At 44.5% G+C, this 70949-nt stretch overlaps 4 protein-coding genes across 10 annotated transcripts; 3 read left to right on the top strand and 1 right to left on the bottom strand.

Moving 5' to 3' along the window:
• Positions 1–14321: 14321 nt before the first annotated feature.
• Positions 14322–15817, top strand: LOC133226725 (olfactory receptor 52W1). Its single transcript, XM_061380594.1, has one exon. The coding sequence runs from the start codon at positions 14427–14429 to the stop codon at positions 15387–15389; it is 963 nt and encodes a 320-aa protein (XP_061236578.1). The 5' UTR covers positions 14322–14426; the 3' UTR covers positions 15390–15817.
• A 4649-nt stretch (positions 15818–20466) lies between these two features.
• Positions 20467–24850, top strand: C15H11orf42 (chromosome 15 C11orf42 homolog). 2 transcript variants are annotated; one of them, XM_061380592.1, is made up of 3 exons: positions 20467–20608; positions 23438–24236; positions 24600–24850. In XM_061380592.1, the coding sequence occupies exons 1-3, from the start codon at positions 20537–20539 to the stop codon at positions 24788–24790; spliced, it is 1062 nt and encodes a 353-aa protein (XP_061236576.1). In that variant the 5' UTR covers positions 20467–20536; the 3' UTR covers positions 24791–24850. The 2 variants fall into 2 exon arrangements, with proteins under 2 accessions (XP_061236576.1, XP_061236577.1); XM_061380593.1 differs by having other exon boundaries at positions 24502–24722.
• A 104-nt stretch (positions 24851–24954) lies between these two features.
• FHIP1B (FHF complex subunit HOOK interacting protein 1B) lies at positions 24955–51048 on the bottom strand. Of its 6 annotated transcripts, none has more exons than XM_061380586.1 (12): positions 50920–51047; positions 38479–38807; positions 37711–38349; positions 37200–37358; positions 36917–37003; positions 36543–36710; positions 32646–32725; positions 32233–32438; positions 31062–31841; positions 28413–28591; positions 28091–28253; positions 24955–25480 (listed from the first exon to the last, which is right to left on the bottom strand). In XM_061380586.1, the coding sequence occupies exons 2-12, from the start codon at positions 38614–38616 to the stop codon at positions 25116–25118; spliced, it is 2964 nt and encodes a 987-aa protein (XP_061236570.1). In that variant the 5' UTR covers positions 38617–38807; positions 50920–51047; the 3' UTR covers positions 24955–25115. The 6 variants fall into 6 exon arrangements, with proteins under 6 accessions (XP_061236570.1, XP_061236573.1, XP_061236571.1 ...); XM_061380589.1 differs by having other exon boundaries at positions 32275–32438; XM_061380587.1 differs by having other exon boundaries at positions 50935–51043.
• Positions 51049–55186: 4138 nt separating this feature from the next.
• Positions 55187–61619, top strand: CNGA4 (cyclic nucleotide gated channel subunit alpha 4). Its single transcript, XM_061380595.1, has 6 exons — positions 55187–55745; positions 55877–55978; positions 56181–56287; positions 56592–57237; positions 58004–58353; positions 60073–61619. Exons 1-6 carry the CDS (start codon positions 55684–55686, stop codon positions 60531–60533), a joined length of 1728 nt encoding a protein of 575 aa, XP_061236579.1. The 5' UTR covers positions 55187–55683; the 3' UTR covers positions 60534–61619.
• The last annotated feature ends 9330 nt before the right edge of the window (positions 61620–70949 follow it).

Below are 70949 nucleotides of genomic sequence, written 5' to 3'. Positions count from 1 at the left end.
GTAGGAGGAAGCAGAAGGCACTTCCTCTGGTAAAAACATTCTATATATTGAGGGAAGTGTGGGTTACATGGGTGTCTACATATGTCAGAATAAAGATTTTTTTGGAGCATCAGGAAGGAATAAAGAATAATGAAAAAACAGGAATGTGTGCAAATGCTTCTTCCCATGAGTTTTTTTATATCATATGCAATGATTAAAACAAAAGTGATTACACCATCTGACACTCAAGACAATAATATTTTAAAATAGGAAGAGTAAAGGGACCTAAATGGAATGAAGGTTTCACCACTAAAAGTGCCAAAATGTTGTTGCCAGTGGACTATGAATAATTGTCCACAATAATTTTTAATAGAGCAACCACAAAGAAAACTATACAAAGCCATATACTCAAAAAGTAAATCATGAAAAAAATCCTAAAAATGTTCAAGCAATCCACAGAAAGGCAAGAAAACAGAAACAGAGGGCTGAGACAGAGAAACAAACAGAAAACAAATAATAAAATATCAGACTTAAGTCCCAACTCATTAATAACTACCTGAACTGTAAATGGTCTAAACACACAAGCTAAAAAACAGAGATTGGCAAAGTGGACTAACCAAAAAAAAATGAATTCTGTTCTGTTTACAAGAAATTCACTTCATATTCAGTGACATAGTTGGTTGAAAATAAAAGGAAAAAATATATATATATATATTATGCAAACATTCATTTAAAAAAAAAGCAGGAGTGGCTTATATTAATAACAGATAAAGTACACTACAATGAGTTTCCCAGGTGGCTCAGTGGTAAAAACTATGCCTGCCATTACAGGAGATGCAGGAGACGACGGTTCAATCCCTAGGTCAGGAATATACCCTGGAGCAGGAAATAGCAACACACTCCAATATTGTCGCCTGGAAAATTCCATGGACAGAGGAGCCTGGCAGGCTGGAGTCCAAGGGGTTGCAAAGAGTCAGATGCAACTGAGCAATTGAGCACACATGCATGCACAAAGCAAAAATATTTCTAGTGACAAAATGACATACTCAGTTCAGTTTAGTCACTCAGTCGTGTCCGACCTTTTGCGACCCCATGAATCGCAGCACACCAGGCCTCCCTGTCCATCATCAACTCCCAGAGTTCACTCAGACTCACGTCCATCGAGTCAGTGATGCCATCCAGCCATCTCATCCTCTGTCGTCCCCTTCTCCTCCTGCTCCCAATCCTTCCCAGCATCAGAGTCTTTTCCAATGAGTCAGCTCTTCACATGAGGTGGCCAAAGTACTGGAGTTTCAGCTTTAGCATTATTCCTTCCAAAGAAATCCCAGGGCTGATCTCCTTCAGAATGGACTGGTTGGATAAGTGACGTATTACATAACAATAAAAGTATCAATTAGCCAGGAAAATATAATGATCCTAAGTATGTACACACCAAACAACAGAGCCTCAAAACACATTAAGCATAAACTGAGAAATGGAAAGAAAAATGAACAAATCACAATTATAGTTTAGGACTCTAACAGCCCCCTCAGTATTGAAGTTCTTCTATCTCTACAACTGATAAAACTACTAGACAGATTATGAACAAGGATGTAGGAGAACTGACCAACACAATCAAATAAGATCTGACTGACATATGTAGAAGACCACCCAGCAAGAGATCAAACTTTTTTTTAATCAAGTATCCATGAAAAATTACCAAGATAGCCATTATTATGAACCATAAAACAAAACTTAGGAAATTTTTCCAGTTTTATGGAGAAATAATCGACATACGCAACACTAAAGCACACTGTATAAGGCAAACAGCCTGATGATTTGATTTACATACATTGTGAAATGATTATCAAATAGGTTTGAGTAACATACATCTTCTCGTACAGATACAATAAAAAGAAAAAAAAAGGGAAAAAATTTCTCCTTGTGATTAGAACTCATAGAATTTTTTCTCAACTTTCCTACATATCACACAGTTGTATTAGCTGTGGTCATCATGTTTTACATTTCATCCCCAGGACTAACTTATACCTAAAAATTTGTAACTTTTGACCACCTTCCTCCAATTTCTCCTCCCCCACCCTCCACCTCAGGTAACCAAAACTCTGATCTCTTTTCCTATGAGTTTGGGGGATATTTTCTTTCTCCTTTTGGTTGCTATTTTTTCTTTAGATTCCACATATAAGTGAGATCATATAGTCTTTGTCTTTCTCTGAGTTATTTCACTTAGCGTAATCCCTTCAAAGCCATCCATGTTACCACAAATGGTAGGATTTCCTCATTTTTATGGCTGAATAATATTCCAGTGTGTATCTTACAACTTCATCCATTCATTCATCAACATGCACTTAAGTTATTTCCTTGTGTTGACTATTGTAAATAATGCTGCAGTGAACATGGGGGTATATATATATATATATATACACACACACCAGTCTGTTGTTCCATGTCCAGTTCTAACTGTTGCTTCTTGACCTGCATACAGATTTCTCAGGAGGCAGGTAAGGTGGTCTGGTATGCCCATCTCTTGAAGAATTTTCCACAGTTTGTTGTGATCCACACAGTCAAAAGCTTTGGTGTATTCAATAAAGCAGAAGTAGATCTTTTTCTGGAAGTTTCTTGCTTTTTCAATCATCCAACATGTCAGGAAGCATTTAACAGGAGGCTTCCTGTGTGCTCCTTTGGATCTGTCAGGAATTCTCTATTCCTTGGAATTAACAGGAGAGGCAAGCCTCTCCCGGGGGCTGAGGAATCTAGGCATTTCCTTCATTAGTGCTTCTATATGGTGATAAGTACCCTCTTCCTTCTTGTGAACCATACGGTAAAAGTGATTGTTTACAAATCTCTCTCTTTAATATGGATTGCCTATGTTTTGTAAGTCTGGAATTTTAATCTTTATCTTTGCTGAGAATAACTACTTTGTAAGACAGTATATATGCCCACACCATGTTGATTAAAACACCTTTGCTCCATCAGAGCTCTGGTCCCCGTGTCTTTCTTTCTTTCTCTTTCTCTCTCTCTCTCTCTCTCTCTCTCTCTCTCTCTCTCTCTTTCTCTCTCTCTCTCTTTCAGGCTGATCCCCTGGAGCACAGAGGCCCTCTGAGTTCACTTTCCTGCTCGGGCTTCTAAGACCCTCTCAAGAAGGTGCTCCACGCCTTCACCCCATCAAGAGGGCGCCTGAGGCCTCCGTGAACAGAGCAAGTCCCGTATCAGGGGCTTTATTGGCTTTCTGTGTAAACCAAGGAATATCAGCCTCTTTCTCTCCTTTACTTTCTTATCGTTGACTCTGGACCACCAAGTTCCAGTCCACTGAAGGACCTCAACAAGTGGCACCCAGAACAGGAACGTGGTACACATAGGCAGATTCTTGGACGGAGTGACCCCAGGGCCTATTGAGGCCAGTAAGTACTGAGACATGGGTAATACAGCTGGAAAGCCCCATCACTTTTCTACTTTACTTCATCACTTATTTAAAGTTCAGGGATCTAATGAAACGTATGCTGATTTTTTAGCTAGATTAGAAACTGCTATTTCCCCTACTGTAATGGGAGAAGAAGCCAAAAGGCAACCAGAGAAATTACTTGCTTATGAAAATGCAAATCAGGAATGTCAAAAAGCTATAGCTCCAATTCGTGAGACAGGGACTATTATTGATTATTTGAAGGCTTGTTGCAATCTAGGATTAGAAACTCAAAAGATGCAAATGGTAACTGAAACAATAGCTGCTGCCTTAAGAAAGGGAAATAGAGGATGCTTTACATAACCATTTAAAAAGGGACGGCCCTAAGAAAGCTTAAAAAAAAAAAGAAAAAATATATTAAAAAAAAAAAAAAATCTGCCCTCGCTACCGTAGAGGAATGCATTGGGCCAAAGATTGTAAGTCTAAATCTGACATTGAAAGAAAACCTATTCCGGAAAACTCCAAGCAGGGACTCCCCAGGTCCCCTTCAACAAAAACCTGGGGCAAATTCCATCTTTTACCTGAAACCCTCAACATCTGGCAGTGCTGCCATCGATATACCAGCTTTGTTTTTAGAATGAGCTCTATTTAAATTCAAATTCACATGAACTGAAAAATATTAAATATATATAATGTTTATTTAAATATAAATATAATTTAAATATAATAGTTTGCTAATCTAATTAAGACATGTCTTAAGTCATCAACATTATATAATACTTTTATTATGCCTAGGTTTAAGGTAAACTAAATTTGTCAACAAAAAGTTAACTCTTTATATATATATATATATATATATATATGAGATAAAAACTTTTAGATAAACTCTATTAAAAATAATTATATTTTTAATAGAAAAATCTATTATTATAATCTGTTATTATAATCTAAAATAATCTCTTAAGATTAGGATAACTTAAATTTCTAGAGTTGTACTAAACTAAATAACAAAAGTTTATTAAATAGCTAGGTCATTTCCAAATAAAATAAGATTTTAAACCATTAATTACTAAACATTAACTTCCTCTTACAAAAAGTTTTTCTTACAGAAAAACTAAAGAGATTTTAAACTATTAATAAATACATTATATAATGTATAATATATTGATATATAAATATAAATGTATATTTATATATAATATACATTATAATGTGATATAATAAATATATTCACCAATCTATAAAATGCTAATATACAAGACACTTCATAGTTGCTAAGGAAAAGTAAGATATATGCTTTTAATAAAAAGATATAAGATATGACAAACTCAGATATACATTCCACATTTTTCCTGGGGGCCACTGCTCATTTAACAAACAATACAATTATTAAAATAACCTGGAAATATGACAAGCCTATTTGGACAGAGCAGTGGCCCCTCACGAAAGAGAAATTACAGGCAGCTAAAGAACTTATAGATACACAACTAGAATTAAAGCATATTGAGTAATCTTGTTCTCCTTGGAACGCTCCTATTTTTGTCACAAAAAAGAAATCTAACAAATGGCATCTCCTAACAGACCTTAGAAAAGTTAATACATCTATGAAACCTATGGATGCATTACAACCAGGAATCCAATCACCTACCACTATTCCTCAAAATTGGCATATTATTATTATTGATTTACAAGATTGCTTTTTTAATATACCTTTACACCCTTTAAACCTAGAGAGATTCGCTTTCTTTCTCCCTTATCCTAATCATACTGGACCTCATAAACAGTACCAATGGACTGTACTACCACAGTTCAGTTCAGTCGCTCAGTCGTGTCCGACTCTTTGCGACCCCATGAATCACAGCACGCTAGGCCTCCCTGTCCATCACCAACTCCCAGAGTTCACACAGACTCATGTCCATCGAGTCAGTGATGCCATCCAGCCATCTCATCCTCTGTCGTCCCCTTCTCCTCCTCCCCTCAATCCCTCCCAGCATCAGACTCTTTTCCAATGAGTCAGCTCTTCACATGAGGTGGCCAAAGTACTGGAGTTTCAGCTTCAGCATCATTCCTTCCAAAGAAATCCCAGGGCTGATCTCCTTCAGAATGGACTGGTTGGATCTCCTTGCAGTCCAAGGGACTCTCAAGAGTCTTCTCCAACACCACAGTTCAAAAGCATCAATTCTTCAGTGCTCAGCCTTCTTCACAGTCCAACTCTCACATCCATACATGACCACAGGAAAAACCATAGCCTTGACTAGCCAGACCTTTGTTGGCAAAATAATGTCTCTGCTTTTGAATATGCTATCTAGGTTGATCATAACTTTCCTTCCAAGGAGTAAGCATCTTTTAATTTCATGGCCGCAGTCACCATCTGCAGTGATTTTGGAGCCCCAAAAAATAAAGTCTGACAATGTTTCCACTGTTTCCCCATCTATTTCCCATGAAGTGATGGGACTGGATGCCATGATCTTCGTTTTCTGAATGTTGAGCTTTAAGCCAACTTTTTCACTCTCCACTTTCACTTTCATCAAGAGGCTTTTGAGTTCCTCTTCACTTTCTGCCATAAGGGTGGTGTCATCTGCATATCTGAGGTTATTGATATTTCTCCCGGCAATCTTGATTCTTAGGTGATATTAATTGGATTAGACCTTCTTTAGGCATTGCTAATTATCAACTGAATAACCTATTTAATACTTTAAAATGAGATCCTGACTTAAATAGCCCTCATTCACTTTCTCAAGAGGCACGAGAGGAACTCTGATGCAAAATAAATTACAAAAACAATTTCTTATTCACATCAAAATAGATTTACCTCTAGAATTGTTTATACTCCCCTCTCCTCATTCTCCCACAGGACTTCTTGCCCAATAAGAACACCCAGTAGAATGGATCTATACCCGTTTTAGGGGAATAAAGTCACTTACACCCTACCTTGATTTAATTGCTGTAATCATTATCAATGGAAAAAATAGGACTAAAACTCTAATTGGCTCCAATCCTCATAAAATTGTAATACCTATCAATAAATCTCAACTTGAGAACGCTTTACAAACTTCTACCGATTTCCAAATAGCTTTTCTGGAATATTTTGGAGAAATTTCATTTCATTATCCTTCTGGTGAGCTGTGGAATTTCTTCAAAAATACTGAATTTATTATTTCTCACATTATCAGCTCACAGCCTATACCACAGGCCAAGATTTTTTATATAGATGGGACTAAAAATGCCAAAGCTTCATTCTGGCCTCTTAAAGAATATAAAGTCTTTTATACTAAATTTCATTCTGCTCAACAAAATAAATTATATGCTCTTATTTAAGTTATTTGCCTACATCTTCGATCCATCACACAAGGTATCAATCCTCATGGTTTACAACCTAATGAACTATGACAAATGGATATAACTCATTGCCCTGAACTTTCTCCATTTTCTTTCCTACACATTTGTATAGACAAAAATTCCTCTTTTATCTGGGCCACACCTCTTCGTGGTAAAGCTACACAACATGTTATACCCTGCCTATATTTCTAGACACTTTAAACAGTTTTTACAATCTTTTTCTATTATACATATTACAGGTATTCCTTATAATTCAGACACAAGACATAGTCAAACAAACACATCACACACTAAAAAAATTTAAAAAGGGGGAATACACAGGTACACTACTGTCTTCCTTATCTAAAGCAGACTTTACTAGATTCCAACATATTTTCTAAACCTATAACTATTGTTAATACAGCTTTATTTGTTTTAAATTTTTTAACCTCTTCTTAAGATTCGACCCAAGGGGGCCCCCAGCATTCAAAATGGAGATGAAACAAGAACCCCAGGAAGAAGAAATTCCAATACGGGCTATGTCTGTGCTAAGGATCTCCAGAAAGCACTGCCCTTGGGGCCATCACCCCGATGATCTCCCCACTTGGGGACAAATAAAAACCCCTACTAATCAAGCTGAAAATTTGGTCTCTCAACAGGGATTGCCTCCAAGTCCTGAATACACTCTTCTGGCAATGCTTAGTCTTTTGGCCTGTACCTCCCCCTGCTCAAGCTTGGACTAATACCCAACCCCCCTCTATTACAGGTGGTCAAAGGGACAAAGAGAGGACCAATTGTTTCAACTAATGACTCTATACATATGCCTTCTCCCTAGTACATGAAAGGGCCCTCACACCCTGGGCAGGAAAGAAAACTAATTAACATTTCTTTAGGCTATGAAGTCCTTCCCTTGTGCATGGGCGCAGCAGAATTGTGCACAAACGTCAGCCCACAAACTTGGGCTTTCGTCCTGCCTCCAAAAGACTTTCAGACATTGCTTGGATTATTTACTGCCCTTTCTATGTCTGTAAACCATGTTTATACTACTGAGACTTTAAGGAAAGAGTTAGGGAAAGAACAAAGAACATTAAACAAAGGGTTTACTTATAAAAACTTTACTTATACTCCTGTTCGTTGGGACAAATGTCAAACCAAATCAAGAAAATCAATGTTTGTGGCTAATCATACAATTGTTGATTGGGGACCCCATGGCATGTGGTTATCTGACTGTTTAGAGGATATTAACAACACTGTGTGTGATATGGAAGGTCACTGACACTATGATGGAACATTACTATGACAAAGGACTTCTTGAGTGGCCTGACGGTGGATTAGCCCCACCTCGTCCTAGGATCGTCCTTGATAAACAGAGTGGGCCTGAACAATGGGATATTTGGAAACTTGCTGCAAGCTCCAAGTGCGGAAGAACTTGGGACTTGGACTGGTCATTTCATAGGGATCAGTCGTGGTCATAGTAACTATTTCTTTCACTGTAATCAGTCATATTTTATACAGGCCTATGTCCCACTTCCTTTTGTTATAGCCATAGAAAATTTACAATTTAATAAGACTTTTACATTCTGTACCTTGTATTAATTGCAAACTATATACTTGTCTTAACTCTATTTTTTTAAGCTACACAATTTTGTGTTACTCCTGTTCAATTCAACCATAGTGCCTACAACTGGGAACAAGTCAAATTTCATTTACAAAATTTACATGATAATGCCTCTCTGAATGTACAATTACTGCAAAAGAAAATCTTTAAAACTTTTTCTAAAAATCTGCCCTCTTCCCCTAATTTGGAAACTTTAGCTGAACAAATTATCCGGGCTAGACCCACAAGGATGGTTTCAAAGCATTACCCACAGTATCAGGTCTGGAACTGTAACTTTGGTGATTATCTTGATAATTATATTTACTGTTTACAGTCACCTTTCTATAATGTTGGTTAATACTAACCAAACTCATTGGTCAAGACCTTTTTTACAAATATAATAAAATAGGGGGAATTGTCAGGAAGCATTTAACAGGAGGCTTCCTGTGTGCTGCTTTGGATCTGTCAGGAATTCTCTATTCCTTGGAATTAACAGGAGAGGCAAGCCTCTCCCGGGGGCTGAGGAATCTAGGCATTTCCTTCATTAGTGCTTCTATATGGTGATAAGTACCCTCTTCCTTCTTGTGAACCATATGGTAAAAGTGATTGTTTACAAATCTCTCTCTTTAATATGGATTGCCTATGTTTTGTAAGTCTGGAATTTTAATCTTTATCTTTGCTGAGAATAACTACTTTGTAAGACGGTATATATGCCCACACCATGTTGATTAAAACACACTTGCTCCATCAGAGCTCTGGTCCCCGTGTCTTTCTTTCTCTTTCCCTCTCTCTCTCTCTCTCTCTCTCTCTCTCTCAGGCTGATCCCCTGGAGTGCAAAGGCCCTCTGAGTTCACTTTCCTGCTCGGGCTTCTAAGACCCTCTCAAGAAGGTGCTCCGCGCCTTCACCCCATCAAGAGGGCGCCTGAGGCCTCCGTGAACAGAGCAAGTCCCGTATCAGGGGCTTTATTGGCTTTCTGTGTAAACCAAGAATATCAGCCTCTTTCTCTCCTTTACTTTCTTATCATCGACACCAGACCACCAAGTTCCGTCCATTAAAGGACCTCAACACCAACAGATGTTGGCAATTTGATCTCTGGTGCCTCTGCCTTTTCTAAATCCAGCTTGAACATCTAGAAGTTCACAGTTTACATACTGCTGAAGCCTAGCTTGGAGAATTTTGAACATTACTTTGCTAACTTTTGAGATGAGTGCAGTTGTGTGGTAGTTTGAATATTCTTTGGCATTCCCTTTGTGATTGGAATGAAAACTGATCTTTTCCAGTCCTGTGGCCACTGCTGAGTATTCCAAATTTGCTGGCATATTGAATAAAGCATTTTCACAGCATCATCTTTTAGGATTTGAAATAGCTCAGCTGGAATTCCATCACCTCCACTAGCTTTGTTCATAGTGATGCTTCCTAAGGCACACTTGACTTCTCATTCTAGGATGTCTGGCTCTAGGTGAGTGATCACACCATTGTGATTACCTGGGTCATGAAGATCTTTTCTGTATATTCTTGCCACCTTTTCTTCTTATCTTCTGCTTGTTAGGTCCATGCCATTTCTGTCTTTTATTGTGTCCATCTTTGCATGAAATGTTTCCCTTGGTATCTCTAATTTTCTTGAAGAGATTTCTAGTCTTTCCCATTTTACTGTTTTCCTCTATTTCTTTGCACTGATAACCAAGGAAGGCTTTCTTATCTCTCCTTGCTATTCTTTGGAACTCTGCATTCAAATGGGTCTATCTTTTCTTTTCTCCTTTGCCTTTAGCTTCTCTTCTTTTCTCAGCTATTTGTAAGGCCTCCTCAGACAACCACTTTGCCTTTTTTCATTTCTTTTTCTTGGGGATGGCCTCCTGTACAATGTCCTGAATCTCCATCCATAGTTCTTCAGGCACTCTGTCTATCAGATCTAATCCCTTGAATCTATTTGTCACTTCCACTGTATATCATGAGGGATATGATTTAGGTCATACCTGTATGTATGTATGTATATATACAGCTGATTCACATTGTTGGACAGCAAAAAACTAACACAACATTGTAAACAAATTATACTACAATTAAAAAAATAAAGAAAATGTCAATGTATGGCCAAACCAATACAATATTATAAAGTAATTAGCCTCCAAATTAAATAAATTTATATTTAAAAAATAAAATAAAAAATTTTAATGAAAAAAAAATAACAGTATGATAGTGGCAGAAAAGTAGACAAATAGATCAATGAAACAGAATTGAGAGCCTAGGAATAAACCCAAGTATATACAGTCAACTAATATTTGACAAGGAAGCTAAGAATACTCAGTGGAGAAAAGATAGCTTCCCACTACCTAGCTTTTTTACACATGGTAGTGTATATATGTCTATACTACTCTCTCAATTCTTCCCACCCTCTCTTTCCCCAGTGTCCACTGTTTTGATAACTATAGAGTATAGCTTTATGATCTTCTTTCTTGGGATGTCTTTGGTTATTCAAGGTCTTTGTGGTTCCTTATAAATTTTAAGAGATTTTTTCTACTACTGTAAAAAAAATGCTATAGGAATCTTTATAGAGATTGCATTGAATCTATAGATGACTTTTGGTAGTAATGACATTTTAATAAAATTAATTCTTCCAATCCATGAACACATTTCCCATTTATCTGTCTTGTTCAATTTCTTTCATCAATATCTTATATCAATAGCTTTTAGAATATTCTATTTCTCTTTTCATCTTCTTAGTCAAATTTTTTCCCTATTTTATTGTTTTTGATGCTATTGTAAATGAGATCAATTTCTTTTATTTCTTTTTCATAAAATTTGTCATTAGTATATAAAATGCTATTGATTTTTGGAAGTTAATTTTGTATCCTACAAGTGTATTGAATTCATTGATCAGTTTTAACAGCTTTTTGATTGTTTTCAGGATTTTCTATATGTAAAAATCATGTCATCTAAAACTAGAGACCATTTTGCTTCTTCCTTTCCACTTCAGATACCTTTTATTTCTTTTTCTTGCCTTCTTGTTCTAGCCAGGACTTCTAGCGCTATGTTGAAAATGGGTGCTGAGAGTGGCTGACAGTGGTGAAACTGTCTTGTTTTGATTTTAGAATACAAGTTTTCAACCTTTCACCATTGAGTACAGTGAAAAGTTGATATGAGCTTGTCATATATTGCCTTTTTATGATATATTCCTTCTATGCCTAATTTGTTAAGAGTTTTTATCATAAGAGGATGCTGAATTTTGTCATGTTTTTTCTGCATCTATTTAGATGATCATGTGATTCGTTTTTCATTTTATTAACATGATGTATCACATTGCTTCATTTGTGTTTATGCTGAATCACCCTTGAATCCCAGGAAAAACCCTATACTTGATCCTGGTTTATGATCCTTTTAATGTATTGTTGAATTTGTTGCTAATATTTTATTGAGGATTTTTGCATTTATGTTCAACTGACCTGTAATTCTCTTTTTTGTGCATATGATATCTTTGTCTTCCTTGTCCTGCAAGATTTTGGAATAGTTTGATTTGCTGTACTTTATTGAGAATCTTTGCATTCATATTTATCAGGGATACTGGCCTATAATTTTCTTTTCTAGTAGTGTCCTTTTCTGATTTTGTTATCAGAATGCTGGTCTTATGAAATGAGTTTGGGAGTTGTCCCTCCTCTTCAACTTTTTTGAAAGAGTTTAAGAAGGCCTGGGTTAATTCTTATTTAAAATATTTGGCAAAAATTTACTAGTGAAACCATCCGGTCCCGGACTTTTCTTCATTGGTAGAATTTTGATTACTGATTCAATCTCCTTACTAGTAATTGATCTATTCAGATTTTCTACTTTTTCCTGATCCAGTCTTGAATTATAGGTTATGCTTCTAAGAATTTTTCCATTTCTTCTAGGTTGTACAGTTTGTTGGTATAGTTCATTCACAGTAGCCTCTCATAATTCTTAGAATTTCTGTGGTATCCATTCTAATGTCTCCTTTTTATTTATACTTTTATTGATTTGATCTCTTTTTTGTTTCCCTTGGTGAGTCTAGCTAAGGATTTATTAATTTATCTTTTCAAAGAACTAACTTTGTTAATATTTTCTATTTTCCTGTTCATGTCTTTCTGTTCTAATCTTTTCCTTCTTCTGGTAACTTTGGGCTCAGTTTGTTCTTTTTCCAGTTCCTGCAGGGGGAGAGTGAGGTTGTTTAAATGGAATCTCTCTTGCTTTTTAATGCAGGCATTTATTGCTGACATTCCCCCTTAGAACTGCTTTGGCTCATCCCACAAGTTCTGTTACATCCTAACGGTTTAACATGTGTAAAACAGCACTACCACTTGTACTAGGTTCACATTCTTTCTCAAATGTTTCACTGATGAACATTTTAATGTTATGTCCCTACTCCTATTTTTTCCATAGTCCCTGTGATTTTGTTATTTTATCTTACATACTGTGCTGATTTTTAGAATATGTGTCATCATAGCAGAAAGAATTTTACTCGGTGGACTTGTGGTAAATGGTGAGTCTTTTTCATTTCCATGGATACTGGAGGCTTCTGAAACTGTAGGCACCACTGTTAGTCAGCAAATGCTGTCTGGGTAGCCGTTTGGGCCAGCAGTTTTGTCCCACAATTAAGAGCAATAAACATTTATTTATTGACAATTAACTACCAGATATTATGATAAGTGCTGGTTATATTGAGGCTAATAAGAAACACTGCCTGTAACTCTTTCAGTCTAGTGGAGGAAAGAGAGACAATTACAATAGAGGGGAACTGATGCTATTAAAGAAGAAAGCAAGGTCTTTTCTCTCCAGACATCAGTGAGTCAGCAAAGACCTCCCAGAGAAAGTTTCCTCTAACCCAGATCTTTCAATGCCAAAAGTCAGTCTCTTTGATCATTGTCCCCATCTCTGCCTCTTTACACTACTTCCTGAGTTACCCAGGCTACCAGACGCAGTACAAGGAAGAGTTAATATGGCCCAGGTGGGAGGGGTAAGGGCCCTGAGGGAAGCAGGTAGAACAGCCACATAAAGGGCCCCACAGGCAGCAGTCAAGGTGAAGAGAAGCTGCAAACCCATGGTGCTTAGGAGCTTTCCTCAGTCAAGTCTTCTGGGGCTTTTTTCCTCCTTCATTTATCCATCCAACCTTCACTAAGTTTCTGCTGTGGGCTAGGTTCTGGGAGAAACTGGTTCTACTCACCCTGCCTCCTCCAACACCAGAGATATTTCTTCCTCCTCTGGCTGCCAGTCTGTGTTGAGTGCCATTTCCTGCCCCTCTGTCAACTGCTCTGCCCTTGGCACCCCAGGAATGAGACTCAATTCTGGAATGTGATCCCCCTTCTGGAATGTGAAGAAGGAAAGGAGACAGAGAAGTTCCTTTCTTTACTGCCATCTCTCTTTCTCTGTTGCTTCCCACGTCAAACCTCCGTTGCTTGCGCAGCGTCAATTCTCCAGCCCGTGTTCATTACTTCAGCATGGAGTGAAGAATAACAGAAGAACCCCAAACCCCAAAAGCCCACCAGGTTTTCTCCCATCGTATCAGCCTCCCTACTTTGCTCCAAGCCCCTTCTGCCTCCTCCTCCTGTTTCTCCCTTTCTCTCTCTTTTCCCTTCTTCTTAGAGGGCTGGTGCCCAGAATGTTAAAGCTGGGCAACACATAAGATCATTGTGCCTACCCCTGCTGTAGAGCTGAGGAAGCTGGGCCCAGGAGTTCTGCCTAAGATAGTCAGGAACAGGACCAGCCTGAGGCCTGATCGCCACCCAGCACTGGCTTTCTCTCCATCTACAGAGACTGAGACTGACTCTACTTGGACTCTGAGGAAGAAAAAGTCATCTCAGCTGATGAGCCCCAACTGGAAGGCTCCAGCTATTCTAGCACTGCAGCAGTGACACCCCCACTTCATTTCCACTGTCCCCCTTTGCTCCCCCAACACTCATGGACTTTCAGGCAAAAGGATTTCACCCTAGCTAGGGTTGTGACCCTGATTATCCAAGGTTATATCTATATAACCCCAATCAAAGGTTATACCACTGCCTCCCAGCCCTGCATGACTCCTACACATATGGATGGATCTGTGCCACACTGACACCCCCAAAATCTCTCCCTTTGTCCTTCACCCATCATGAGTCATGCTTCCATGAGCCCAAAAGCTCTGACCCCACAGGATGACAGAAGCTCCACAGCCCAACTCTACTTTCTCATGCCCAACCTTCTTCATACTGACTGGCATCCCAGGGCTAGGGGGTGTGCAGGCCTGGCTGACACTGGTCTTTGGGCCCATGTATCTGCTTTCCCTGCTGGGCAATGGAGCACTGCTGGCAGTGGTGCAGACAGACTCCACACTGCATCAGCCCATGTTTCTGCTCCTGGCCACCCTGGCAGCCACAGATCTGAGCTTAGCCACATCTATAGCTCCAGGGCTGCTGGCTGTGCTGTGGCTCGGGCCTCGGCCTGTGCCATACGCTGCCTGCCTGGTCCAGATGTTCTTTGTTCACACACTGACGGCTGTGGAATCCGGTGTACTGTTGGCCATGGCCTGTGACCGTGCTGTGGCAGTAGGGCGTCCATTGCACTACCCCATCCTAGTCACCAAAGCCCGTGTGGGGTATGCAGCCCTAGCACTGGCACTAAAAGCTGTGGCTATTGTTGTGCCTTTCCCTCTGCTGGTTGCACGATTTGAGCACTTCCAAGCCCAGACCATAGACCATGCCTACTGTGCACACATGGCAGTGGTGGAGCTGGTGGTGGGTAACACACAAGCCAACAATTTGTATGGGCTGGTGCTTTCGTTGGCTGTGTCAGGTATAGATATTCTAGGCATCACAGGCTCCTATGGGCTCATCGCCCACGCTGTGCTGCAGCTGCCTACCCGGGAAGCCCGTGCCAAGGCCTTTGGTACATGTAGTTCCCACATCTGTGTCATTCTAGCCTTCTATGTGCCTGGTCTCTTCTCCTACCTCACACACCGCTTTGGTCGTCACACCGTCCCCAAGCCTGTGCACATTCTTCTCTCTAACATCTACTTGCTGCTGCCACCTGCCCTTAACCCTCTCATCTATGGGGCCCGCACAAAGCAGATTAGGGACCGGCTCCTAGAAATCTTGACATTCAAGAAAAGCCAGTTCTAATGAACAATGAAAACAAGGGAGCCTGAGGGTGGGAGAGGGGGGACATTCAGAGGAGTCTGTGGTCTGGAGGTGTGGTGTCATCTTTGTCCCATGATCTGTGTATGACTGTGACAACCACTCAACAGATATTTGCTGTGAAGTCTCGGTGTACCAGTGGCATCTGTAGACTGGTCTAGCCATGCATCCTGCTTGGGAGGAGACAGGAGATGGGCAACCATGTTGCCATGCAGAGGAGATAAGAAAAGGTGCCAGGGAATAATCCTGGGATCACAATACACGATTTAACTTAAAACCACCCTCCTCCTTCTCCCCCAACTCTGCTCCATCATTTTAACCTAAGTCTGCCCACGTTCCTACACCAAAGCTTCTCTACAGATCCTGGACCCAGGGGTCTGGAAAGAGGGACACGGCCTCTGGAAGTCCTTGGGCACCTATCTGGGATTATAGCCTTCCCTCTATGCCTGGAGCCTGATTCTGTTTTCAGCCTATCCTTCGGGAAGGAGTTAAGCAGGCTTATTCCCCACTTTCTAATAATTGGGATAAGGTGCCCTGGATTCCCAAATTTTTCCAAGACTCTGATCCTGAAGACATTCTCAGTTCAGAGAACCTTCTGGGTCTCTATATGTAAACCATTATTCTCCCTACCCTCACTGCTCTGCCAAAGTCTCAGATATTGATGACTAGAACTTCTGTCCCTGGGCCTATAGCTTCAGGGGTCAGGGGTTCAACTGAAAGAAACTTTGATAGCCCAGAAAATCATTGTAACCACTTCACCTGTTTGCCAGAGATCATTATCTTCTCTTACCAACATGCCCTTTTGTGCATCCTCAAACAAGAATATAGAATTCTCAAATAAAATTCTCATCAGCACCTCCATTTGTCCTGGCCAGCATCATGAGAAGCACACGATGTTGGTGCAATATGATGAAATAGGAATATTTCACACTGCTGTGGCTGCCAGAGAACAGAGATATTAAATAGGAAGTGTCGTGGTGTTGCCTAACATGGGATTCACTTTCTGTTAAAAAAAACTCCAAACTGCAAGGACCTTACACAGAAAGAAAGATCTTTCAAGCCGGCATTAAGTCTGGGTGCGTGGTCAGTCATGTGTTCAATCATGTCCAACTCTGCGACCCCAGAAACTCTAGCCCATCAGGCTCTTCTGTCCATGGGCTTTCCCAAGCAAGAATACTGGAGTGGGTTACCATTTCCTCCTCCAGGGGATCTTCCCTACCCATCTCCTGCACTGCAGGAGGATTCTTCACTGCTGAGCCACCAGGGAAGCCTGGCGTTAAGTCTAGAATGAGTATATTCTCACATAAAAGGTAGGGAGACACTGTCACGCAGTCAGAGAAAGCTGCAGGCTGCACAGCCAGACCTAAGCTCTCCGGGAAAATGATCATAACAGTGGGTACTGGAGTTAATCACAAAAACCTGAACTGGGAGCAGTCAGACCACTCGGCACAGGCAGCTGGACCGAGCACCATGGGATGCCACACGGGAGGCTGCGGATCTGAAGAAAAGCAAGTGATGCCATCTCCAGGTCCTCATCAACAAATAACTACAGAGACAGCCCAGAAGCTGTGTGATTTTCAGAGTGCTGTCACACTGAAGCCAAGTGGACAAGGAGCAAATCCAGTTTTTCTCAGCCCAAGTGTGGACTCAGTCTTTCCCAAGGCTAAACTTTTTCATGAAGTTCTGAGGTAAAGAACCATCCAGGCAGTGATTTTGCAGATAACTTTGATAAAATTCTAACCCTAATAATGGGTCATCAGTCTTTTACATCTTTCTCTTAGTGAAACCTCCTCAAAAAATCTATATTGACAAAATAATTAGAGATGTGAACAAACATGTATGCAGTAAGATATTTATTACAACATTATTATAAAGAAATATAAAGATATGTGTGACAGTCCTGTGTCACTCACACACACACACACACACACACACACACACGCACGCACACACACACACCTTCCCCCTCTGGTACATGAAAAGGGAAATCATATGCAGTCAATGTTCAAAAGCAATGAATCCTGTTCCCCACCCACCACAGGAAGCCTCTCTTCTAAGGCACCTTCACTCTGTGGTTGTGCACAACTCCCAAGGCAGCTGAGTCCCAAGCTGTACATTGTCCACTGTAAGTCAAAAAGTCCACCCCCTTGGACATTTGTATTTTGTTTTGGATTGAGATTGCATACATACCTACCATGTGGTGTGTTTAGAAGGCTTTTCTGGCACACTTACTCCTCCACAACAACCTGAGAACAATTATAAGCCCATAATCCCTTATCTATAATTCCAAAATAAAAAAATCTCTGAAGAAACAATAGTTTGTTCATAACTTTGACCCAAAATCTGACCTGACCCGTCACGATCCTATTTATAATATCTATTTATCTCACTTAGTGTGAATATTCATATATTTAGCTACAGAAACATTGATAGATTTGAATACAGTAGGGCACTGCCCTGAATCTCACTGGGGTATTACTTTATGTATCATAAAGGCACTATATTCCCTTTCTAAAATCTGAATCATCCTGAATCCCAAAACACACCCATCCCAAAAGATTTCAAATAAGGGATTAGGGACCTGTAGGATTATCCCTGTAGCCCAAGAGAAGTGAAGAGACCTGTTAGGACTCTTTGTCACTCTAAAGTCTTTGCTCCCAACACCATTCTATACTACCCTAGAAGTTCTTGCAGAAAGCAGCACTGTTCTCTGGATAACAGCCCCCACCTGTTTGTTCCCCTCATGCTCTCCACTCTGGTCACTCCTTAAATACGCTGACGAGCTGTGCCCCTTTCGCAAGGGAGACCACAGAAGGTTCTATAGTGGTGGCAAAACCCATGAACAGGATATGGCCCAAACAGCCCAGTCCTTGGGCTCATCAACTCCACCCAGAACTCAGCTGTCATCTCTTTTCCTTCAACAATTTTCAGTCTCAGATTCTATGTGCCAAAAGGAAAGACAGATTTACTTAGGGTAGGGCAATAAGGGATTAGGGAGTCTGGAGAATCATGGTAATAAGACAGCAAGAGAGAGAAGACAGAGGCGTAGGATTCTGGCCAAGGAGTTGAACTGTACCCAATTTCACCTCTGAGCCCCCGCTATGAACAAAAATCTGAAAAGAGAGCCTCATCTGATTTCACCAACAGTACATCATCCCTGCACCTGCTTCATCCACCTGCTTCTCAATCTGGATCACCCCTCAGGAGACAGATGTGTATTACTCCCTGCCCCTGTCTCCCAGCAGCTCTCACTGTCTCTGTCCCTCTGCCTCTGTCTCCTTGCACTTATGGCCAGCCTTCCCCCAAGCATCTTGTCCTTGTCTGCTCTCTACCTCTGTCCTCCTCACTCAGAATTCCTTTCTAAGAGAAAACAGGTGCCAGCTATACTTTATGAGGTGACCTCTCCTCATCAACCATAATTAAAAATGTGCCAAAGGGGCATCAGAAGGAAGAGACTTGGTTTCTCATAACAAGAACCTTGGGATTTCTGGTTTGGTCTACTGTACCTCTTCTCTCATCCTACCCATTTCCTTTTCTCTACACCACACTGTACTTCCACCTGCACAAAGCTCTCCCAACACACTCAGGTGAGCAGAAGGAATATGTTGATCTCTCCCTTCACCAAAAAAAAACTACTGGTTAATGGTTAAAGCTGGAGTCAGGCAGGCATGAATTTGAATCTCAGATCCTCCAATAACTCACTGTATGCCTTGCACTAAATTTATTTAACCTCTCTGAGCCTGTTAATTCACCCATAAAATGGAAATGACACTATCTACTTCAAGGATTACTAAAAGGATTCACTAAGATAATTCATTTGAAGTGTTTGGAATAGTCTCTAACACAATTTTAACAAATATTTGACTATTAATTCTTCTCCTGGACCATGGCGCATGCTCAAACCTTTGCTCAAAGACCTGATATCCTAGCTCTGTCTAGGAAGCTAGACCGACCCTCTCCTGTGGCCAGTCACTGCTCCTCTAGGAAACTTTTCCTGGCAACACTCCCACCATGGTAGGACCCTTCCTAGTGCTTCATACTTATATCACCTCAGCCAGCTCAGACAATGGCCAACTTCATGGGGTAACCCTACATGCTGGGGAAGGACAGGGGAGGATGCACCCCACATGCCAGGGGTCTTCGCAGGCACACAGGAGTGGAGTGGGAAAGTAGCTACTAGAAAGACTCTCTAGAGTGGTTCTTCTCCAGGGAAAAAACCACTCTTCTTCAGCAAAACAACAGGTTGAGATTTTGTGGCAGAGACACAAGTGAAAACCAAAGATTAGGGCCATAAAGAGCATCCACCAGATACAAAGCAGCCTAGGAAAGGGAACAGAGGATGAAGAAAATTCTTCTTAAATTCACCTGGGAAATTCTGGCTTCCTGAAAATTCTCTCCAGTTACTAAGGCAACACTATCCTAATTCAATTCTTATCCTCCACACTGTCACTGCTCAGCTTGGTACCCTCCTACACATATCTGGTTTTTATTGCAATTGTAACCCACTCATTAATAAAGGGTTTCAACCTAGGCTGCACATTAGAATTGCCTGAGAGCTTTAAGAATTCCTGATGCCCAGGCATATTCCTGACCAATTAAGTCAAAATCCTTGGGCATAGGATCCAGGTACTAATAATTTTTAAAGCTTTCAGTTAGTTCCAAAGTACAGCCAAGGTTCAGAGCCACTGCTTTGTTCTCAGTTTAAGTCCTGATCTGTGCTTCTCCCATGTCTTTCAAGACCCCAATCCAACCTCACAAAGAAGTCACTTGCAACTGACAACAGAGCATTGCAAATTGCTTCACGGAGGAAAGGCTTGATCCTGTTTCCTTAAAGAATTCAGACCAAGAACTACACACACATATAAACACATCCTAATGGATACCTGAATCTTCCTCCCCCACTAAAGCAGGAGAATGAACGGGTTGACTAAAAAGTATGCACTCAGGCTGTGGGTACAGTGGGGTTATGAAAGTGATTGCCCTCTCCCCACCCAAGGCCCCAACACCCAGCAGGACCTCTATGACCTCATGCTGCAGTAGGTCAGAGTCTGGCACCTGGGGCCTCACCTCCCTGGGCAGCTTGGGGTTCCTGCAGCAGCCACTGCCCAGCCTAACCCTTCCCACACCCCATCATGTTGGTTGGTACCCCCCACCTGCTGACACTGGATGAAGCTGATGCCACCTGGACTCTCATCAAAGATAAGGTAGGAAAAGAGGGCAAAAGAGGAAATAACACAGTGTAACCTACATAGGTCTCAGCAGCTTGTAAGTAAGAAGAAGTTGGAAGGGTGAAGACAATAATAACTAATATTTACTCAGTGCTGTCTCCTGTGAGAGGCGCTGCACTAAGTGCACTAAGTGTCCAATTTGATTACAATTGCAAATATAGGTACAAAAGCTTCCTTGAAAGACAATGGATGGAGAGCTATGAGAGTAGGAAGTGCTATGTTGGGGATAGACTTAGAAGGTCAGGAAGGCTTCCTGGAGTGAGTAACATTCTAGCTCTACAAGTAGTTATTCACATGGAGGGAAGAGGAATACCTGGCACATAAAGAGTGAGTACGCTACGCTACGCTAAGTCACTTCAGTCGTGTCCGACTCTGTGTGACCCCATAGACGGTAGCCTACCAGGCTCCCCCGTCCCTGGGATTCTCCAGGCAAGAACACTGGAGTGGGTTGCCATTTCCTTCTCCAATGCATGAAAGTGAAAAGTGAAAGTGAAGTCGCTCAGTCGTGTCCGACTCTTAGCGACCCCATGGACTGTAGCCTACCAGGCTCCTCCGTCCATGGGATTTTCCAGGCAAGAGTACTGGAGTGGAGGGCCACTGCCTTCTCCAAGAGTGAGTAAGAAACACCTAAATGGAGGGGAAGGGGGCAGGAGTGAGTGAACAGTGTACTAACTAAAGGTAGACTATGTGCAAAAGCCAAGAAAGGGAAAATAAAAATGTGTATTAGTGAACTGCAAATAGTCCTCTGGAATAGAGTTCAAAGAAGTAGTGATGAAAATGAGGAAGAAGAGGTACAGGGGCTAATGGTGAAAGGCCTTTTACATTTTCTAAAGAACCTGAACTTTACCTTCGACCTCTTCACAGATATTCCCTCCAGTTTAACTTCCACAGAATGATAAACTTGGGTTTTGAACCAAAAAATACAGATTTTCAGGAGCAGGCAGATTTCAGCTCTATCTGAGTTGCCGGTGTCCAAAAAACCACACCAAATTTAGATGGCCACTAATTTCTGAGATTAGAGAGTTTGGGGATCAATTCTGGTCATGTTATCTGAATTAAAGTGAATTTGAAGCATTTGCAGAAGGCAACTCACCAAGTTTAAAACAATCATCTTGAAGTGTCCAGTAAACTCAAAGCAGCCTTAATGGCACGTAACTCCCATTTGAAATGGAGTACTTGCTCACCACAGAGGTCAGCTTCCCAGGCAGAAAGAGAAGAGCCAAGGTCCTCCCAAGAATGAGAGCAACTAGTCTCAGCAATGGGAAAGAATGGTCCTGATCAATTGGGGTGAAGTAAATGAGCTCTTTAACTATCAGAAAGCTACACCTCCTCTGAAAATCAGAAAAACTCCCTGTCCTATTTAAATGGAAAATTGTCAGGAAAGTCAGGGTAGAGACACACAGGATAAATCACTGGTGATATGTGACAAGTTCATGGAGTAGGACACATTTGAGTGACCTGGTCTCCTCTCCAGAACTGCTGAGTTAGTGGGCACTCATAGGACATCTCACTAAACAGGATGTGGCTCAAGGGCTCCCTATTCAGAACTCAAACCACCAAGGTACCTCCAGGAAGATAATCTTCCACCATCACTTTCATGGGCTGCCCCTGGAGAGGCTAACTTTGCAGGCCTCTAAGTCCTCAGAACTTCCACCCAGAAGTGCAGTGGAAGCAGGCAGTGGTCTCAAATGATGACTCTGCCAAGAACACACTCACCCTAGCACAGAGCTGAGCACTTTAGGATAACACTGGGGCCCTCAGGGTAAGAATAAGGGCCTAATAAATTTTCATGGCAAAAACCAAGCACAAAAAGGCCAAGACAAGAAGGACCAAACCAAGAGGAACTGTGATCCATAAAAGCCTACAGGAACTAGTATTACCAACATGAGGCCTCAAATCCACACAAGAACTATCCTTCAGCTCAGGCAGAAGGTGTATACTAAGGGATTACAGACATAGTATAAGCATGGACTTCCAAACCTATTTGTGTATCCACTCTTGGTTAATAACAGCACACATTTAACCAATCACCTAAGAATAACCGTTGAAGATGCCTTTCCCTCACCCCTTAAGTGACCAAGTCCTACTAATTCTATAACCTAAGTATCTTCCCCCAGGGTTTTACTTCAGGGCCTTACCATGTCTTGCCTGGAATTTTACAATGCTCTTAACTGACTTTTCTCTATTTTATGCCTTCTTAGACAAAATTAACTTTCTAAAATGCCTACTTGAATCATGCCCCTCCTAACCAGAGCCCTTCAAGTGGCTTCCCACTGTCCTCCGGATAAAATTCCCATCAGTTAGCACATAAGGCCTTGAATAATTAAGCTCCTGTATCCTTGTCCCTCTCCATACACTTAATATGAAATTATATGTTCCTGATTATGCCCCTCTTAGTTTGTAAGTTCAAGTTTTTTCACTGGCCGTTCCCTCTGCGTGGACTGACCATTCTGTTAGCTTACTAATTCCCTCAAAGCTAAAGTATTATCACCTAGAAACTATCTTTGGTCCTCTTCAATCAAAGACAAAGGCTGTTAAATCATCTGCTCTGCAGTTTGCTCTCTGAGCTGTTTTAGGACAAGGACAAAGTCTCTTGCATCTAGCAGAGTCTGGCACACAGCAGACATTCAGGTTTTGCTATAGGGAAGAACTGGGAGACAAACAAGAAGCACCACACTTTGAGCATGTTGTGGAGTGTAAAGAACACTGGCAGAGGGAGGGTCCATCTAGAGCAGGCTACCAGATTAACTAACTCCTAACCTGGCCCCTAACTCAGTCTCTGACCTATATACTGACTGCCCGCAGGTTATCGAGGAGCGCTTTGGGCCCAATGTAGTGGCAGTACCTTTTCTGTCTGATGCAGCGTGCTATGACCTTCTGGGTGTTTTAGTGAAACAGTCCCGCCCAGCCCACAGCCGCCTGGCTCTGCCAGGTCGGCAGGGCCGGCGGGCACTACAACCAGTGGGGCTGCTACCAAACCTCCTGGAACAGGCAGGCTCTGAGGGTGCCTTCGCGCACTGCACTCGAGAATACTCACCAAACAGCCGAGCAGAGATAACCTATGAAGAAATGCGACTGCTGGATGGGCAGCCCTGCCGGATCCACTTACACATGGGGGGTCTACGCAAGAAGATGGCCTTCCTGCTGCTGCCACCAGGGCAGGTGAGCTTACAGCCGTCTCTTCCCTGGCTCCGAAGCACCCACAGCATCTACATCATCTACCAGGTCTTCTCCTGTTCCTGGCTACAGCTGGGGCTGCTACCGACAGCCCATGAGCCCCAACTGCTCCGGTTACAACGGTCACTGCCTATTGCCTTCTCCTGCCTCAAGTTTTCATTGCAACCCAAGGGAGTGCTGGGACCACAGAAGCCCCTGATCAAAGACCCACTGCCCCAAGGGGCCAGCTGGGCCAGACCCAACCTCAGCATCATGCCACCTCCGGCCCCTACATCAGCCTCTGATGATATCCCCGAAGCTGCTGATGTGCCCCAACCTGTCCCAGCCCCACCTACACCACCTCCCCAAGAAGGGCCAGAGTGCAGACCAACCAGATTCTCCTACAAGGGCCGAAACCCCTTCCGAAGGGGGCCCCAGATGCTGTCAGGTACTGATAGAGGAAATGAAGATGAGAGGGCAGGGATACGGTGGAGGGAAAGTGCATGGGGAGTATAGCCCAGGAATGTGTGGGCCACACATAACTCCACACTGGACCCTGGTCAAGGGGATGGAGTAAGGGAGCCAGGGGAGGGTGAGACGGAAGCATGGTCCTGGTGAGGGGGTGGGTACAGCACAGAAGACCAGAGGGAGGGATCAGGGAGGCAGAAAGACCAGGGCATGAGTCAAGCTGTGACTATCCCCAACCCTGGCAGAGAACTGGCTCTTCAGCCCCCGCAACCCCCCACCAGGAGCCCAGGGTGGGGGCCCCGGGGACCCCGACCGGCACTCCATGTCCCTGCCCCTGCTGCAGGGTCTATCCTCGGAGTTCGACAGCGACGAATGAAGCTGAGGCGAAAGATGCAGGGGGCGAGGCCCCCAAGATCTGACATAGGGGTACTGGTCCCCAATAAACATCAACTGCTGCTCCCCCAAACATCCTGGGCCCATGCTGCTTCTTCCTGTGGGGGTCTGGAGGAGGAAAGCCCCAGCTTTTTTCCCTAGGCTTCCTGTCCCCTCACCCTCTAAAGGTATAAGAAGTACCTTGAAACCTTGGCATCATGTCCTCACCAGAGAGAACACACCCTGACCACTTCCCCATCTATTTACAACTTTCTTGGGGCCCCAGCCCCACAGATAAAGGGTGGGAAAGAAAAATGAGCACAGAATAGAGATTTCCCTTTTATACATATTGCAACAAGTTCTCCAGAAAACATTCATCAGAAATAAATTAAAAAGTCCTCTTGCCACTGCCTCCAAACATAAAAAGGAGCCTACACCCTGGCCCCAGCCCAGGCCACTCAAGGCCCTGATTGTCCATGGAAGAAAGTTAAGGATTGAGCGGCCCGAAGCCTGAGACAGGAGGGCCAGACCCCTCCTCGGAAGTATCCAGCAAGAAAGGCGAGGTGACAGCGTGTGCCTGGGAGATGGCAGCCAACTCCTTGAGAAACTCAGGGAAAATGACTGCACAGTAGACAGCATTCTTGACTCGCAGAGCCTCACCTTGGCGCTCAGGGGCCCCACCCCGGGCGGGTAGGACCGGCGTCGAAGCCCCAGGGGAGCCCCCACCTAGGCCAAGTCCTGCGCCACCATCTCTCCCAGGCTGGAGAACCATCTGTGCCGCCTGCCGAGCCCTGGTTGGACTGTGTGCATGCCGCAGGAGTAGCTCCCCCAAGGACGGCCTCCGGCTCTTCACTGGGAACAAACAGGAGTGTCGGAAAGGTGCTGAGGTCAGGCAGAATCCCTTGGCCTGGGAGAGGAGAGTTCCCCACCTCACCCTACCCCCACCTCCCAGGTTCATGAACTTTTCAACTAGGACTCTTAACACTTAAGTGCTGCCTGCTCAGCCTCCTTCCCTCTATCCAGCCATCCCACCAGTCAACCATCAGGCTCAGTCAACCCTTCAGACACTTCATAACCCTTCAGACACTTCAGACAGGACCACTCCCTTCTCCAGGTCCCTTTACCTTAAGGGATTCTCTTACTGCTCCTCCCTTTCCAATCACTATTCTAGATCACTAAGCTCTTTCTCCCCCATCTGTAACATGCCCTTACTTCCTGCTGCCCAGCACGCTCCTGTACTGGAGTCAAACACTTCCCCTTTCCCCCTGCCCATCTATGGCTACCAGTTGGCCTTCTACCAATTCCTTTCCTGTAACCACCAAAGCTACCCTCCCACTGGTTGTGGCCAGACAACTACATGTCAGTTCAAATGAACCACTGAAAATACTGCCTTTTCTCCTCTAATTTCCTGCCGACACTGCTGGCCCTGGATGTATTCTTGTCCCTGTCCAAGACCTAGGGCCTAGACTCTGGGGATCTAGTCTCCAGATCATGATATCATTCCCATTCTCTCCCTCTAATACTGGTGACAGATATACACTAAACAGATACATTAAATGTGGCTTTTAGAGCCCATTATAACCAGGTTCACACACTTCCTCCCACCTCTTCTTGAGACTCTACAGAGCCCCTGGCTTTGGCATCCACATCTATCTGCTCCCCCTGGAACCCTCCAGGCTCTTCTCATGCTTCTGTAGCCCCTTCTGCCTTAATTTTGTTCTCCTTGATGTTTTCATCCCTCGCCTAATCCCCCTAACCCCAACTCTCCTCTAATTTGGCCTCCACCAACTTCCCATTTTACTGCCCTATCACATTGCATTTCAATAACTTGTTCTCATGTCTTCTCCTCAAACATTAATCTGTGAGTTTAAGGGCTTACACTCTGTCTTATTTACCTCTATATCCCAGTGAACATAGTACCAGGACTATGGAAGCAAGATTACTTCCTGGCACTAGACCATGAGGAAATCATGCTAAGAAACTTCAACTGGGCCTTCACAGCTATATAATAACCCTCCTGGTACTCTTCCCAACCTACACACTTTCCTCCGAAAGCCCTCATCTCACCTCTGCTTTCTTGCTCAGTGTATTATTCTGCCTCCTACTTTGATTAGCAAATAAAGGATGACTTCAATTCCCTAAAATTTCCTCTACATCTCAAAACTCCACTGGTAGATATAATTTCCTCCCTTGATTTCTCAATTGCCTCAAAGGAGGAAAAAATCTCCCTGGTGCTCTGGATCCTACTTACTTCCACCACCTTTGGGACCTTGCTCCCTCAGTTATGACAATCCTCTAGTCCCCATCTAGCTTATCAGCTTTTTGAAAGTAAAGATCTCATCTTGCACTTCCATGAGTCTCCTGTACCAAAGACAACACCACATGGCAAGCACGCAGATGCACTGTGTGCTAAATCACTTCAATCATGTCCAACTCTTTGCAACTCTATGGACTGTAGCCCACCAGGCTCCTCTGTCCAAGGGATTCTCCAGGCAGGAACACTGGAGTAGATTGCCATACCTCCTTCAGGGGATCTTCCCGACCCACGGATCAAACTCGCATGTCTTATGCCCAATGCATTGGCAGGCAGGTTCTTTACTACTAGCACCACCTGGGAAGCTCAAGCACTCAGATACTTGCTGATAAAAGATCTAAATTTAAAACATCATATATAACTCTTCATATATAACTCTTCCTTCTTCCTCATATCTCACAACTACTCGCCAAACTCTGCCAATACTTCTTTCCCACTTCCACCTTATCAAATTCTTCCTATTTCTACTGTTCTAATTCAAGCCTCACAGGTCACATCTGCATTATGGCAGACGCTTCCTGATTGCTCTTCTGACTCCATCTTCTCCTAACTCCAATGCACCTAACACATGACCTTACATACTTATCTCTCCACTCCCACATATAGGACCTCCAATTGGTATCTCACTGCCTAAAAGTTTACAACTTCCACCCATCCCAACTTCTACTCTGAGAACCTTCTGCTGTGATGATATCTTCCCAGCCTTACTACCAACTGTTCCACCACCTTCCAAATTCCCTGCTCCAGCTAAACAGTTCATGCTATCTCCTGAACAAATAATAGTCATCCCACTCCTTTGCCACCCAAGTCCTACCCATCTCTCAAGACCCATGTCAAATGTCATATCCTTTACCAAACTTTAACAATATTGCAACCTAAAAAAAAAAAAAAAATCTCAATCTAGAAACTATTCTGTCCCCTTGCCTGTCCCCAGCTTCTAGAGTAGTTTTTGCTGGTACTGTTGATTTGGCTCTCAGTGGACACAACTATTTTTCCTCTGACCAGAAACTTGAAGATAAAATCAAGAGTCCACTCTCTGCAACTCTCCAGTTCTCACCACAAGGCTTCAACCTTAATAAGAATTCAATTAACCTGAGCTAGTTAGTTGCCTAGGGAAGATGGGGAGGCGGTGGCAGGGTAGACCTCACCTAGGGAATCAGATCGGCGGGGGGCAGGTCCTGCTGCAGGGCCCTCGGTCCAGTCCAACTTGCCACGGGCAATGAGGTACTTCTTGGCTTTGGATAGCAATGCTGGGAAGTCCTCCTGGGAGGCTGCAAAGCTCTCAATCTTATTCTTCACAGAGCCCAGCACCTATGAAGCACAACTTCATGACATTTCTGGGTGGCTTCAGACTGACACAGTCCTTTCTAGCCCCACCGGGCCTGTTCCCAGCACCCCCAGGGCTACTCCAGCTGTGGGCCTGGCCCACTGTGGAGCCTGGACGCACCCATGCACGCATGCATCGCACACCTGCAGCAGGGACTTGACACTGGGCTGGAAGACCATGTTGGTGTTGAGCAGGAAAGAGCGGAGCAGGGGCTGGGGGTGACAGGCCAGCTGGGCCACCAGCCCCGTCAGCAGGAAGTTGACATAGACGGAGTTCTGCAGCATATTCTCGAGTTTGGCAAAGAGCACAGCCATGAAGGGGCCTGGGGAGGTGGGCACAAGGATACAAGGCCTGAACACAGTGCACGTCACACACATTCCTCCCCAAAACGAGATCCCCCACTAGGTGAAAATTATTTGTATTTCAGTCTCTGGGAATGTTTAAATATCCTGTGAACACCTATTCTGGACAAGATAAAATGGCAGACACCACATGGACCCACAAGAAGGCCAGATGCCAGCTTTATACACATTCTAGATGAAGAGCCAGACCACAGGCTCTGGAATTAGACAGACTTGATTAAATTTGAGCTCTACCATTTACTAGTAAAATTACTAGATGAATCAAAACTCTCCAAGCACAGTTTCCTACTTGTTAAAATAAGAAAAACACCCACATCACAAGGTTATTAAGAGGATCAAAGAGAGACTGATACACAGCATTTAGGTCAAAATCTAGCAAATTTTAAGTATTCAATAATAACTATAAGCTATATGATATTTCTCAATTTTTTAAAAAGCTTAACCCAAGAGAACAACTGAAGAAAGAACAAGTGACTAAGTGATTAGAACCAAAAGAAGAAACAAAGTTACACACAAGACAGAGAATAACACTAGACCTGAGTCAAAAATAAAGCCACAAGAAAGCATAATGAAGGCAAAGAAGGTGACTATATTGATCAACTTAAAAGGGGAGAAATCTTTGGAGAACCAAAGGAATAATCAGGTCTGTTCAAGAACTGGGAACAAAAATGGTAAGATAGAATCTGTAGGGAAAAAAAGAGCTTAGTTCAGGGCCAGAGAAAACTGATCCAGGACAGACTCTTTGGTGGAAAAGAGACTAGCAGAAGGGATTAGAATGACCTTCTAGAAGAATTGGCCTCAACTGAGCCAGGTCACCAACACTAGTACAGTAGAACCATCACAGTCTATCTGGTCAGGAATTTGTGGGAGAAAGGGACTGTGCCTATGAACTGCCCTAGGAATTAAGCCAGGAGAACAATGAAGGGCAAGAGACACTGAATCCTGAAAAAGATCATAGAACAGTCTTCACTCCACACACACATGACTAGCCTTAGCTCTAAATCAACTCTTGGTTTAGAAAGGTCCTAAGATATCCCTTATCATCTCCAGGGGACTTTTTTGCAAGACAAAAAGCTCAGATGAGTTTATGAAGAAGAAAAAAGACAGAGAGCTTCAGTTAACACTTCAATAAAGTGGTAAAACCTGCACACCACCTTCTAGTGGCATAGAAAAGGAAAGAGCAAAGCAGAGGCTAAGTAAATGAATACACCTATTCTCTATAGTCTGCAAGAGTTGTTATTACTCCAGAGCAAAAGCCCTGATGATGTGCAAGCAGTGTGGCAGTATATCCCAGGCCCAGTTAGAACGTGTACTGATTGTACTGATCAATGCACAATAACCTCACTACAAACATGTGAGGAAGACATGTGGCGCCTTGGTCAACTACTATCTGCCATCCGCCCAAGATAATAATCCTGAACCACCACATGCTGAGTTCTCACAATATACCAGCATCACAGTAAGTGATTTACACGCAACAAAGACATAGATGGGACACTAACTCAAGGAATGTCTAGTCCAAATCACTACACAGCTTCCCAGAAGTGTCTCCCCAACAACCCCCAGGATGGTATGTAGAGGAGGGACAAGAGCCAGGTGCGAGCTGGGCTGGGTAAAGCAGGGTCAAACAAAAACAAAATGCAGTTAGCCCAGCTACTCAGGCCAGGTCTAACCCCAAGGTCTTTGGAAGAAACCAAAAGAACTTAACTGGAGGAGTCAAGGCCAGCGCTGTCATTTTCCCTGATTGTGGTATGTCACTGATCTAATTTACCCAGAGGTATTTCACTCTATCTGCTGCAATTCTTACCACTACCCATAAACCCTTAGAAAGGCTTACTGAGCAGTCAAGGCAAGGTACAAGGATAGGAAACAGGAGAAGCTTGAAACTGAGCCCTTCTCTAAAGAGGCTGGGAGAAAGGAGGCCAGGGCTGAAGAAGGAAACTACATCGGAGAGCTGACTGTGGGCCACAGAAGAGCTGACAGGAGACCCAACATCCAGACAGATACACTGGTGGGAACAGCATGGAACGGCATGATTTACAGGTGCCTCACAAACAGGACAGGCCATGTCTTCCACATGGTTCAGATGTATTACTGTGATTTACCAGGAAACACCAAACACAAAATATCCTGATCACACATTCCAGGAAACGGCCAGACTGAGGAAGAGTTGGAACATGCACGTAGGACAGACATACAAGGCTCAGACAAAAGTCAATACTCAAACCAGCACAAGCATGGAAGACGTACAGACAGACACAGAGACACAGTATGACATGATATGTATCTGGAGGGGACCCAAGCAAAATGGATGAGGAGCTAGGCAAGTACACAGGAATGACATGGCCAAGAAGTCTCAGAAACTAGCACAAACAGGTCGAGAACATGCAAAGAGTACACAAAGGAGAAGACCTAGGCTAAGTAGCTTACCAGTGAAGGGCTGGCTTGGCAGCTGGTTGAGAGTCCGCAAAGGGCTGCTGAGGAAGGGGCCAGGGGGCTCAGGGGAACAGGTGAAGCTCTCGTAGGCCTCCTCCTCCTCAAGAGGTAGTGAAGGCTCTAGAGGGGGCTCAGAGCCAGCACCCCCATTGCTCAATGCCACCTCCAGCTCCCGAAGCTCCTGCCCAAAGCCCTCTAGTCCTTCCATGCCCTCAGAAGTGTCCTCTAGTGGTTCCCCAGCTCCCTCCTTTGGCACCCGACGAACCTTCTTGGCCCCCTCAGGCCATGGTCCTGGCAGCCCATTGAGCTGGGGAGGGGGCAGGTGGCCAAGGCTTTCCCGCGCACCCCCAGCCAGCCCCCCACTCCCCAGCTCTTCCTCCTCCCCTCCCCCCGCATTGTCCCTGCCCTCCTCAGGCAGTAGGCTGCGTTTCTTAGTCCGGGAGCCAACTGGACTAGGCTCAGGAGGGGGCCGCTCGCCATCATAGGGGGCAGACCAGGTACGGCAGGCTTGGACACAGCGGTCCACACCACGGCGCGCCTCACGCAGATACTCCAGGTAATTGTCTTCCAGCTCACCAGGCTCCTCCACAGGGCTGGGCCGGCGGCCAGGGCTGGAGGCTGGGGACGTAGCAAGCCCTGGTGAGCGAGGGGCTGGGGCTGGGGACTCGGAGCCACCCAGGCTCTGCTGTCGCAGGAAGAGGGCTAGACGAGATGGTGTGGAGGGCCGGTGTACAGTCACCACAGAAGAGGAGTCAACACTTGGGCTTCCAGGGCCTGCCGAGGGGAAAAAACATAAGAGGAATCAAAGAGACAGAGGTACAGGAGGAGGGATGACACAACATGGGTAACTACAAGAGAAGCCAACAGAGCAGCAGAAATGTGACTGATTCAGACAGCTGACTCTCCACCACTCAAATTAAGCTTTTCCTCATTCAACACCACCCTCACCACCATCACCATGAAAACAACAGAAACAGAAGAGCATGACCAGAGTGAAGAAAAGGAACGGCTCTGCTCAGAAGCTAAATTTCTCTGGTAGAGTTAATGATCCACCCTCCAACACCTCTCACCAACTTCCCTAAAGATGGAATGCCACTCACGGCCACCTCCCTCCTTCCACCCTGGCCCCGCCTTCTTGCTAGGCTACCCAGGACCCAGGCCATACCCGTTGTGTCCTCCCTTCTCCCTGCCTCTCTGCTAGGCCCACCTCGTGCCCACGAGGCATGCTCTGGACGAGGTGGGCTGGAGGCATGGTGCCGACAACAGCGTGGGATTAGGGAGAGAAACTTGTCTGCAGCTCGTCCATACAGGTCCACGTCACGCACAGCCGGCTTCTGGCTCAGCATCACATGGTTACACGGGACAAGATACCTGGGAAAGAGAGCACAAAAGAAAGGATAGATCAGGAAGGAAGGACAGGGTTTGGGAGAACATCAGTGGAACTACATGGCTAAGCCAGGTTTCAAGAGGACATGCACAAGCAACCCCCATGCAACCCATCACCCCAGCAGTGCACAAGTCACCGACAGCCCTGAAGGTTCAGGATCAGCCATCCCTCAGCCCTGCCCCAACAGCTACCTGAGAACCAGCTGCAGCAGGACATCCTCACAGCTGAGGTTCAGAAGGGTCCTGAAGAGACTCAAAGACACCATGCAGAGCTGGGGGGGTGGGGGGGGATGGGGCGGAGATGAGTCACTGTAAGAGCTCTCAGCCCTTCAGGATATTTAACAAATGGGAACCGCCCCCCACAACCTGAGGCCCAAGCAACCACTCCTAAAACAACAATGGCACAGGGCTTGGCATGTAACAATCATTCAAATATTAAACAAATAATTACACTATCTTTGTGGTCAAGACATCATTATTTACAGATAGGAACAACTGTGTGCCAGATTTAATGCATTTCTATAGACCACATACTTGTCATCAAACTCTGGCTATATATACCTGGCAATAGAGATTCTAGCAACACTTAAATGGAAGGAATACCCATGAAGAGACCCCAGGAAATACTGGAACTGAGTGAATGTCTAACAGGAGACAACACAACATGATAACTAAGTGAATGCCAGTCAGCAGACTATAGCAGCATAGTAACTGAATGCCTACCAGCAAGAAACCAGAGGGAACCTGGAAGAATCCCAACTGGGAAGTGGGTGGGGGCTGTGAACATGGAGTGTGAGTCACCTCTCCAACACCAGTGTCTCTCGGAGAAGGTAGGATAAAGAAAAGTTCAAGGGCAGCTGACAGGAAAAGGAAAAAATAGGTGGGTCCAGAACAAGGGAAATCTTTTGTTTTAGGAAAGCAATAAGGGTGGTTCACCTCCAGCCAGGCAAAGACAGCAGACACATGTAAGTTCTCCCTTCCTCCGCTGAATCCCCAAGCGCTGTCTCCGTACTTCCCTTATGACAAGTATACTTGAGCTCCTCGAAGACAAACACTGGGTCTTAGTCTAGGGCACTACCTCCACAGTCTAGGTGTTCATCATTTACCAAATGACTGAGGGGAAGTTAAAAGCCAGTCATGGTGGGAAAGAGATAAGATAGCAATTCACATTTTAGTCAGCATGGATATTTACCCTAAATGACCATTTTAACTAGCACTCAGTCTCATTAAAACATGAGTTTTAATGAAAACACTCAGACTCATTAAAGATTGTATGGTAGGTAGAAAAACGGCCCTCAAAGATGTACAGATCCTAATCTCCAGATCTTGTACCTTTTTACCTTACATGTCAGAAGGGACTTTGCAGGCATGATTAAGGTTATTAAGGAATTTAAGTTGAGGAGAGTAGCCTGGATTATCCAGAGGGGCCCAATTAAATCACATGAGTCTTTAAAAGCAAAGAATATTTTCTAGTTGGGTCAAAAAGGAAGAGATTTGAACCGTGAGAGGGACTCCATCCACCACTGATGGTTTTGAGGGTGGAAGGAGTCATAAGTCAAGGATTTAGCTGGTCTCTAGAAGCTGGGAATGGTTCCCAGCTGACAGCCAGCAAGAAAATAGTAATCTCAGTCCTTTAACTACAAATAAGTAAATATGACCAAGGACTAAAATGATCAAGGAAATGGATTTTCTCCTGGGGCCTCCAGAAAAGACACTGCCCAGTTGACATTTTGATTTTAGTAGGGTAAGGTCAGTACCAGATACATGACCTACAGAATGGTAAGGTAATAAATTTGTGTTGTTTTAAACTATGTTTGTGATAATTTGTTATGATAGCAATAGGAAACTAATACAGATACTCAGGTACTCAGACTAGCTAGCAGCATTATTCACCTTAAGCCATGAAAGTCAGGCTATAGTGGTTACAAAATCAGGCCAATAAGAATCAAGCTTAAAAGGGCCAAACACAGGAAAGGGAAAGCACCTGCATGTTTAACATGGGAATCCTGAAATCAGAACAGATTTGGTTCCTCCAAGAACAGAGAGCCAAGAATAAATACCCAAAGACCACGAAAGGCTCCTGAAACCAGAGGACCAAATGCAATACTAACAGAAATATGTGCTAAAGACTAAAGACACTGAGGGAGAATCAAAGAAATTAGGGTAAGATTAAGACAAAAACAAGATGGACAGAGCCCAGCACAGGGGGAAAAAAAAAAAAAATCAACCCTAGGAAGGAAATCAACATTCTCAAAACATGAACAGGACATTCTATGAAGCCAAATAGATTTAAGACAATGGTCGAACTTCAGCATAATTAGAAATAAAACTTTTTCAATATCTTTGTAAAATTAAAGCTTTGTCAACTATTTCCTATTGGTTTATACCAATAATTCTTAAGCTAAGGCATGTATCATACTTACATTTTGGAGTATTATAAAAGTTCACATGCCTTGGGCCTACTTCCAAAGAATATAACTCAAGAGACCTAAGGCAGAGCTTAGAATCTGTTGTTGTCGTTATTGTCATTTTCCAATTTTAGGGTGTACACTTGGTTCAGAAACTCTGGTCAAATCAGAGTCAGTCTAAAAATCTCACACATACCTTAAACTTAGCTATTCAGGAGAATGTCAAGTATACAAAACATAGCTATCCAGAAATCCTACCTACCTCAAACCCTGCTACCAGGTATCTCAGGTAACTGGAACAACTTTCCAGAACCCTTAGTGATCCAAGAACTTCTACTTCAAACACAAAGACCCAGAGAACTTCAATTATTTGTAATAAAAGAAGGAAATAAAAGTGGTGATAGAGCCAAAATAAATGCCATAAAGTGCATGGCTAAACAAATGCTTTATTTCCCCCAGAAGGACAGTAGGTCTTTATTACTTAGACAACTTACTCCTATTTTATATATATTTCTATTGGTTAAAATCTAACCTTCTTACCATGGTCTACAAAGCCATGCATGATCTGAATCTTACCCACCTCTCCCTCCTTTCTTCCCCATGCTCACTACACCTCCAATCACACTGGTCTTTTATCTTCTCAAATACATTTCATTTCCTCTCCCCAACTGTGTCCTTTGCAAGCACTGCTCCCTCTGCCTAGACTGTTCTTCTGCTTGCTCTTTAGTAGGCTAGCTCCCTCATGACCTTTAGGTCTCAGTTCAATGTCATCTCCTCTGAGAGGTTTTTTGATTACCCTACTGGCTTAGATGGTAAAGAATCCACCTGCCAACACATTTTCAAATTTTAATCCTGGGTTGGATCCCTGGTTCAGGAAGATCCCCTGGAAAAGGGAATGGCAACTCACTCCAGTATTCTTGCCTAGAGAATTCCAGGAAGAGAGGGCCTGGCAGGCTACAGTCCATGAGGTCACAAAGACTTGGATACAACTGAATGACTATCACTTTCACTCTCTGTTTTCTAAGCAGCCTGTTTTTTATAAAAATGACCTCAACTTTCAATTATTTCAGTTATGTGTTTGCTTCTCTACCTACTCTGTGAAGGAAGCTCCATGAAGTCAGCAAAAACTGCTTACCATTATATCCTCAGTACCAGAGACCAATATAGTGAACACACTGAACATTCGATCAAAACCTTCAGGAGGAAGGAATGTTACTAGGTAGGTAGGCAGATGGGTGCCCCAAGTTACAGCAGTTCAAATACAGAAAACTCAAAAGGAAGTACAGGTAAACACACTAGTTATAAAGCAGGCTCAGAGCCTGAAGAGGTGATCTCGAGTCACCCACAACAAACCACAGAGCACTACACAGCTGAAGAGACTCTCAGGTCAATGCCATATTACAAGTGCTGCACAATGGCAAAACCTATAGCCATGAGTGGCCAAAGTCATTCATAAAATATAACTGTCCTGTGTATATCCAGATATTACAAAAGCAGGGAAGCACATTGAAAATGTTCCCAAAATAGTTAAAAGTTTAATACTAGAAAGAAAATGCCACCTAACTTTGAAGTGATTACTGGAGACAAAGGCCAAAGAAGGGCAGAAACACCCTCCCAGAACAAAGGCTGGAGAGAGGAGATGGCTCACCCAGGTAAGCCAGGACAGAGGTAGGGGCCATACCCGGGAGTTGCTGCCAATACGGGCAACAAGGGTGTCAAGGATGGTGTGGGTGTCATGCCGGTGTAACAGCAGGAATCTCAGGAAGGTACGGAGCAAGGCGGGCTCTGAAATACTCCGTAGGAAAAGTTCCAGATAGGCGGTACTGGCGATCATCTCCTCCACAGAGGTCTGAACGAAGGGAAGGTAAAGTTCGGAAATTTAGGGCTTCCCCACATATACACAAAGCCATTTTCCTTAAGTTCTAAGGAGGTACCAGGAACAGACAGGGAAAAAGGGAGGAGTACCCTGCCCACTGCCACCCACACTGGTCCTGGCACTGGGGTAACCACTCCTCAGCCTAATCCCCTAATCTGCCTTGCCACCATGACTCTCACCTTGTGCAGGGCAGGGCCCATGACTGGCACCAGGAACCCATTATGGATATAATCAACCAGCTGCTTTTGCACCAGAGGATGAGCCACCTGTATGGGTACAAAAAAGAGGATGGAGGATTTTGAAGGGTGCTACTGTCAGAAAGGGAGCAAAATGTTAGAATATATATATATATGCACCCTCCCCTCAAGCTGAAAGAAAATCAGAACTCCAGAGATTGCACCTTCTCCCACCCCATTTCCCCAGATGAGCAAGGGCCAGAGCTCCTGGGAACCCCAGTCCCACCTGAATGACTGCATTGCAGAACTCTAGAGAACTCATGAAAAGCGCAAGGGCTGGCACTCCAAGCCAATCTTCCCGTCGCAGGCAGTGCCAATCATCCCCTGGAACTTCAATCTTTCGGGGCAGTGACGAGTACAGGGCACTCAGCCCTGTGGCCAGCACCTGGGGGCCATCCCCAAGGACAGGTTACCAAAGGCACAGACAATATAAAAAATGAAAACAGGGAACTATTAACCCAGAGTTTTATGGAACAGGGATAAAAGCTATTACCAGAGCAGATATTTAGTTACCCAAGGTGCCAAGACATCACCTGGGAACACTGGCCCATGAAAAGCCTTCATACCTGCCTTATCCACATAAGCCCAAGTTTCATCCCCACCCCAATTCCAGGTGTTACATTCAAACCCAGGGGGCTACTTGCTAAAGGAGAGGGCCCCGGTGCATAGCCCCTCCACACCTCCTAAATAGGAAGGTGCCTACACCATACCCTACACCCATCCCAGGAGGTGCTGACCGGGCAGAAGTAAGAGTGATCTGCGATGTAGCGGCCCACAGTGGGACTTCCAGCTGATAGAGCCATGAGCAGGAGTAGGGCGTCGCGGGCCTGCTGGCCCAGGGTGCCCTCTCGATGGACAAAAGGGACAAGGCGAGAAAAGAGGAGAAGACGGGGAGCAGCTCCAGGTTCAGGAGGTGGCTGCAGGAAGAACTCGAGCAATGAAGGCTCCCGGGCCAGACACACGCACAGCTGGCTGAGAAGTAGCACCAGGCCTTCATCCAGTGCTGGGCTACTGGGCACAGGGCGGCCACAGGCATCCAGCAAGATCAGTAGAGCCTCACGAACTGGACCATGCCGCAACAGGGGCTGGCGAGCTTCGCTCACTAGCATCTCAAAGAGTTTCAGTTGCTCAGCCCGCCGTTCCTCAACCCCATCCCCAAGCTCATCCCATTGAAGCTGCCATGTCAACACACGGGTTAGCAGATCCTCACGCAGAGCAAACTCAAGCAGGGGCCCAGGAGCTGTGGGGACCAAGGGCACTGCGCGATCCTCTGCCAGGAGTGTCAGCATCTGGTAAGTGTGGTTGCGCACGGCACTGAGATCATCAGCACCCCCAGGAGCTGCCCGAGGCCCTTGCCGTTCCAGGATTCGCACCACCTGGGGAATCAGGACAGATAAGAGAAGGAATCTAAAATAAGGTGACTAGATGATAATGTGAGAGAACACAGAAATCTAGAGGGACTCAGGCAGGTAGTAGACTGGGCCCTTTGGTATACAGTCTCCTACCTGGGACCAGTGATTCTTGAAAACCATGAGGCAAGTCTCAGGGTCAGCCATGACAGGGGTCTGCAGACTGGCCCCTTGTGGTACACGGTGCCCAGGGCCCCGGGAGGCCAGTCTGCTCAGCCAGTTCATCCTCTCCATAAGGCAGGCTGGGCACGGCCAGCGGCCAGAGAGTCACACTCTGAGAACTTGCCAGCTGGAGGTTTTCTCCACCTGTGTCTCTAGTCTGCTTCATCCGGTCTGTAGGAGCCAACAACTGTCCATGGAGCCAGAAGATACACCAGGCTGGAACAGTGAGCCCAGAGGTCACTGCCCAATCCAGGCCTACAAATCTAATTCAAAGAGAAAGAATAGAGAGGTTAACAGAAGTTTGCTTCTTTCTACCACCCAACACAAAGAACTCAGAACCACCACTCCACTGAAAACGACACACACAATCAGCACTTTAAAGTCAACACGTGTACAACAGAACTCATTCCAACACCAAACCTGTGTTACTTCCCCAGCCTTCTCCACCTTAATAAATGATAGCAATATTCACCTACTTGATCAGGTCAAATACCTGGGCATCATCCTTCTTTCTTCTTGTTATTACCTCCAATATCCAGTTCATCAGCCTATAATCTATACCCTCCAAACATGCCTCACTATTGCAATAGCTTCCAATCTGGTCTTCATGCCTCCAGTCTTAGCCCTCTGAGAATCTATTCCCCACACAGCAACTAGAGTTTTAAAATATAAATTATACTACATCTCTCCTCTGCTGAAAACCCTCCAATGATTCCCTATCACACTGGTAATAATCCAAGTCCTTTACCTTGGCCTCTAGGGCACTATTTAATCTAATCTGTATAACTTCCTACATGCCCCTTTTCACTCATACTTCACTCATAGGAGCCTTTCTTGAACACTAGCTCTTTCCTCTGTCTGGAATGCACTTTTCCTGATCTTCACATTGTTCACATCACTCTTTCTGAATGCCATTTCCTCTACTTAACAATTCTATCGAAACTGCATTTGCCCACCTTCACTCTCTAGCTTTCTAATCCTTTCTTCTGCACACTTTTTTATTTTCTGAAAATATTTGTCTATTCATTTATCTATCTTCCCTACTACAATGTAAGCTCACTGAGGACAAGGTTTCTCTGTTGCATCACCAGTACCTAGAGATCAATAAATTATCTGCTGAATGTATAGATGCTCAAGTGAATGAATGAATGAATGAATGAACAAACAATGAACTATCAGGAAATCCAGTCTAGATCTGACTCTAGTCCTCTGGGACTTCTGAGGAAGAAACCTTTTTCTATTACAGGTCCCTCCCTAGAAGCCCACCCAACAGGAAATACACAAACAGATCTTTAACTTGCTGAATAATCTTAAGAGGTAAAAATTCAGAACCAATCAAAAAAGCAAAAGAATTTTAATTCTAGAAAAAAATACAAGGATACACTCCCATAAATACACATATACCCACTCCTGTCAGATGCATTCAACATTCACTCCTGCGGACGTGACAGAACACCCACATTAGAGAAAGAGCTGTTGTTCAGTCACTAAGTCGTGTCCGATTTTTTGTGACCCCATGGACTGCAGCATGCCACGCTTCCCTGTTTTTCACTATTTCCCAAAGTTTGCTCAAACTCAAGTCCACTGAGTTGGTGACGCCATCCAACTATCTCATCCTCTGCCACCACATCCATACAAGACTACTGGAAAAACCATAGCTTTGACAAGAAAGACCTTTGTTGGCAAAGTAATGTCTCTGTTTCTTAATATGCTGTCTAGGTTGGTCACAGTTTTTCTTCCAAGGAGCAAGCATCTTTTAATTTTATGACTGCAGTCACTGCCTGCAGTGATTTTGGAGTCCAAGAATATAAAATCTGCTACTGCCTCCACTTTCTCACCATCTATTTTGCCATGAAGTGATGGGACTGGATGCCTTAATCTTAGTTTCTTCAATGTTGAGTTTTAAGCCAGCTTTTTCACTCTCCTCTTTCACCCTTATCAAAAAGCTCTTTAGTTCCTCCTCACTTTCTGCCATTAGAGTAGAATCATCTGCATATCTAAGGTTGTTGATATTCCTCCCAGCAGTCTTGATTCCAGCTTGTGATTCATCCAGCCCAGCATTTTGTATGATATACTCTGCATATATAAGTTAAATAAGCAGGCTAACAATATACAGTCTTGACAGACTCCTTTCCCATTTTTGAACAAGGCCATTGTTCCATGTCCGGTTCTAACTGTTGCCTCTTGACCTGCATACAAGTGTCTCGGGAGGCAGGTAAGGTGGTCTGGTATTCTCATCTCTTGAAGAATTTTTCAGTTTGTTGTGATCCATACTGTAAAAGGCTTCAGCATAGTCAATGAAGCAGAAGTAGACATTTTTCTGGAATTCCCTTGCTTTTTCTAAGATCCAACGGATGTTCACAATTTGATCTTTGGTTTCTCTGCCTTATCTAAATCCAGCTTAAACATCTGAAATTTGCAGTTCATGTACTGTTGAAGTCTAGCTTGAAGGATTTTGAGCATTACTTTGCTAGCATGTGAAATGTGTACAGTATATGGTAGTTTGAATTTGACATTGCCTCTCTTTGGGATTGGAATGAAAACTGACCTTTTCCAGTCCTGTGGCCACTGCCAAGTTTTTCAAATCTGCTGGCATACTGACTGCAACACTTTAACAGCATCATCTTTTAGGATTTTAAATAGCTCAGCTGGAATTCCATCACTTCCACTAGCTTTATTTGCAGTAATGCTTCCTAAGGTCTACTTGACTTCACACTCCAGGATGTCTGGCTCTAGGTGAGTGACCATACCATCGTGGTAAACATCTGTTGGCCTCAGCCATGGCTCACAGTTCCTTCTTCATCACATCTACCACCCTCTCAGCAGTAATGGCTCTCAACAATACCTCCTGAGTATAAAAACTTCAGAGGCAAAAAAACAACAACTTCAGAGGAAAGGCATGGTTCAATCATCCTTCCTTTTTATACTCAACAAGGCCTAAAGGAACCCAGAGACCTGCCAACAGACCCACACTTTGCCCTCCAGTTACATTAACCACCACCTCCTTCTACCCAGATACACAGTCTCTCACCACTATCTGCTCACAACTAAAAGGCAGTAACTCTGCTTGCTTAAGGAAACTTTCTTGAGAACAAAAGATAAGTCTTTTTTTTTTTTTCCCCCAAAAAGACATAATGGGAAGAGCCAGTCCTAAAGAGCAGGTAGGGCCCACTCATTGATTAATTCAGTGTACATCATACCAGTACTGGGGCACTGTGCTAAGGAAGCACTGGAAATACAAAGATGGATAAAAACAGTTGGGGGAGCATAAACAAAAACTTCAATAAATATTATAAAGAGGTATTTACAAAAATGTCATGAGTGCACTAAGGAAAGAAACTAAATCTGCCTGGAAACTGTAAGAGGATTCCAGAAAAGAGGTGATACCTGATGTAAAACGTTAACAATGAGATACTGGTCACAAGGAGAGCAGAGCAAAAAGTCTTCTTCATATTAAAAACATTATATACAAAAATACAGCACTGTGAAAGAACATAGTAAATTTAAAGAACAGTTGCAAGTTTGGTGTGGCTTAAACACAGACCATTTAGAGAAGAGAGGACAATGTTAAGTTAAAAGGTAAACATGGGTGAAGGTTATAAATATCACTGAATATCATGCTGAGGAGTTTTATTTATGAACACCCTGGAATAAAGGAGCTTTTTAAACAAGAAAATGGTAAGATCAAATTTGCCTTTAAAAATATGTCAGCTAGCAGTACAAGGTAGAGAGAGACTAATGGCAGTAGACAATTTATAAGAATCTGTTTCAATAGTCCATTTTAAAAAAGGAATGTATGAACTAAAGTCGTAAGAGCAGAATTAGAAAAGGTAAATCTGAGATTCACCTCTATGTCCCACAGCATGTCCCCTGTGATAATGAAAGTGTTTACACCTATAATATCTGTCACTAATAGCAAGCTCCTTGACGAAAGAGACCATATCATTCATTCTTCTTTGAAATTCCAATGCCAACATAGTAACTGCCATTCAAAAACATTTGTGGAACAAGATGCTGAATTTAAAAATTATAATAGCTAGCACATATTGAGCACTTATATGTGCCAGTCTCCATTCTAAGCACTGCATGTTATTGCTCATTTAAGCCTAATAAAAACCATAGATGTATTATTATCTCCATTTCACACACAAGAAATCAAAGCCTAGAAAGGTTAAATAGGCAAAGGTACCCAGTTGGTAAGTGGCAAGAATGAGATGCAAATGCAGATAATCAGCCTCCAGATTTAACTTAACCATGAAGTAGAATAAGATCTACCAAATGAATGGAGGATGACAGAAGACCCTAATATGAAGTATAAGAGTCTCAATAAAAGGTAATTCCACTAACAGACTAGGAACACGCAACAAAGGAACTGTGTTTTAGAAGAGAATGAGTACAGTTTTGGACATGTTAAGTTTTTAGACACCGATAAGATATCCACGATGTCCAGAAAGCAAGTAGAAATTATACTCAAGCTCAAGAGTAAAATCACGACTAGAGCTATAAATCCAGGAGTCACCAGCTTATACGTAGTAGATGAAGCTAAGTAAGGGGATGGAATCATCCGAAGAGATCAGTAATCACAAAAGGACCCAAAGGTGACATCTTGGGGAAAACCAGGATTTAAAAAAGCAAAGGAGGAGTCTTTAAAAAAGACTAGTGAAGGTAGCCAGAAATGGAAGGAGAAATCCAAGAAATAACCATAATCAAGAAATCAAGGAAAGGAAGTTTCAGGAAACTGGAGGTTGTCCATAGTGCACAGTCTACAGAGAGATAAAATAATGAAAACTAAAAATAGTCAGTTGATTTTAGCCGGTCAGATGGGGAGCCTCAAGGGCAGTTGTCAAGTGAGGAAAAGAAGTCTGAACAAAGTAACAGGTTGTGGATAAATCAGAAGGGGATACCTGACAAAAAAAAAAAAAAACAAGTATAGTACTAGTCTGAGAAAAAGAAGTACACCACTTTCTCTGAGAAAGGAAGAAAACAGTAAAATATAAAAGATGAGTGCCACTTCCAGTAAATCTGAAAACAAAAAGAGGAAAGCTAATATCTAATACTACCCCCTACCCAACTACTCTTCCCTCCCTCACTCACCCAAGACAGTCGGGGTGAGGGAGAGAGCAGAGGGGAGAAAATGGAAGTGCCACAGAATGGATACTCAGTCTGTGTATAACCCCACATGGTTTCCTATAAACCATCAAACACAACCACACTGATTTGGATCACCAGCACGGATGCACTAGAAAAAGTACTTATGCGTCTGTCCTAGTATTTAAGATCCCAAGTAGTCATGGGCTGGAGAAGGCAAAGCCAGCAAGTGCGATTACTGGGAAGAAATCTCCCCTGTTCCTAGACCTGTCATTTGTCACATTCTTAGCCCCGGGATACTGCATCATCCTTTGTCAGTTTCCTTAAACTCTGCCCATGCCTTTGTATATATTTACAAGTTGTTTGTTAGTCTTTGGAATTAGGTTCTGGAAGCTGGAGGCGGTTTAGTTTTGGACACGTTAAAACCTTATTTTGCTGAGAATGGTTGCTTGGCCCTTCTTCAGCTCCCCTGGGGATTCACTGTGAGGTGGTGAGGATGGAAGTGTCAGAGTAGGTTAGATCTCTCCTTTCTGTAAGAGATGACAGCCCATTTATCATTAAATTCTTTCCAAACCTAATTTGTGCCATCTGCTACCTTCAAGGACCCTGACTGATACAACAGCATTACTGGTTACAGAATGTTTCCTCAGACATACCTCATCTGAGGACTGAAAACGAATAGAGGTCCTTAAGGTCCAGCAAGAATAACCCATAGTAGTAAATAAAGCATGAACTCTGGAGTCCCTCAAACAAAGGTTTGAATCTCAACCATTTTCCCACTGCATGACCTTAAATAAATCACACATCAGAGCCTGTTTCCTCATCCACAAATTCCTGATGAAATATATATTGTTACTGTTTTAAGATTTAAATAAGATAACCTATGTAGAAGTCTAGGTGCTCTATAAATGACATTTTCCTTCCCACTTTCGTCTTCCGTCTCTCAGAGATCCTCATCTCTGACAGAAAGGAGAGATCTAACCTACTCTGACACTTCCATCCTCACCACCTCAAACTGAATCCCCAGGGGAGCTGAAGAAGGGCCAAGCAACCAGTCTCAGCAAAGTAAGGTTTTAATGTGTCCAAAACTAAACTGCCTCCAGCTTCCAGAACCTAATTCCATAGACTAACAAACAGCTTCTACCTTGTGATGTACCTGGGGAACCACTTCTGCTCCACTGCTTGACTAACATAAGGCACTAATCACAGACCCAAGGGGAACTGGTCTCCAGGACTTTCCCTCCCTACCCCACCCCCATTTATTTTCAAAGACCTCAAAGAGAAGAACCACACTTAAATCAGTGTCTCAGAACTCAAAAGCTAACACTTAACCTGGACCCTCTTCACCTACTTCAAAAGCCTAAAAGAAAGCCAAGTTCAGTGTTCCTGTCACCTATATAAGACTCCCTCACTCCCTGTTAACCCTGAAAAGTTCAGAACAAGACAAAGAAGAGAATGGAATCACCACCCTATGACTGTGCCTGTTCCTCCCATAGCAAAGTCTACAGAAAAGGAGACCTCTCTTCCCAAATTCACCTACAAGCTCAGTCACAGGGAAAAAAGGAGCTGATCTTTCAGACCTCCCAAATGGCCAGAGCCAAGTACTCACCATAGGGCCCCCAATTCAGACATACAGGCACACTCAGCAAGAGTGTCCACCAACAGCAGGAACAAGGCCGGAAGTGGCTCAGCCCCACTTATGAACCTTTGCCCTGGGTGAGGCAGAGAGAGGGAGAGAGCTGGGGGCAGGGATACACCTGTAACACCTACAGCTGACAGAGAGAGACCAAACAACCTTCTAAGAACAGGTCAGTGAAGTTAAGGCTTCTCATCCCCTTACAAATGTTCTTCCTAGGCTCTGCCTCTTACTGACCTAAGAGGCAGCAATGTGCTGTTACCCTAGATGCTTAAGTGGGAAGATCTGATTAAAACCTCATAGGAATACAAAAGGAAAAAACAAACAAACCCCACCTCATAAGAGCCTACAATCTAGAACTGAGATTACACATATCCTCTCTGCTTGTCTATCGCTCAGCCTATACCTATAAAACAAATAGGATATCAGTGTATGGTCCCAACTCACTCCTCCTCTCCCCAGTACCACCTCTGCTTCTTGCAGGCATCTCCCCACCTGACTCTAGCAGAGCCCTCATAACTCACAACGTGAACTCTATCACATGTTGACTCCCCTTACCAAAGTAAATCCCATGTTGCACATGGCTTTCTCCACCCTCTTTGTGGGAGAGGGTGACAAAGAAGTCAAAGAGGAGGTACAACTGAACCAGATCCTAATGGATGAGCAAAGTTCACTGGGCAGAGAAGAAAAGGCATTCCTAGAAGAGAAAGGAGAAATTACAAAGATTTCAAGGCTTAAAAAAGTAACATGTTTGCTAGGGAGCTGTGAACAATTTATTCAAGCTAGAACACAGAGTGGAGAGTGGTAGGAGATGAGGCTAGTCATGAGTCGAGGCCAAATGATGCCATATTAAGGAATTTGGATGTCATCCTACAGAAGACAAACAGCCAAAAATTTTAAGCATAAAGAGCTCCATTAAATTTGTATTTTTAGAAAGATCATTCCAGGGACAGATTAGAAAAGAGAAAGTCTGATATATATACTACTATGTATAAAATAGATAACTAATGAGAATCTACTCTATGGCACAGGGAACTCTCCTTACTGCTCTATGGTGACCTAAATGGAAAGGAAATTCAAAAAAGATGGGATATATGTATGGCTGATTCATTTTGCTGTATAGGAGAAACTGACACAGCAGTGTAAAGCAAGTATACTCCAGTAAAAAAAATAAATAAAAATTAAATGACAAAAAAAAAATACGAAGGCAGGAGACTATCAGGGGGAAAAAGTCCAGATAAGAGACAAGAAGGAAGTAAACTAAAGCCTTAATTGTGAAGCTATAACAGAAAAGATGAAGCAAACAGAGAGACTATAAAAGGAAATGTATTAAGATTTTAGTGATTGACTACATAGAGGGGGTAAAGGAGCAGAAAGATGGAAGATGACACTGAAGTCCTTGCCTGGACTGCTATATACCATATGGTAGAAAAGAAGACATTCAAAGCAAACACAATGAGTCCTGTTTTGAACATGTTAACTATGATACCTGTGAACATATACAGGAGATCACTGAGTAAAATGACCGGAACATAGAGAGAAACTAAGACTAGATACAGAGAAGTAATCATCTAATTATGATATACTTTTACATTTCACATTCTCTAATTGAAATTATCTTTTCATGTGTCCACCTCTCCCAATCAGATTGCAAATTCCCTGAGGATACAGAGGACCAGGTCTTATTTATTGACATCTTGTTATCTCATAAAATGTGAGCATCGTAAGGGCAAACTATATGCTGAAGTATCTGCTGAATGAATAAATGAATTCATAAATGAATGAATTTGTCCTCCCAGCACTTAGCAGAGTGCTGGCACACAGCAGAGGTGGAATAAATGGTTACACACAGCACTCCAAACATGTTTCTATCTCTACATTGGCGGGAGCCGGCATATTGCATATTGAGTGCATATTGCATATTGCATATTGAGTGCAGCACTTTCACAGCATAATCTTTCAGGATCTGGAATAGCTCAACTGGAAGTCTATCACCGCCAGGAGCCAGCGTGAGGAACTCCGCCCGTGGCAAAGGTCAGGAGGAAGGAGGCTCGGCATACGCAAAGGTGGGATCGAGCCTCAGGAGTACCCCTGGAAATTCTCGAGCATCTATCCCCCAAACCAGAGTCTGCCTACTTTCTGCTTTGTGCTCTCACCTACACCTCTGACTTTACGGGGGGCTGTCCCCCACTACCTCTCTCTGAAAAAAAGAGTTAACTTACAGCTCCAGTTAATAAAGTTCCTGGGTGTGACAGTGTTTCAACCTACAAACTCCTTTGGAAATCCTCTAGCCTGCGTGAATAGGTTTTTCCGGCCACATGTGACTGCTCAGAGCCTCCCAACTGTGAGAGACATGAGATGTTCTAAACTGTCTAAATACAGAGTCCTTTGAGCAGTTAAAAGATTGATTAGAAATTTTATTGGTGAAGGGTTTTTCACTTGTTGGGCCAATGTTTGCTGCTAAGTCTCCATATCCCTTACCTGCTGTGTCCATGGCAGTGTATTGATTAATATAACTGGTGTAAATAGTAGCTTTAATGTTTGTAACCTTGGACCCTTGAGTTAATTCTTTTTTGTTGTAGCCCACCACACCTTTGCCCTATAGGAATGCAATTTTAATGCTTTTGGATCGTGGCGCCTGCCTAATCACCTTTAGAGAAAAGTAAGTTTTCTGAAGAAAGGGTCTTAAAATGTTAACAGGCCTCCAGGCCAGAAGATGATGCAAATCACCTAAACTTTTGCATATGATAAGTTTGCAGGAAGAAAGCCTGGCTTACTGCATGACTCTACCCCTTCCCCCATTATCCTCTATGCATAACTTAAGGTATAAAAACTACTTCGGAAAATAAAGTGCAGGCCTTGTTCACTGAAACTTGGTCTCCCCATGTCGTTCTTTCTCTCACCTTGTGGCTGAATTATTTCAGCCTCTTTTCTCCACTGAATTTCCTCACTGAGCTATCCTTATTGCAGCCGCTTTTCTCCACTGAATTTCCTCACTGAGCTATCCTTATTTAACCACTCTTTATATCTTTAATTAACGCTTAATTGATCTATTGTTTCCTGATGATCGCCGATGCCGTCTCTCCTTCGAATACCCTGGATCAGACGGGGCTGGACCCCAGCACTACATCATCATCCTCATCTATGTTTCATTTTCTCAGATCTATCATTCAGCTATATATCATAAAGCAAAATCCATTACACTTAAAGCACTACAATTCAACAGAGATTCAGTATAGCAAACAGTAAGCTTACCAACCTAGTGCTTTCTCCAGACGATCAAGAATGCACAGTCCCTAAGAACCCTCTGACATACAACTTGATTGACCTACCATTATCGCAATGTGACCCAGGTATTATGGACAACTGTTCCTGTTTTTGCCACATTATTAAACAAAACCTTCAAACCTATGTCACCCACAAAGTCTCTTTAACCTCTTTTGGAAACAGAACAACTACAAATCTTTTAAAAATTTATTTTGCCAGTATAATGTCCTCCATGTCATCACAACTCTTCTTATAAATCACATGCTTTTTATGCCACATCACCTTCACTCTATGTTACAAACTATTTTCCACCCCAAGTCACCCTCATGAGACCAAATCTGGAGTCCAGACTTTGCCACTTTATCACTGTGATCTCTGGCTCCCCAGTTTGATTCTCCATCTATAAAATAAGAATTCCTGCCCTTACATACTTCACAGGGTAACTATATAATTCCAGCAAAACCTGAGATCACTATGCAATCCATATCAAACAGTAATTCTGAGGAAGCATGTGCAGCATGCTTCCTCAACATAATACAGCAGCCACACCATCCCTCTTAATTTCTGAATTTCATGATCCAGTGGAAATAGATTTTAAAGTTTTTAAAATAGGATCATTACTTTTTATTTTGACAAATAGATCAGTTTTTTAAAACCCATCAATTACTGTCACCACTACTTCATCAGTGAGAGAGCACTTAAACACTAGAAAAATAGGAATGATAATCTAAGAATAAATTTATCTTTATGGAAAACTCATGTTCCATATGTTTTTATTTCTCTCCTTCCACCTTGAATAGATAAAAACTTAACCATGGACTGGCACTGTTTTTAACCCAACGTTTAGGAATCACTGCCCTAAAACTCTTTCATTATACATGTAAGTTTTAAGGGTTCTGTCTAGGTAAGATTGCCAAGGGTTCCACTACCATGAAAATCTGCTAGGTCTTCAGAGAGAAGCAATGAAAACACCACAGGACGGTTGTTTCTGACGCTCAGATTCTTGAATGGAATGGGGACTTGGGCTGCTCCTAATTCTCAGAGAATGGTCTGTTTAGGGAAGATGAACCTCTTCCTGAGGTTGGGAAGGTATCTGCTCTGTGGCAGACTGTCAGTAGAGAGGGAATTTTAATAGTATGGAAGTGGCAATTATCTGACTGCCAACCCAGCTTTCTACAACATTCAAAATTTTTATGTGCATGTGGGTTGGCAGGGAACATGGGACCTGTAAAACGCTAATAAACTGAACCAATTAACATGTCGTGAAGGGAGGAATGATTTCAAAGGGATAAGAGAAAAACTTTTGAGGGTGGTAGAAATGTTCAGTATCTTGAAAATGGTGATGGTTTCACAGATGTAAACATATGTCAGAACTCATCAAACATGTACATTTTAAATATGAGTACTTTACTGTACATAAATTAGTTTTAATTTAACTGTAAGTCATCCTGTTTGGAAGTCTAAATACAGCGTTGTATGTAACAAGCCATATTATTTTCATGAAAGTAGAATTAGCAACTTTAAGCAGCTAGTCCAATATAGAAGGCAACCGTCAAAGCCCCACAGCTCAGCACAGATAAGGAGCAGCAGTGGAGTAAGGTTGCCCAGAATCAGGTGAAGAGGAAACAAACATAGGCAGTCATAGCCAAAAAAAATCTCTATGAGAGGGAACATCGCCAAGTCTTCAGTCCCAAGAAATAACTTGAGGAAATGAGGAATTCCAACGATGACTCTGTTAAAGAGTAAGTCTCAAAAATCATTTTCATTATCATTGTTACTATTGTCCATGACATCTTCATGTTTCGATCCTCCAGAATATGTAGAGCCTATGAAGCAGAAGAGCGAAGTGCACATTTCCACCCAAGCTATCCTAACTCAACCTAAAACTACTGCTCTCACTGGGCAGGACACTCCATTCAGAACCGACCTCTCATCTTTACCTAGGTCTCACAATCCTCGTTCCTCCCTCCATGCCCTGCCCTCAGCTCCCTCCTGATTCACCAGCTATCAGCATGTTCCCGCCTCAGCCCTCTCTATTCTCCCTCCCAGCACAGGCCTCAACCCCTCCTCACTCTGGTCTAGCCAGGGCTGTCCCTCACTCCTGCCCACAGGAGCCCCAGCTCCTCACTAAACCGTGTTCACAAGTCCCTTTCACTTGGCCCCTCAGAAAGCATCCCGGCCCTTCATACAACCCAGCTCCTTACTTGCCCACTCACCCGAGGCTCTAATCTTGCTCCCCAACCTTAGACACTCACACCCGGCCCCTCACCACATTCCAGCCCCTCACCCTGTCCCCTCACAAGGAGGGCAGTCACCAAACCCGGTGCCGTCATTCCCCAGTCCCTCATCCCCTCTCGCGCCTCTCCGGGCCCTCTGGCCCTTACTTAGTGTTCACTCACAGAACCCCGACCCTGACCAGGCCCGGTCGCCACCGCGGTGCTAGGTGAGTTCAGGCCGCCATCGCTCCTCAGGCGCACCAGCCGCGCCCCGCCCCGCGCCACACGCAACTCGCGCCCCCGCGCACCACACGTAACCGCCCAGCGACGCACCGCTGGGCAGCGGCGTGCCAGCTCATTGGCTGGACAGGGCCAAAGCCAGAGCGTCGATGCTTGTTTCCTGGCAACGGCCGAGCGCAGGGGCGGGGTCGCCGACGGCATTCCGAGCAAGGAATACCGCCTCTTCCCCCCAGGTTCCGCCCCCTCGCACTTGCAAACCCCGCCTTTCTGAAGGACTCCCGCATGTCACAGGGGAAGACCTCTGGGGAGGAGGAGGCCCGCGGGGTGGAGGCGGAGCCTGAGGAGGAAAGGTCAAACCAGAGGGCAGAAGGCGGGACCTAAAGAGCGACGTGACTAAAAGAGGCAGGGAAAGGCCGGAGGGCGGGGCTTAGGACAGAGATCCGGATGAAAGAGTGACTAACGTGGTAGGGGCGGGGTCACAGGTCCAAAAGGAGCTTACAGAGGAAGAGGAGGCGTGGAGGGGGTGGAGCTAACACTGGGGGGTAGGTCTAAGGGGAGGAGTTAGCAGGTGAGCTAGACCTGCGGAAAAGCAGAGCCTTAGAGAAGGCAGACAGCGAGTGATCTAGCTCATTTCTTGCACCACCTGCGGGCTTGGATAGGACCCAGGCGATGACTGCCCTGCGTTGGCTCGCCAACACCTGCTGCCTTTTGATACCTTGAGCACTATCGTTTTCAGTCTCTCAAGGAACATGGAGTAAGATCCTCCTTGTCAGGCAGAATTCCAGGTCAATTATAACCAGTCTCTTCCCTTCAGGATCTCAGCCTTTATAGACAATTGCAACGTAGTGTAATTGCCATCAAGGAGCAGTACTCATCACACAACAACACACATCGAGGAGTAGCACTCCTCACACACAAGTCCTATGAGTGTTTAGAGAATGAGGGGAAAGAAGAGCAAAGGGGCCTAGGAAAGCCGTCTAGGAGAAGATGATGTCTGAGCAGTCTTTAGAAACAAGCAAGAGTAAGACTGAGAAATGAAAGTTTCAGATAAGGTCTGCAGTTTAGTTGCAAGTATTACATCGATGTTAATTCCCTGGATTTGATCACTGTGCTCTAGTTAAGATGATAACAGGGGAACACGAGTAAGGAGTTTACAAGGACTTTCTGTCCTATTTTTGCAACTTTTTTGTAAGCCTAAAATTAGTTCAAAAGAAAAAGTATTTAAAAAGAAAAAGTAATGGAAGTTTCAGCGGAAAGGATCAGCACATAACAAGGCAAGAAAGAATGGACAAAATGTGGGAGGTACTCTGAAAACTATCATTAGTACAGCTTGTCTGGAGCCTAGGGAACATGCAGAGGAAACACTGTGAGATGAGGTCGAAGACATGGACCAAGCTTTGTAGACCATCTTAAGGAGTTTAGATTTTCATCCTTGGGGTAATAGAGAACCATAAAAAATGTTATGATCAGATTGATAAGATCCAAATTGGAATAGTAAGGATGTAGAAAAAATGGATACGTGGTTATTAGGTCACCAGGGCTTGATGACTGGATGAATATGAGAAAAAGTAAGAGGAAAGATTAAAAACTGAAGTGGTTTGCCATTTCCTTCTCCAGGGGATCTTCCCAACCCATGGATCCAATCCATGTCTCCTGCATTGGCAGGCAGATTCCTTACCACTGAGCCACCTGGGAAGCAAATACAAGCACTGCTAAGTCACTTCAGTCGTGTCCGACTCTGTGCAACCCCATAAACGGCAGCCCACCAGGCTCCCCCGTCCCTGGGATTCTCCAGGCAAGAATACTGGAGTGGGTTGCCATTTCCTTCTGCAATGCATGAAAGTGAAAAGTGAAAGTGAAATCACTCAGCCGTGTCCGACTCTCAGCAACCCCATGGACTGCAGCCCACTAGGCTCCTCCGTCCATGGGATTTTCCAGGCAAGAGTACTGGAGTGGAGTGCCATTGCCTTCTCCAAATACAAGCACAGGAAAAACTAAATGATAGGATTAAGAGTCAGGTTAGTGATCACCCTTGGAGAAGTGCTGCCTAGAAGAGGGCAGAGTGGGGCTCTTGATGTGAGTGCCTGTTACATGACTGTGTTCACTCTGTGGAATTCATCAAGCTGTGTACTTAGGAAATATGTACTTTTCTATATGTATGGTCTAGTTACTATGCACTGAGTGCATGATAAGTCACTTCAGTCATGTCTGACTCTTTGCAACACTATAGACTGTAGTTTGCCAGGCTCCTCTGTCCATGGGATTCTACAGGCAAGAACACTGGAGTGGGTTGCCATGCCCTCCTCCAGGGGATCTTCCTGACCCAGGGATCAAACCCTCATCTCCTGGGACTCCTGCACTGCAGGTGGATTCTTTGACACTGAGCCACCAGGAAAGTCCTCTGGTTACTATGCTATATAACAAATCATCTCAAACTTAGTAGGGTAAAACACTGGTCATTTTATTATGCTCACAGATTCTGGGAATTTGAATAAGACAGGGCAAGAATGGCTTATCTCTGTTCCCTGATGTCTGGGACCTCATCTGGAAAATTCAAACACCTGGGGGTGACTTGAGGCTGGTGACTAAAATCATCTGGAGGCTTCTTCACTCACATGTCTGATGCCTGAGACAACTGGGATAACTTGAAGGCTGAGCTCAGCTGGAACTGTCAAAGTACAGGCACATGACTATTCCTGTGGCTTGAGCTTCTCACAACATGGCAGCCAGGTTGTAAGAGGCAGCATCCTGAGACAGCTTCTGGACAGTGAGTGTTCTAAGAAAAGCAGAAGGAAGCTGCTTGGCCTTTTATGATCTAGTCTCAGAAGCCACACAACATCACTCCTGCTTTACTCTATTGACTGAAACAGTCACAAGGAAGGAGTATCAGAATATTATACAATATTATACAATTGTAATAGTAACAATACTGGTGCTAAGTATTTTGGCTGAAAGGCCAGTGATAGGGATCATAAGAGAAAGAGCAGATAGGAAAGATAATGAGCTCAGTTAAAAGACCAAATGGGCTACAGGTGACTGTGCAGTATCTGAGTGGGGACATCCTGTGAACACTTAGTGGTATAGATATGTCTGTAGCTCAAAGAGAGTTATTGGGAGTCATTAAATGGGAAAGGAGATCCTGTGGGTGACCCAGACTGACCACAGAGAGTTGGGAGGATAGAAAGAGAGTCCATCAGAGTCCAGGAAAACCTCACCAAAACAGGAGGGATAGGCAGAGGGGCTTATGAAAGAGACTAAGAAGAAACAAACAGAAAACCAAGAAATTATGGTATCAATACAAGTCATGGGAAAAGCAGTTTTCAAGAAAATAAAATATACTGTTGTAGACCGTAGATGTTTCTTCCAAGACACTATCTGAAAACACAAATCTAGCCATATCACTTAACTGTGCAAAACATTTCATGAATTCTCCATTGCTTTAGATAAGCTATTAGTTTTATAACATGGCTGACAAAGCTCTCCCTGAGCTGTCGTCTGTCAACCATTCAGCCTCATCTTTCACCACTAGGCTCTCAGATTCGCTACAGAAACCAATTGACGTTCCCCTAGTCACCTATGCTTTTTGAAATCTCTGTGCCTTTCCGTGCTCTTTGCACTTTGCCTGTAGCGCTCTTCACTCTTCCATCTCTACACTTAACTAACTCCTATTCATCCTACAGAACCCAGTCTCAATTGGGACCTTTCCTATGCACTATAATAACTCTCTGTGTACCCACCTAATTGAGTACTCATCAGACTAATATATAATTGCCTATCTACCTGCCGCTTCCCCCACTAGACTTCGAGTTTATGGAGGACAAGGAATGTGTTTCATTCATCTTTCATCCCCAATACTTTGCATAATTTTGACGTGGCACATAGCAGGTGTTTTGATTATGACTTTTTGAGAAAGATGATATTAGTGAAAGGGACATCAAGTTGAGGGAGAATTTTTAGGATTTTTTAAAATTATTTTCTGGTATGGGAGGTTTAAGCCTGTTCATAGAAAGGGAAAACTGGAAGAGGTTAAGGATTTAGAAAACACAGGAAATAACTGGTGAGATCAGGCACAAGAGGTAACAGGAGGGGGATGAGGACCAAAATGCCACAGGATGGCCCCCATCACACTCATGCAGCAGGAAGGACGTAGACAAGGGTGCAAGTAATGGAACGAGAGCTCACATTGATATGGAGACTAGTTCAGCACCTGATACCTGACATATCTGACAGTACATAGATGTTAAAAGAATAAAAAATGAGGTTCAAGCTGGGAATTTGCACAAGGTAAAACAATGAATTCCTAAACCTACACAGGCAACCAAGTCTCCCCACTAGAAAGCCCTTATGTAGTTCAGCTTTGAGGAAGGTGGAGGGAGACAAGGTTTAGCCTTACCTCTGAGGCATACACCCCCACCGTCTCCAAGGACCTCATTAGAGATGTTTAGTTGGATAGGTGTAAACCCGAGCCCTAGGAGACAGGGTGGAGTGCTGGAGCCACACAGGTTCCACCGCTTTGGTAGCGGCTGGCTCTGGTGGCGTTGCTAAGAGCTTCAGCAGCCAAAGAGGGAGGAATTGCAGCTGGAGACCAAGGGCAGCTTCTTCTGGAAAGGCAGGCTCTAGCCCCCACTTCCTGAAACCACCTGCAGGCAGAGGCCCTGGATATCTCATCCCGAGGCAGCAGGCCACAGAACCATGAGCCAGGACAGCAAAGTGAAGACGACAGAGTCCAGCCCTTCTGTCCTGACCAAAGCCAGGTGAGAAATCCTGGTCCCCTCTGTCTATCTGTCTGCCTCACCAGATGGAGCCTGATCCCTCCTTGCTGCACCGGGTGGCAAGGGCAACAGCGAACCATGGATAATTGAAACCCGACTTCTTTTGCCCACAGGAAGTCTCTGCCAGTCCTGGACCCATCTGGAGATTACTACTACTGGTGGCTGAACACAATGGTCTTCCCAGTAATGTATAACCTCATCATCGTGGTGTGCAGGTTTGCCGCTATGGGAAGGGCCCTAAGCAGAGACCAGGGATAAAGAATGAGGCCCAGGAAGAGGGCGGGCCCTTGCTCAGGGCTGGTGTGTGTGAGGGCGGCGCCAATGCAAGGGCCCAGGTTTAGTGCTCAGCGGCTTGGGGACAATACCTCACACACAGAAGGATCCCTTAAGCCAATCCCTTCTGTCCCTACCACGCAGAGCCTGCTTCCCCGACTTGCAGCATGGTTATCTGGTGGCCTGGTTAGTGCTGGACTACACGAGTGACCTGTTCTACCTCCTGGACATCGTGGTGCACTTCCACACTGGTCAGTGAGTCCCAGGACTGACCTTCCTTCCACGTTCCCTTCCTAAGGAGAGCCTCTTAGTAACAAGAAAGTGACCCCCTCCCTCATAGCACTGTCACATGTCTCTGTGTTTACAATACCCCAGTGCTCACCCCAGAAACCCTGGAGCAGTGTTAGGCCCAACCCATCCTGTCCCTGTAACTGTCTCCCTGTGCTGCCCTGGCCTACCCACCCTCAACCTCATTACTGTACCCGGAAGCAGGAAGGTGCCCCGACTCCGCCCCATACCTGACCCCACCCACGACTGAGCCCCCTTCCCCACCAGGATTCTTGGAACAGGGCATCCTGGTGGTGGACAAAGGTAGGATCTCGAGTCGCTACGTTCGCACCTGGAGCTTCTTCTTGGACCTGGTTTCCCTGTTGCCCACGGATGTTGCCTACGTGAGTCTGGGTCCACACACACCCCCGCTGAGGCTAAACCGCTTTCTGCGAGCGCCCCGCCTCTTTGAGGCCTTTGACCGCATGGAGACCCGCACAGCTTACCCGAACGCCTTCCGCATCGCCAAGCTGATGCTTTACATTTTTGTGGTGATCCATTGGAACAGCTGCCTCTACTTTGCCCTGTCCCGGTACCTGGGCTTCGGGCGTGACGTCTGGGTGTACCCCGACCCTGCACAGCCGGGCTTTGAGCGGCTGCGGCGCCAGTACCTCTACAGCTTTTACTTCTCCACGCTAATCCTGACCACCGTGGGCGACACACCGCTGCCAGCCCAGGAGGAGGAGTACCTCTTCATGGTGGGCGACTTCCTGCTGGCAGTCATGGGTTTCGCCACCATCATGGGTAGCATGAGCTCTGTCATCTACAACATGAACACAGCAGATGCAGCCTTCTACCCAGACCACGCGCTGGTGAAGAAGTACATGAAGCTGCATCATGTCAACCACCGGCTGGAGCGGAGAGTCATTGACTGGTGAGGATACTGGGGTTCCAGACCAGGACAGGAAGAGGTGTGTAGGATAGACTCTGAGGAAGGTAGCTGGGTTCTTACTGCCTGGTGGGTCAGGCAGGGCACTTAGGATGTGGTATTCATTGGAGGGTTCACTGGGTGGAACTTGGAAAAGGATGTCCTCCATTAACTGGGTATGGACTTAAGGAAAGGGGTTGGGTAAGAGATTGACAGGGAGATGAAATCATACACAAGGAAAGCTAACATAGAACCCAGGGAATGGGAACTGCCACCACCTGGTAGAACTCAGAAGGTCCTGGAAGGTGTAAGAGGTAAGAGCAATACTCCTCAGAGGATGATCAACAACAAGATGGTTGACTCTGTCATGGAGTCCATACTGTAGGGTGAACAAGGGGAAGTGTCACCAAGTTAGGGACATAGAACAGAAGACCTCTAAAGAAGATGGGGCTTGGTGACTGAAGTAGATATTTTTAGTGGAACGGTACAAGACATCATGGAATGGTGGGTGGGTAAAGCCTGACAGGAATTAAGGCTCTGTCCACTGTGTAAAGGCTTCCAGGCCCTGGATGGGAGAGAAGAGGTCAAAATATGTCTGTGACTAGGAGATAGTGGACTAAAGATATTTATCAACCAACTGTCAAGTATTCGTATGACCCTTGTGAGAGCTCAGTGTGGTTGGGTTCTTGGCTGAAGCTGAGCCGAGAACCCTGAAAATGTAGAGGGAGGCACGTAAGGGGCTGGTGAGGACTGCTACTACCATTCCCCCCAGGTACCAGCACCTGCAGATCAACAAGAAGATGACCAATGAGGTAGCCATCTTACAGCACTTGCCCGAGCGGTTGCGGGCAGAAGTGGCCGTGTCTGTGCACCTGCCTACCCTGAGCAGGGTACAGATCTTCCAAAACTGTGAGGCCAGCCTGCTGGAGGAGCTGGTGCTGAAGCTGCAGCCCCAGACCTACTCGCCGGGTGAATATGTCTGCCGCAAAGGGGACATTGGCCGAGAGATGTACATCATCCGAGAGGGTCAGCTGGCCGTGGTGGCGGACGATGGTGTCACCCAGTATGCTGTGCTTGGTGCAGGGCTCTACTTTGGGGAGATCAGCATCATCAACATCAAAGGTGGGCACCTCAGCATTTGTTCTGGAGACTGGACTACAGGAGGGGAAGGGGGACAGCAGAACCCTGTGCTGAGACCAGATGGCACTTCAGGGCCCACAGATTAAGGACAGCTGGCCCTTGCCTGAGTCACTAGAGGGCTCAAGAGAGAGGCAGGACACAGAGGGTCTCTTCCCTGAGAAGAGGCTGAGTCAACGTCCATGAGAAGGTTGGGTCCTTGGAAGAGAGAGCAGACTTGCTCTGTGAGTATTCACCCAAAGCACCAACAGATCAGTGAAAAGTGCCGAGATAATAGCAATTAGTAATAATAATGGCTAATAGTCTCTACATGCTTACTACATGCCCTGTTCAAAGTTCTTCATGTGTACCAATTCATTTAATTCTCACAGCAGTTCTATAAAGTAGGTACTATTATTCACAGTTTAAAGGCAAGGAAATTGGAGCACAGAGAATTTGGGGAACTTGTCCAAGCTGACATGGGTGATAAGTATACACACTTGAAGTCAATATGAGAAAGAGCTTTCTCATAGCCAAATGGAAAGAGAGGTAGAAGGAATGAACTTCGGTTTACTCCATCAACTCCAGTCCAGGCTAGGTACTGTACACCGGCTCATTTATTCTTCTTATCAGCCTGTGAAGGAGGACAGCACAGGTAAAGACACCAAGGCCACAGGAGATGGGAAAGACTTAAAACGGGTAAGCACGCTGTCACTGATGAAGACTAGAATGTGCTCTCAGCCTGGGGATCCCACTCTCTAGTTGTCTTAAAGGTCTCACACTTGTCAGCCAAGGACCCCCTCAAGCCCTGTATCTGGTATGCAGTTGGCCTATCTACCTGACTTTGGACAAATCACTTACCTCTTTTAGGCCTCAGTTTCCTCATCTACCCAAGAGGGGTGATATTCAAAACCCATAGAGTTATTTGTAAGAATTAAATGAGCTGTATGGGTGAGGCTCCCAGTGCGGGGCCTGGCACGTGGCAAGAGTTCAACAAATGGTGGCTCCCTTGCCCTTTCTAAGGTCCTTCTAGCTTCGAGACTCCGCAGCATTCAGAACCTATCTTCCCACCAGCCACCCACCATTAGCTTTCTAAAATGCAAATGATACCTTACAGTTCCCCTGCTAAAAATAGTTCAGTAGTTTCTGTCCTTTAGCTAAGGTCTAGACTCCTTGCCAGGGCTGTGGGCCTTGACCTGGCTCTCTCCATCTCTCCCCAGCTCCTCACACGCTGCACTCTGGCCTCTCTGCCATGCCTGCTGTACTCTGTAACCACCCAACTCTTTCCTACCTCCTTCCCTCTGCTCATGCTCCTCCCTCTGCCTAGTTGCCCTCCCCGCCTCCCCTGGTTACCTCCCACTCAGTCTAGGCATCAGTTCCTCCAGGCTTCCCTGAATTCTCTGCCTTAAAGCTTGTCTGGGGCTCTTTGCCTGTCTTCCCACAGTACCAGATGCTCATCTACACTGCATTGACTGTGCTGTTAGGTAACTATTCCATCAAATGTCTGTCTCCTCTAGACTGAACTCTTGGAGGCAAGTCACTGATACCCACTCAGCACACAGCCTAGTCCCCACCCAGTACATTACAGAATGAAAGAATTAATGAGACAGAAAGAGAGGCTCAGAAGCACAAATGTGGAGGTGGGGGTCCGGGTTCAGACGGAAAATACCCCCTCACACCCACCCTGACTAACTGTCCTCCCACCTGTCTGCTCCTCGGCCACAGGGAACATGTCTGGGAATCGCCGCACAGCCAACATCAAGAGTCTAGGTTATTCGGACCTGTTCTGCCTGAGCAAGGAGGACCTGCGGGAAGTGCTGAGCGAGTACCCGCAGGCCCAGGCTGTTATGGAGGAAAAGGGCCGTGAGATCCTGCTCAAAATGAACAAGTTGGATGTAAACGCGGAGGCAGCCGAGATCGCCCTACAGGAGGCCACGGAGGCCCGGCTGCGAGGCCTAGACCAGCAACTCGATGATCTGCAAACCAAGTTCGCTCGACTCCTGGCTGAGCTGGAGTCCGGTGCACTCAAGATTGCCTATCGCATCGAGCGGCTGGAGTGGCAGACCCGGGAGTGGCCAATGCCTGAGGAACTCATGGAGGCTGATGACGAGGGCGAACCTGGGGAGGCAACGTCCAAAGATGGAGAGGGCAGAGCTGGCCAGGAGGGACCTCCAGGCCTAGAGTGACCCCATGTCTATCCCCAGGACTCCCACCACCAAGTGAATCCAGACTTGTAGGGAAATCTGCCTGCAGAAACTCTGCCATCCTGTCTGCTGGGTTACAGAGATGGGCGTGAACTGGGTCTGTAGATGTACCACCTAGAGATGCAGGAGTGTAGCATACATTCAACCTCTGCTCACCAGAACTATACACACACACATGCATGCACACAAGCACACATGCACACATACCTATTTGCACATATGCACACTGACCAGGAGACTGTGAAATCCATATTAAATGCTCTGGAGTTCCCCTTCTCAGAGCACACATCTTTCTCACCTACATAAGTCTTATACCAACACCATATAAGTACATTCAGTCACACACCTCATAAACACACGTATACTGAGAGTCACACATCAATACACACAGATGTCGTCCATGGATCTGCACACACTTGTGAACACACAAAAGCATATCTATAGCCCTCTTGTTCCAAGGTATCTTTTAAATGCTCCTCCACATGGGGGGTTCACAAGTGTACCCTGCAAACAGCACTTCAATAAAGTGTTGCTTCCTCACTAAGCATTTATGGGGTTGATGAAAAAAACCAAAGCCAATGTGAGCCAGCCAGGATAAATTCTGTCTGAATTCTGGGTTACAGGGGCAAGGGGCACAGGCTGTGTAGTAGCTGGCTTCAAAGAGATGAGAGGACTGATGAATGAAGAATCATTGTGCCACAGTATAGCAAGCTTATGTATCTTACTGCTGTAAGTATGCACATGTTTTCATAGACACATTCACATATACACCCTGACCATTGCATCTCACAGCAGGTTTTGTATCCTCAACCTCATGAGCTCTGAGGGGTTCAATCTTACTTAGTAAGCCAGAGTAAATACCTGCTCCCTTTTCCTTCCTTCAGTTAGCCCTGGAACCTAGGACCAGGTATACCTTACCCTCAGAACTGACCCCCAGAACTGATCTCTTCCAAGGGAAGAATAGTTTCCAGGACTGTAAACCTGGCCCTATCCTACCATGATGGTTCTCAGAGCTGGCCTTGGTCCTGGCAGAAATCCAGTTCTCCTTCTCTGTACAGCATTCCAGGACATAGGATGGAGAATGGAGGCTCAGTGGAGCAGAGTATCATGATTGGGGACAACTGGAGATGAGTGTTTGGGGAGTTCTGGAGAAACTGTGACATACTTAGAAGAAGGTCTGCAGGTTTGGGGCAGAAGAGGTGTTATGGGGTCTGTGGAGGAGAGTCAAATGTCATCTCTGAATCATATTCACCCTTGCCATAATTTTAGCTCCTCCAGGGCCTGGCCAGTCTTTGGGTGTGAGCTGTGCCAGGCAGTATTTTAAAATGTGCTTGGAATTTAATTTACCAACATTAAACTGATAAATTTATATTACATTGACTGAGTGATGACATACTCAGAGATCAATGCCACTGAAAGAAGATTTATTACTTACAGTCCCCAACAGGAAGTGAGCACACTGTGCCATACAGGAGCACATGGGGAAGCACCAGGGTTGCTCAGGAGGCAGAAAGGAGCAAGAAGAAAATATGGGTACAAAGTTTTTATTTCATAGTGGTAGCAAGTTTTTAGGTGAGAACGTCTCCTATTAGGTGGGAAGCAAAACCCGATTTTGGGTTTTGTGGTTGAAAGGTTCATAATATGACTTTTAAGCACCCACAAAAGTCAGACCACAGGGGAAATGTAAACAACATTGGTCTTTAGTTTTCTCATGATTTCAAGATGCTGAATAATCAGTTACAGAATATCAAGAATGATTATTATAAGTGGTACACGAATGTAGGGTAGGGTCTCCAGGGCTCTGAGGGCAGGATATGCTGATGTGTTGTCATGGAGACAGTCCCAGAGGTGTTGGTGTCCTCTACGTCGACCAACTTTTTGGTCACGATACAGGTGACACAGAGGGACTCAGACACGAAGGACTTGAAACAAAACTTCTTCAAATGGGCACAGAAACTGAGACTGAGGCTGGAGCCGAGGTGTCAGGAGAGATTATGAGGGTCACTGCACTTTCGATCATTCCAAAATCTGTGGTTATTTTGTGATATCCTCCTCACCGATTATGAGAACCATAGGGCTGGCATGGGGTCTCTTGATTATTGCTGGGTCCTCAGAGCTAAAACTCTGCCAGGTTTTAGGTACCTAAATATTTATTTGGCAAACAGAGATGAGAGTTGAAGCAGGCAAAGATCCAATTTTGGAGGAAGATGTGTCAGTTTCTCAAGAGGTTTTCCTACCATCTCTGCCCTCCAGTCATGCTGAGCTAGAATGGGTAATGAAGGCCACTTTGGTGGTCTCTGATGGATTCAGGGTGCTAAAAATAAGCTTTTCATTTATAATGTACATACTTGTCCCAAGAGAAGGCTCTCCTAGAACAGGTGGCTTCTGCCACCTGGCAGAATTCTGAGCACAAGGAGGGTGATAACTGGCCATCTTGCCTATCCTAGAAGCAGGAGCAAAATTCTGGAGTCAGCTGTGCATCTTGGTGTCTCCGCTTTTCCAGGATGGGAAGATGGTGGAGCAACTATACCACAAGACATCTTGAATAACCATGTTGAGGCCCTCTAGTTGCAGACTGACACCCCTCCTGTGTGGGAAACAGCATTTTGACAATTAGGGAACAAGTTGGATAGAATTGAGCTAGGATGGGCAGCAGGACACACAATTTTAAGTTCCTGGAATCACAACAACAAAACATCAACAAAAACAATCTTTTAGTCCAAAGAGTGTAATTTACTGTATGTCAATTGCTAGGCTAAGCATTTATATATGTGGCAGGAAACTTCACAGAGGTATTCATTTGGGTTTTGTTCATTTTCTCTCTCCTCTCATCGTAAAAAAGTACCTAAAGTTTTGTATCCCCTAGACTTAAAGCTTTTCAAATTGCAGTGTCAAAACAGAAATGTTCAGAAACTCTCTGCCCTAGCTTTTGTTTATAAAAACAGGGCTCCCAGGAGGGAGGAGACATATGTATACTTATGACTGATTCATGTTGATGTTTGGCAGAAACCAACAAAATTCTGTAAAGCAATCATTCTTCAATTAAAAAAAATAAATTTAAAAATAACAAAACAGAACAATTATAACAATATACTATAATAAAAAAAGAAAAAAAACAAGGCTCCAAGGTTTTCACAAAAAATTCACCTAAGGGTGAATTGTGCCCAGCTGTCTGTGATGGCTTAGAGTTGAAAAAGCAGAAGTGTCTGTACTTCTGAGGAAGGAGATTCTCTAAGACTAAGGAAAGAAATGGGATTCTTGAACATTATATTAGTTTTCTTTTATTGAAGTAACATATTGCCACAAATATAATAGCTTAAAACAGTAGTCATTAATTATCTCACAATTCTGAGTCAGAAATCTGAGCATAGTGTGGCTCAACTGGGTCCTCTGGCTCAACTGGGCCTCCCAGAACCAAAATCAAGGTGTCAGTTGGGCTGGGCTGTTACCTGAAGTCTCTGGGAAGAGTCTGCTTCCAAGATCATTCAGGTTATTCGAAGAATTCAGTCTTTTGTTCGTGGAACTGAGATCTTTATTTCCTTGACACATGGCCCCTTTATCTTCAGGCCACTAAAGGCATGTTAAGTCTTTCTCATTCTCCAAATCTCTTACTCCTGCTTCTAAGACTGAGAGAGACCTCTGCTTTTTAGGTTCATATGATTAGATTAGGCTCACCCAGATAATCCAAAATAATCTCAATATTTTAATTAAGGTCAGCAGGTTATTAACCTTAATTATATCTGTAAAGTCCCTTTTCGCCATAATCACAGAAATAACACCAGAGGGCAAAGATAATGGGAGCCAAAATTCTACCTATCACAGGGCTACTGGGAAGGAAAGCAGCCTGGACCACACTTTCAGCCCAGGCTTAGAAGGAACTCTAAGGATCAAATCTTTGGAAACTGCAGGAAGATCACTTTGCCCCAGGGCATACTGGAGTCTCAAAGCAGCATCCACTAGAGGGAGCTCAGGCTTGAGTGAATGAGGTGCAGACCTGCATTACCAACATGGTCCGACTGCCACAGAGCCTCCTGGTCTCCAGATACTCTGTCCAACATAAAATCCACAGATATTTTTATAAGACCCTAAATTTGGAGGACGAGAGAATGGAAAGAAAGTCACAAAACACAGGGAGATTAAATCTTTGAGTAAGATAGGTGGTTAAATGTTTAGATGACAATTGTCTAATTTAGAGAATTAAGGAAAAATCCAATTTTTTACACACAGTTATGACACTAGTGGTAAAGAATCCACTGCCAATGCAGGAGACTTGGGAGACACGAGTTTGATCCCTGGGTGGGGAAGATCCCTTGGAGGAGGAAATGGCAATGCACTCCAGTATTCTTGCCAGAAGAATCTCATGGACAGAGGAGCCTGGCAGGTTACAGTCCATAGGGTCATAAAGAGTCAAACATGACTGCCTGAGCACAAATGCAGTCATTTTTAACTGCTATATGTAAATTATCTCATTTGGTTCTTATAGCAATATTAGGAAACTTACATTGCTTTATGTTAATTTTTCTAAATAGGAAACTGAAGCCCATAGAGCAGCTAAAAAAATTACATAGGATTTTGTAAAGTTGGACTTACCCAGTGACTCAGCAGTAAAGAATCTGCCTGTAATGCAGGAGAATTGCAGGAGATTCCCGGGATCAGGAAGATTCCTGGGATCAAGTTCGATCCCGGGATCAAGAAGATTCCCTAGAGAAGGAAATGGCAACCCACTCTAGTATTCTTGCCTGGGAAATCCTATGGATGGAGGAGCATGGCAGGCTACAGTCCATGGGTCACAAAAAGTCAGACACAACTTAGTGACTAAGCAACAGCAACAAAATTGTAAAGCTGTTTATGCCAGGTCCTGGGCTAAGTGCATTGTCTCAGCTAATCTTTATAACTATGAGAAACATGCTATTATTTCCCCATTTTGAAATGAGGAAACAAAGGCTCTGGGAGATTAGGTTATTTGTCCAGTAACACAGGGCTCCTCAATCACATGGAATGAAACCTAGGTTTGTCTGTTTCTTCTAGGGAGTTAAGAAATGGAACTGCCTCAGCTTGAGGCCAAGGCCAGGCAAGCTCCTTCTTTTCTTGAGAATGACTGTTGCAGGCTATAACGGTGGTAACCAGGTAGTAACCAGGGGAGAGGGAGCTAGTCATGTGAATCACCAGCAAGCCTGTGAATCACCAGCAAGCCAGTGTGCTGAAGTGTGATCTCAAGGCTACATACCTAGACAAGGGACCACCCACTGTTCTGGAGAAGAGCTGTTAGTTCCAGCTGTCTGCCCTCATGCATGCAGCTGTGGGAGGAGTTCCGGAGTCACGACCAGATTCCTTAAGGGGTTTCAAAACTGGGCCCTTCTGCTGATAGCTCAGCTGCTTCTGGCTTAGCTCTTCCCACCCCACCTCCATCCCCACCTCTGTAGGACCCATTTCCCTTGCTGGGTCACTAACCTCAGAACACCTTGGCCTGGCTAAGATTTGAGATGTACGTTCCTCCTCAGTGTTCCCAATTGGCCATTTCCCCACTGGAGTTTCTTCAGCCCACCCTGCTTCACCTTTTTCTTACTGAGGGTTTGACTGCTAATGGCAAAGACAGATGGAAATAAAGTAGCCAGCTTGGGAGGAAATCAGATTCACAGGGAGTCTGGCCATCCAATCCAGAGAAGATCTGAATTTTCTTTTACTAGGAGCCAGGAGCAGGAGGACAGGTGGGTAGATCCCAGCTTGCGGGTGAAGCTAGGGTTTGGCTTGAGGCTTGGATCAGAGGTAGATGATCAAGCTGGGTTGAAACTTGGATCAGGGCATAGCCCAAGTCAGTGCAGGTATTAACCTGGCCTAAAAGCACAAAAAATAAGAGTTTGGGGCCAAAATGTGCTGATAGTCAATCAGAGTCAGATGGTAGTTCTGAAACATCACTTAGTAGCTGGGGGATTCAGCCTCCTACAAAATTGAAAGAAAATTGAAAGAAATGCTTGGAGAATTAAAATGTAAATGAGATTATGAATGTAAACTGTCTATCAGTGCCTGACAGAAAGCAACTGCTTAACAATGAATAATAGTTAAGACCATTATTCTTACCGCTCTAGCAGGTAAGAATGGGAGCAGGCAATGGCAACCCACTCCAGTACTCTTGCCTGGAAAATCCCATGGACGGAGGAGCCTGGAAAGCAGCGGTCCATGGGGTTGCTGAGGGTTGGACACAATCGAGCGACTTCACTTTGACTTTTCACTTTCATGCATTGGAGAAGGAAATGGCAATCCACTCCAATGTTCTTGCCTGGAGAATCCCAGGGATGGGGGAGCCTGGTGGGCTGCCATCTACGGGGTCGCACAGAGTGGGCCACGACTGAAGCGATTTAGCAGCAGCAGCAGCCGCCGCAGCAGGTAAGAATATGCCTTTGAGGGTCCTGGGGCTCATGGGTGTTGTGCAGCCCTCCTTGGCCTTGGGCCTAGGGGCTGTGCTGGCAATGCTAAATCTGGCCAGCAGAGGGCGAAGCGCTTTCTTTCTCTCTCCTCCCAGCTCCCTCCCAGGCCTCAGGAGTGCTTTCCTTGCACAGCTGGGAGAATTACCCAGGGAGAAATGGAATCTTAAAATCCGAGTCTTGACTGATTTAAGAAAAACCTTATTCAAATTTTCTAGCGACAGCAGTGGTGCGGCTGAAAGACATTACTGAGGAAGTTATGCTAAATCAGAGCCCAAGGTATGAATACCTGTTGAGGGCAACACCTGCAATGGCTGGGATCATTCAGGACTGCCGTCTCCCAGTTTGAAAACTCTTGTGCTTTTCACCCAGGATGCATGGACCCTCTCTGTGTCTGCCACTGCTTTTCCATTTTCAGTACCTTGGCTTGTTGTCCTCAGCCGTGCCCTCCACCAGCAGGTCTCACAGGGCCCCAGAGGCACGAATGTATTCCTAGACGCCTTCTCTGTTTAACCTCCCGGGTGAGCCTTCCTATGGCCCTTTTAGCCCTCAAGTAAGGCCCTGACCTGGGGTCTCCAGGACCCTGTAGCCTACCTGTGAAAGCCCACATCTGAAGCCACCTGTAACCTTCCAGTGGGAGCCAGTCCCCAGTGAACACTCTGCTCCCCACAGCATAAGCCCCAGGCTCTGGAAGGCTGGTCCTTCCTTGGTTTCTATCCTCTGCCCAACATCCCTACATGCTCTGGTTCTTGCCTGTCTGTCTTCTCAGCTCATTGCCTCTTTGTTTAATCATGCCAAGGGAAGGACCTTCGATGTGGGCAGGGAGTGTGTGGGCAGGAGCTCAGCAGAGAGGCATATCTGCACATCACAGAAATGGAGAGAAAAGAAGGCCTTGAAAGGTGAGGGGAGGAGGCAACCCACACAGTCACAGGGGAGAGACTAAGCCACTGGGCCAGCAGGCTCCCCAAGGAGTAAATGACTGGTTTCCCTCCTAGCTCTCGATCCCAGCTGCATGTGTGTCAGGGTCAGGGCTGTGGAGGCAGAGTGTGTTCCTGACCACGTGCGTGAACACTGGGCTCCCCAGGGAAAGTGTTGATGTTTTGTGGACCTTCAGGCTACCTGGAATAAGCCCTACCTTATCAAGCAGGTTATTTGGCTGTGCATTCGACACTATGTGCTTTTCTCTTGCATTCTCTCCCTTGCATATTTACTGGTGTATTGTTTATTTAAACATTCCCCTCTTATCTCAACTGTGATATAGAATATTGAAAGAAGGATCATGTGCCCACCTTGAGCAGTAGCATGGGTGGCTCAAACTTCTCCAAGGCAAAGGTAGATTGTTCTAAGCCACAAGAGTCAAGCAAGGTGGACCAGCACCCCCTGCAAGACACACATGTGCATGCATGCATGCATGCACGCGCGCGCACACACATACACACACACACACACACACACACACAGGCAGGCAGGCACCAAAAAACAGAAAACTGACAACCTTGACAGGACAAGGCCTGAGTCAGAAAGGCAGCTTCCCTGAGGACTGAACCTGGCCCTATTTAAGGGCCTCCTGCACTTGCCTCCTTGATCTAGCTTTCTGACTTGTTCTGAAATAAGGGTCCAGGTCTCTGTCCTCTGTCTACTCATATTGACTTTGAAGTTCTCCTTCTGCTGTCATCTAACGTTCCCCTGTTTCCTGGCCCTCAGCAATCTCACATTCTCTCCAAATGCTGGCTTAATCCCTGGCACAGATGGAATCTCCTGATTTTGAGCAATGAGGTTTGACTCCCCTTCGTGTTGCATTTTAATCTCTCTTCCTTCTTCCTCCTCTCATGGTATGTCCCTCCTCCCCCGTGAAAAAAAGTGAAAGCATCAGTCACTCAGTCATGTCCAACTCTTTGAGACCCCCATAGACTGTAGCCCACATGAAATTCTCCAGGCAAAAATATTGGAGTGGGTAACCATTTCCTTCTCCAGAGTATCTTTCCAACCCAGGGACCGAACCCAAGTCTCCTGCAATGCAGGCAGATTCTTTACCACTGAACCACCAGATAACCCCACTAGTATCTATGACTTTTTTCTCTTTACAAACCATCTTCTTGAAACAATTTACACCCACAAACTCCTGATCTTCACCTCCCATTACCCATCTGCACTTGGTTAGAGGGGAGAAATTGAGCAAGGTACATAGGTGATGAACAATATGGAAGGCACCACAAAATTATAAGCAACTCAAGGTTCCTTAAGCATAAAAAAATAGAAATGAGAGTAGTGTGGGGAGTGGTTTGAGAAACTGTTGGAGAAAAGGATAGATGCTAGACACTTGGAATATAGACAAGCAAAGGGGTGATTACAAGACATGTTAATTGTGGGACTACCATGGTGGTCCAGTGGTTAAGAACCCGCCTGCCAATGCAGGGGACACGAGTTGGATCCCTGGTCCAAGAACTAAGATTCCCACATGCAGTGGGGCAATTAAGCCCATGTGCCAGGACTACTGAGGTGGCGCTCTAGAGCCTATGTGCCCCAACTACTGAAGCCCACTCGCCCTAGAACCTGTACTCTGCCACAAGAGAAGCCATAGAGAGTAGACCCCATTTACCCCAACTAGAGTAAGCCTGCGTGCAGCAACAAAGACGGAAAACAACCAAAAATAAAATAAATTTTTTAAAGACATGTAATTGTGAGAATTACCATAATGAATGAGAGATACAGGTGTTACAGAAGTCTATGGGTTAAGAGGCACCTAATCCAGATGTGTGGGGTTAAGGAAAGCTTCTCAGAGGAGTTTCAGCTTCCGTAACTCCTTTTCCAAGATTAGCAAACTCTCATATCCTCAATTTCTTTGAACACTCTCTCAATTGCCCTGTTAAATAAAGCTAGTCACTGCATGACTGAAGGTGGCTTATCCACACCCACAGTCACCTGCAAGAAAGGGCAACAAGGAAGAGAGAATCCACTCCTTTCCTTTAAGAACTTGATCTGGAAGCTGTACTTAAGGCTTCCATCCACAACCTCTGTCCAGAATGTAGTCATAAAGCCACACTTAACCACAAAAATCTAGGAAACATACTCATAATGTGGTTGCCATGACATTTTCATCTATATACTTGTAATCTGGTTGCCATGACATTTTCTTCTAAAATTATTCTTTTCTACTAGCTTTTTACAATTGAGTCTCTGCTGCTACTGCTAAGTCGCTTCAGTCGTGTCCGACTCTGTGCGACCCCATAGATGGCAGCCCACCAGGCTCCCCCATCCCTGGGATTCTCCAGGGAAGAACACTGGAGTGGGTTGCCATTTCCTTCTCCAATGCATGAAAGTGAAAAGTGAAAGTGAAGTCGCTCAGTTGTGTCCAACCCTCAGCAACCCCACGGACCGCTGCTTTCCAGGCTCCTCCGTCCATGGGATTTTCCAGGCAAGAGTACTGGAGTGGGGTGCCATTGCCTTCTCTGAATTGAGTCTCTACTTACATCAAAAAGTAGAACCCTCCACATGTACACTGGGTTCCATACTTCGCTGCCTTTTCTCAAGAAACTTGCATTCGTGTCTCTATTTCTCTCTGCCTCTCAGTTTCTGTCTCTGTCTTTCTCTCTCCTTCAGTCTTTTCTACACATTGCAGTATTTTGATCTGCCACTAAAAAAGTTCTAGTTCTTCCATCTTTAAAATCTTTAATTCCACATCCCCCTCCAGTTACTACCCTTTTTCTTTTGCTTAATAACTACTATTCAAGAAGACTTGTCTAAAGTCACCTGCTGTACTTTCTCCCATCACATTCAGTGTTCAGTACATCGGATCCATCTTTTGTCTCTAGTGAAAAGTGAAAATCATTCAGTCATGTCCAACTCTTTGTGACCGCATGGCCAGAATACTGGAGAGGATAGCCTTTCCCTTTTCCAGGGGACCTTCCCAACCCAGGGATCAAACCCAGGTCTCCCACATTGCAGGCAGATTCTTTACCAACTGAGCCTCAAGGGA

The sequence above is a fragment of the Bos javanicus genome, chromosome 15 (genome assembly GCF_032452875.1).
Source record: "Bos javanicus breed banteng chromosome 15, ARS-OSU_banteng_1.0, whole genome shotgun sequence".
Lineage (NCBI taxonomy): Eukaryota > Metazoa > Chordata > Mammalia > Artiodactyla > Bovidae > Bos > Bos javanicus.
This window is presented reverse-complemented; position numbering and strand designations above follow the sequence as displayed.

What these genes read in the sequence shown, in the direction of transcription:
- LOC133226725 (XM_061380594.1), top strand. Translation starts at nt 14,427, where the DNA reads ATGACAGAAGCTCCACAGCCCAACTCTACTTTCTCATGCCCAACCTTC.
- C15H11orf42 (XM_061380592.1), top strand. Translation starts at nt 20,537, where the DNA reads ATGTTGGTTGGTACCCCCCACCTGCTGACACTGGATGAAGCTGATGCC. An exon ending in GGACTCTCATCAAAGATAAG is followed by an intron (nt 20,609 to 23,437) that starts GTAGGAAAAGAG and finishes GACTGCCCGCAG; the next exon opens with GTTATCGAGGAGCGCTTTGG. An exon ending in GGGGCCCCAGATGCTGTCAG is followed by an intron (nt 24,237 to 24,599) that starts GTACTGATAGAG and finishes CCCCTGCTGCAG; the next exon opens with GGTCTATCCTCGGAGTTCGA.
- FHIP1B (XM_061380586.1), bottom strand. Translation starts at nt 38,616, where the DNA reads ATGGAGAGGATGAACTGGCTGAGCAGACTGGCCTCCCGGGGCCCTGGG. An exon ending in TCAAGAATCACTGGTCCCAG is followed by an intron (nt 38,350 to 38,478) that starts GTAGGAGACTGT and finishes CTGATTCCCCAG; the next exon opens with GTGGTGCGAATCCTGGAACG. An exon ending in GTATTGGCAGCAACTCCCGG is followed by an intron (nt 32,726 to 36,542) that starts GTATGGCCCCTA and finishes CCACCCCCCCAG; the next exon opens with CTCTGCATGGTGTCTTTGAG.
- CNGA4 (XM_061380595.1), top strand. Translation starts at nt 55,684, where the DNA reads ATGAGCCAGGACAGCAAAGTGAAGACGACAGAGTCCAGCCCTTCTGTC. An exon ending in TCTGTCCTGACCAAAGCCAG is followed by an intron (nt 55,746 to 55,876) that starts GTGAGAAATCCT and finishes TTTTGCCCACAG; the next exon opens with GAAGTCTCTGCCAGTCCTGG. An exon ending in GAGCGGAGAGTCATTGACTG is followed by an intron (nt 57,238 to 58,003) that starts GTGAGGATACTG and finishes CATTCCCCCCAG; the next exon opens with GTACCAGCACCTGCAGATCA.